This window comes from Hyperolius riggenbachi, chromosome 5, assembly GCF_040937935.1.
Source record: "Hyperolius riggenbachi isolate aHypRig1 chromosome 5, aHypRig1.pri, whole genome shotgun sequence".
Lineage (NCBI taxonomy): Eukaryota > Metazoa > Chordata > Amphibia > Anura > Hyperoliidae > Hyperolius > Hyperolius riggenbachi.
In genome coordinates this window covers 216,336,601-216,408,689 of record NC_090650.1, presented here as the reverse complement: position 1 = coordinate 216,408,689, position 72,089 = coordinate 216,336,601, and positions in this window count along the sequence as shown.

The window sequence follows — 72,089 nt, the reverse complement described above, 5'->3', positions numbered from 1 at the left end:
TTTTGAAAGTGAAATAGGGAGCCCAATAAAAGCCAATGGCAGAATTCAGCACTTTTGCACCCCTATAACTCTGGTTGGTTATCACCCGCTGACTTTAGACGTTAATAGCAAAGGCCCCTTATATCCTAGCAACACCAAATTTGCAGGATATGTTAAAAAGATAGCAGGAAACAATATTTAAAGGACTTCCGAGGACACAAATGTGAAAAAAGTTAAACACCTTTTCATAATCCAGATCAATGGAGGACGCCATCCGCACCCTCCCATTCATTCCGCCATTCCTCCTGCAGTAATACCGGCCCCAGTCAGGTCCCGACCCTCCGAACGGGTCGGGTTCTCATTCCCCCCTCAATATGGCCGCCACAGATTGCCGTGGCTGTGCAGTCCGCATACACGTGATTGTGGCTGCGCAGCTCTAGGTCCTCCTCCCGATGCGTCCGATGTATGCACGCATTGATGATACGGTGGGAGGAGGCCCTAGAGCTGCGCAGCCGCAATCGCGTCTATGTAGACTGCGCAGCTGCGGCAATCTGTGGCGGCCTTATTGAGGGGGGAATGAGAATCCGACCCGTTCGGAAGGGTTGGGACCCGACCGGGGCCGGTATTACTGCAGGAGGAATGGCGGAATGAATGGGAGGGTGCGGATGGCGTCCTCCATTGATCTGGATTATGAAAAGGTGTTTAACTTTTTTCACATTTGTGGCCTCGGAAGTCTTTTAAAAAAAATGTTTTTATGTGCTGAGGGTGGGAAATCTGAAAAAAATGGTGTGGGGTCCCCCCTCCCGAGCCTTTGTAACCCCTTGTCCACCATGCAGGCTGGGATAGCCAGAATGCAGAGCCCCGACCGACTGGGGTTTCGCACCCTGAGCTATACCAGCCTGCATGGTCCATGGTATGGGGGTGCTCCGGGGGGAAGGGCCGGCCAAGCCTTCCCCTCCCCCCCGGAGCCTTTGTCCAATCCATGGACAAGGGGCTCTTCCCCATAAGAAAGCGACCCCAGATGCCCACCCCCCCTCCCTGGAGAAATGAGTATAGGAATGCGAAGTACCCCTTACCCATTTCCACAAAGGGTTAAATGAAATAAAAACACAGCCACGAGAAAAGTATTTTATTATTCTAAAGTAACCATAAATACTTACTTATACCTTTAAAAAACAATTACCATGACAATATCCTCGGTAAACGATCCAACGAATACAGTATCCTCTTATCTTGCGATCTTCAATTAAGTTGATTGAAAATCTCCGACGCCCCCCACATAGCAGAGAATGCGTACTTTGGGGCGCATAGCTGCCGGCTCCTGCTGTCTCTCCCCACCTGCCTTCACCTGTCACCCTCACCTAGCCTGGCATCCGGTGCACCCATGGGTGCACCGGGTGCCAACCTAGGTGAGGGTGACAGGTGAAGGCAGGTGGGGAGAGACAGCAGGAGCCGGCAGCTATACGTCCTGCTCAGGACGCATGCTAAGCTATACTAACGGTTCATGAATCATCCGGTTCTTTTTCATGAATTGGTTCTTTTTTTTATGAATTGACCCTTTTTTTCTTTGAAATTTTAAAATTGATTTTCTCAAAAAGTATAAGGTCTTTTTGAAAAAAAAAAATGTTTTCCTCTTGTTCCCACTATTTCGCTTAACATTCCCAGCAATTTTGGTGTTTCTAGCTTTTAAATGGGCTTTGCTATTTTTGGCGGGGGTTTATTTTCCCACGGTCAGAAGGAGAATTTACATTGAAACTTTAAAATTGATTTTCTCAAAAAGTATAAGGTTTTTTTGAAAAAAAAAAATCCACTTGTTCCCACTGTTCTACTTAACATTCTCAGAAATGTTGGTGTTTTTTAGCTTTTAAAGGGGCTTTGCTATTAACCGCTAAAGTCGGTGGGCATTTAATTTTCCCACGGTCAGAAGATCTTTAAAATCAATTTTCTCAAAAACTATAAGGTCTTTTTGAAATTTTTTCCCCTCTTGTAGTCACTGACCCCTTGAAACATCTTTTCCATCACTTTTGGGGCCAGCATAAATGTTTCTAGTTTTCAAAGTTCGCCTCCCCATTGAAGTCTATTGCAGTTCGCAAAAGTTCCTGTGAACCAAACTTTTTGCAGAAGTTCGTGAACCGGTTCGCGAACTGAAAATCGGAGGTTCGGGCCATCTCTACTGAAAATACATAGTAACTTATTAAACAAACACCGTTCAGTAAAATTAAATAATATATATTCAGTTTAGTTTTTATGACATGCAAATATCCGTTATTTGCCTATAATACAATATAGGCAAATAACAAAGCTATGCAGATATTATTATTATTATTATTTTATTATTTATTGTATGTATAAAGCACCAACATATTACGCAGCGCTGAACATTAATTTAGGTTACAGACAATATTTAGGGGTGACATATAGCAATATGACAATACAGGAATACAAGAAAACCAGATCACACAGCACAGTATGAGTACCAGGTAATGCTTAGTCAGTCACTGGATGGGAGCATGGAGATTAGGCAAGTTAGGTTCACTCAGATGCATAGCATGGGTTCACAGTAATGGAGGTGCATGATCAGGTAGGACACAAAAGGAGAAGGACCCTGCCCAAAGGCTTACAATCTAGAGGTTTTACATGTAATGGACAGATATCAATGGCATGCAGAGATTAGCAGCAACTAAGGGACTGTACACACTGCTGCGCTTGCGCTACACTTTTCAAATCGCATGCATTTTTTAATCACAAGGTAATTTGAAAAATCATAAAAATCGTGAAGACCTGTACAACACTGGTGCAATGTGGTTATTCTATTTTCATAAAGGCTTTGCGATTTAAAAATCGCATGCGATTTTAAAAGCACAAGCGCAGCAGTGTGTAGATGCCCAAAGAGATATCAGTGCCCCTAACAGAATTGACTGGCAAATTCAATGATATGCAGATGATACTGAAACAGGCAAATATCAGTGATGTCATTGATATTTGCCTGTTTCAGTCTGTTTCAGTATCATCTACATATCATTTAATTTGCCAGTCAATCCTGTTAGGGGCACTGATATCTGTTTGGGCCTCTACTAATACATTAATGACTAGAGAATTTCAGTGATATACAGATAAAACTTACCACAGGTAACTAGCAATTATATGCACATAATACCAGCCGCAGTCAGATATTAATGATATTTAGACGCTATTATTCATTTGATATCTTGGCTGTGTGCTTAGGGTCATTGTAGGGTCTCAAGTAAACCATTATCATGTTGTCAGTCATTATGGGGCATTGTTTGTAGAAATCTGAGAGAAATGAATTCATTTGTGTTCCTTTCTTATATTTTATAGGGCATTCCTCAAGCCCAATACTTTTTCTTTGTTTTAATACTCTTATTGCCTATAAACTATACAAGTCTCGCCCACAGCTTCTCCAGTGCCTTGGCACTCTCAGACCCATGTAGCAAGGGCTTATAGTAGGTCAGTCTGAGCAGGAGAAGGAGGTGTTACTAGCCAGAGATTTCAGAGGCAGAGGGGAGGAGGGGGGAGGATAGGGGAGTGAAGTTTTAACAAGCTGAGGGCTGGAGATGCAGATCAGCTTGCCTGTGTGTAATGATCACAAACAGAACATGGCTGCTCTCGTATCACAGGAAGAAATAATCATATACTGTTAAAGCTGTTTGCAGCTAGATTTGCTGTGTAAACTATCTAAACTTTAGATAAAATATATAGATAAGTTACTTGTTATAGTTATTTTTTCATCTCGGATCCACTTTACTGTTCAGGTTGCCAGTAGGACCACCTTAAGATGATAGCCAGTAGGACCACCTTAAGATGATATGATGATCAGGGATAGGGGTCATCAATGAAGGCAGAAGAAAAAACACAGAAATAAAAAATTGTAAAGAACATGTATAAAACACAGTCTGCCACCATGGTATGATATAGTAGTTGTAGGAGGTGCCAACTACCGTATTTTTCGGACCATAAGACGCTCTGGACCATAAGACGCACCTAGGTTTAGAGGACAAAAACCAGGAAAAAAATGTTTTACTAAGCCTGGTGCATGCATGGTGCAGGGGCATCTTGTGGATCTTCTCCCTCCCTTAATTATGTCCCCTTTTGTACTTTGTGTGTCTCCTTTCTGTCTTCTTCTGCCCTGCTTGTGTCCTTCTCTGTCCCCATGTCCTCATATGTGCCCAGTGTCATTATCTCTGCACCCTGTCCTTGTATGTGCCTGATTTTTCCTTATATGTGCCTGATGTTTCTTCATCCCTGCCCCCTGTGTCATTATCTCTTCCCCTGGTGTCCTTTATATTTGCCCCCAGTGTCCTTATCCTTGTAGCTGCCCCCAGTGTCCTTATAGCTGCCCCCTGTCCTTGTAGCTTCCCTCGTGTCCTTATAGCTGGCCCCCTGTACATATAGCTGCCCCCTGTACTTATAGATGGCCCCCTGTACTTATAGATGGCCCCCTGTACTTATAGCTGCCCCTCCTGTACTTATAGCTGCCCCATGTCCTTATAGCTGCCCCCCTGTGCTTATAGTCCCCCCCGTACATATAGCTGCCCCCAGTGTCCTTATAGCTGCCCCCCCTGTACTTATTGCTGCCCCCCTGTACTTATTGCTGCCCCCCTATACTTATTGCTGCCCCCCTGTACATATAGCTGTCCCCCCCTGTACATATAGCTGTCCCCCCTGCACTTATAGCTGCCCCCCTGTACATATAGCTGCCCCCGTACATATAGCTGCCCCCCGTACATATAGCTGCCCCTGGTGTACTAATTGCTGCCCCCCGGTGTACTAATTGCTGCCCCCGGTGTCCTAATTGCTGCCCCCGGTGTCCTAATTGCTGCTCCCCGATGAACTTATTGCTGTCCCCGGTGTTGTCATGTCGGCGTCCCCGAGCGCCGCCCTTAATCCTCTCTGTCCCGCCTGCCTCTTTGTAGCGTGAGTCTTACCCCATAACGCCGCTATGAGTAGCGGTAATCCTCCTTGTAAAGCCGCTGAAGGGTTCACGCTCGCAGGCAAAGTATTTCCCTCCTAACTTCCGCATTAGTGACATATGCGGAAGTGAAGGGAAATACTTTGCCTGCGAGCGTGAACCCCTCAGCGGCTTTACAAGGAGGATTACCGCTACTCATAGCGGCGTTATGGGGTAAGACTCACGCTACAAAGAGGCAGGCGGGACAGAGAGGATTAAGAGCGGCGCTCGGGGACACCGACATGACAACACCGGGGGCAGCAATAAGTACATCGGGGAGCAGCAATTAGGACATCGGGGAGCAGCAATTAGGACACCGGGGGCAGCAAACCGGGGGCAGTAATTAGGACACCGGGGGCAGCAATTAGGACACCGGGGGCAGCAAACCGGGGGCAGCAATTAGGACACGGGGCAGAAATAAGTACACCAGGGGCAAATATAAAGGACACGGGGACAGCTATAAGGACACATGCTTTACACACTCACATAAGGAGCCGGGGAAAACAAAATAAACGCCTGGGGACGTTGCCGACAATCAGATCGGAATGTTCCACTTCCACTTCTTTAGGGGAGGCAAGTCTGTTTTGGCACATTTGGATTTTGGACCATAAGACGCACCAATATTTTCCCCCTCTCTTTGAGAGAAGAAAAGTGCGTCTTATGGTCCGAAAAATACGGTAAGTATTAATTACTTAAAATCAGTTTAAAAGAAGAGGAGGATGAGTGAATTACCTCATATTCAAAAGTACACTAAAAGATCAGGGCAAAAAAGTATTTATTTGACACAAACAGAAAAGGTGATTTAAGGAACAAGTGACAAATAGTAGTAAAAACAGAAATTGCCAATAAAAAGAGTTTTCAATACTCATCAATATACATTTCTTATTGGTCCTAAATGGAGATGGTCAGATACTAATAGTTCTGGTTTGCACACAATTTTAATGCAGATTCCTTTAAATCTGCAATTGGGCCGATATGCTGAGTTCCCATTTTTAGCTGAGTTCAGTGTGCATAAAGTTTGCATGGAGGCCAGAATTATTACCACCTCACTAGTACTCTATGCTGTACTTTCGGCTTAAATTATCTATGATAGAGAAACGTGCAGACAATGTTTATGACCTCGTAATTTCACTACCTTTGCTAAATGTTAGAACCCTGTAGTTCTAAGTAGGTGGTTATTGTGTCATGTTATAATTTAAAATTTTGCTTTGGAAGACCTGGAGTGAATGTTCTGCAGTTTTGACTGCTTACACAATGGTATGACAACCTTAGGCTAAAGAGACAATCTACTGTGACTAAGAAAAAACATACCCCATTGAGTGTCAATAAAGCTCCACATGAGTTCAATAGGCTTTGTGCAATATAAATGTGTTTCTATTAACCACTTTTCTACCATATGGCTGTGTATCGAGTCTGTTCTCGTGTCTTCTATTTTCAGCACTGACATCCGTGGTAATGGCTTGTGGAAAGGTTGTAAAGGCATACTATTGGTGTATAGATGATGTTAGAGTAAAAGCATATCAATAGGCTATGCTGTACATTTGTATATTAATATTTTATTCTCCTTAAATATTTTTTTTAGAGAAGATATATTAAAAAACTAACAAACAAACACAGGCTTCAGATTTCTACTGCACATTGTCAGTCTTTGTTCTACAGCTGCTTTTAGCAACATGTAGAGATTATATGAATTGTTTTCTTAAATCTGGACTAACACTGATGTGTTCAATTGCAAAGTTCAATAGATTTCAAGAGTAAACTATTTACAGCAGCTATTGAGTGTGTGTGTGTGTGTGTGGGGGGGGGGGGGGGGGGGGGATCAGTGTTGCGTGAGCTCAGCAAGCGATGGGTGGAACAGTGGTTTTGTACTGCAGAAGAAAGTTGGATTACAGTTCCCTTCCCTGAATAATATACAGTTAATAAAACTGTTAGCTGTAAAAACTGAAGGCATGCCCAGGAGTCCCTGTATGGTGGTGCTTAAAGGGGCACTACAGCGAAAAACTGTAAAATTTAAAATATGTGCAAACATCTACAAATAAGAAGTATGTTTTTTCCAGAGTAAAATGAGCCATAAATTACTTTTCTCCTATAATGCTGTCACTTACAGTAGGCAGTTGAAATCTGACAGAAGTGACAGGTTTTGGACTAGTCCATCTCTTCATAGGGGATTCTCAGCAAGGCTTTTATTCTTTAAAAAGACATACCCTTAAAAGGATTAAAACAATGATGCTGGCCAGCTTCCCTTCTCCCTACACAGTTTTTTTGGCAGTTGGACAGAGCAACTGCAATTCACTAAGTGCTTTTTAAAATAAATATATCCTTGAGATGAGAGAAGAGATGGATTAGTCCAAAACCTGTCACTTTTGTCAGATTTCTACTACCTACTGTAAGTGACAGCAACATAGGAGAAAAGTAATTTATGGCTCATTTTACTCTGGAAAAAATGTATTTCATTTTTGTATATGTTTGCACATATTTCAAATTTTACAGTTTTTCGCTGTAGTGCCCCTTTAATCTTTCATTGGGTCAACACTTTAAGCTTTAAATTCCATAACTTTCAAAGAAAGCAGAGAAGGCTTTTTAAAAACCTTATAACAGATAAACAGTCTAAAACATGTAGGCCCTTATTCAATTTTTATCTATCTATCTATCTATCTATCTATCTATCTATCTATCTATCTATTTATCTCTCCATCCATTTACCCAGTTAGTTATTTGTTTTAGTTTGCATAAATAGATGGAGTGTAAGAGATCACATCATGTGGTTGCACATTAGAAGAAAGAGGCGCCCTGGTTGCATAAAAACTTCTAAAAACAGTTTAAAAACGAAAAGAAGATGAGGTGTCTTACCTCAATGACAAAATCTTTGTAAATAAACAAAAGATTTTTAATTTAGCACAGGCAACGCGTTTCGCGGGTCTGAGCCCGCTTCCTCAGGCCAATCAATGTGCCAAATGACAAGTGTCGATCAGCACAGGGAGCCTCCCAAAGATTTCGTCATTGAGGTAAGACACCTCATCTTCTTTTCATTTTTAAACTGTTTTAGAAGTTTTTATCCAACCAGGGCACCTCTTTCTTCTAATGTGCATAGTATACCCCCATACACAGCCTGTACGAGGGGTGGTAACAGAACATCTGTGGTTACTACCACGGTAGCCTGTTTCCTTTTTCGTGAAGAGAGCGACCATATCGAGGTCCATTGGGGACCACCCCGAGTGGAGTCGGGTTAATGATCTCCACCTGCTTCTAGCGGTCGGTTGCCCTATGCAACCCACCTTTGTGAGTAGTATTTCACTTTTTTTTCCTCAACACTAACAACTGACATATTGCACTACTGGGCTCCCGCTTTTGTCTCCTGTACCTTTTTCTATAGGGTGCCAAGACACCCCCACAACATTTACATCATGTGGTTGAATGGATAAGTGGTGTAGCAGAATCTATAAATTGTATTGCCGCCCCTCAGTTACATATGTACCGTATTAGATATACCTTAGTACAATTACTGGCTGGCCCTTGACCAACAGCACCATAACCCCCCCAACCCCACCCCATACACACACTTCCCCCCAGCAAACAGTCTTAAAGTGAACTTGATACCAAATAAAAAATGCTTAACTCAGTACATCATCCTGGTGCCCACTTTTCCAGTGCGGGCACTGTCTGAGCATATTCAGACCCCACAACTGCTGCCCTGGATCCTCTTCTACTTGCGGCTGCGCTCCATCTTTGTACAAGCACAACTATACTGGGTATGTATGAGTATGTATAGGTATGGTCTGCAGATACCCAGGAGCATGAAGCTACTCGTGCGTGGCTGTTTCCTCTGTGCACAAGTGACTTCATGCTACTGGGCAAATGCTGACCATATTTGTGCATGCCCGGTACAGTTGTGCTTATATGTTGATGAGAGCGCAGCCAAAAAAGAACAATCGGGTCCCGGGCAGCAGTGGTGGGATCTGAATTTTTATGACCCCCCTGGTATTGGTAGCCAGATGACCCCCCTTTCAGTGTAGGTAGTCAGAGGCCTACCCCCTTTTGTATAGGTAGCCATATGGTTTCCCCTGCTCCCCCTTTTCTATAGGTAGCCATATACAGTACCTTCCCCTGTCCTCCCTCCCCTTTAACATATGAAGCCATATACCTTTCCCTTTCCCCATCCCCTTTAGTATAGGTAGCCACATACCTTCCCCTACCACCCTCCCCTTAAGCATATTTAGCCATATAACTTCCCCTGCCTGGAAGATTGTGGAGAAGGACCGATTCCAGACCTTGGGGGACCTGCGGAAGCAGTGGACTGAGTCTGGTGTAGAAACATCCAGAGCCACCGTGTACAGGCATGTGCAGGAAATGGGCTACAGGTGCCGCATTTCCCAGGTCAAGCCACTTTTGAACTAGAAACAGCGGCAGAAGCGCCTGACCTGGGCTACAGAGAAGCAGCACTGGACTGTTGCTCAGTGGTCCAAAGTAGTTTTTTCGGATGAAAGCAACTTTTGCATGTCATTCGGAAATCAAGGTGCCAGAGTCTGGAGGAAGACTGGGGAGAGGGAAATGCTAAAATGCCTGAAGTCCAGTGTCAAGTACCCACAGTCAGTGATGGTCTGGGGTGCCATGTCAGCTGCTGGTGTTGGTCCACTGTGTTTTATCAAGGGCAGGGTCAATGCAGCTAGCTATCAGGAGATTTTGGAGCACTTCATGCTTCAATCTGCTGAAAAGCTTTATGGAGATGAAGATTTCATTTTTCAGCACAACCTGGCACCTGCTCACAGTGTTAAAACCACTGGTAAATGGTTTACTGACCATGGTATTACTGTGCTCAATTGGTCTGCCAACTCTCCTGACCTGAACCCCATAGAGAATCTGTGGGATATTGTGAAGAGAAAGTTGAGAGACGCAAGACCCGACACTCTGGATGAGCTTAAGGCCGCTATCGAAGCATCCTGGGCCTCCATAACACCTGAGCAGTGCCACAGGCTGATTGTCTCCATGCCATGCCGCATTGAAGCAGTCATTTCTGCAAAAAGATTCCCGACCAAGTATTGAGTGTATAACTGAACATAATTATTTGAAGGTTGACTTTTTTTGTTTTAAAAACACTTTTCTTTTACTGGTCGGATGAAATATGCTAATTTTTTAAGATAGGCTTGAACTACTTCAGTTGTGTGTAATGAATCTAAAATGTTTATCAGTACATTACAGAAAATAATGAACTTTATCACAATATGCTAATTTTTTTAGAAGGACCTGTATATGTCTCCCCCCTCCCCCTTAGTATATGTAGCTATATGTCTCCCCCTCCCCTTTAGTATGGTAGCTATATGTCTCCCGCCTCCTCTCCTTTAGTATAGTTAGCTATATGTCTCCCCCTCCCCTTCCTCTGTAGTGTAGGTAGCTATATGTCTCCCCCTCCCCCTTAGTATATGTAGCTATATGTCTTCACCTCCCCTTTAGTATGGTAGCTATATTTCTCCCTCCCTCTCTCATTTAGTATAGGTAGCTATATGTCTACCACCTACCCTCCCCTTTAGTATAGGGAGCTATATACCCCCCCCCCCTTTAGTCTAGGTAGCTATATGTCTCCCCCCTCCCCTTTAGTATGGTAGCTATATGCCCCCCGCCCAACCCAGAGGATAGGATGCAGGCAGCTCACTAGCTTCTATAGCAAATAGAGGGGGAACCAAGCTGCCTGTCTAATTACTGAAGCTCCCCAACAACCCATTATAAAGGGAAACAATGCATTTGCCCTTTCAGAGCAGACCAGGATTCTAGGTGAAGGTAATTTTATATTTACAAAGCCTAGCTAGTGTTTCAGCTGTTTAATCATTATGGATGAATAGAAAGGTTAGAGATAAAAATGAAGAGGAAAAAGAATGCCTATAAGGTCCTAAAACAGGAGGGGACCGAGGCTGCACTAAGCAATTATAAGGAGTGCAATAAAAATTGTAAAAAAGAAATTAGGCTGGCAAAGATGAAGCTGAAAATCAAATCGCTAGGGATATCAAATCTAACCCAAAAAAGTTTTACAAGTACCATCAACTCTAAAAAAAGAAAGGTTGACTGTATAGGACTCCTAAAGGATGAGGGTGGGAACTCAATGGTGGATGACCAAGGTAAGGCAGAGTTATTAAATGCTTTCTTTGCTTCTGTCTTCACAAAGGAAACAGCACTATTGCAAATTACAGATGCAGAAGAGTCTCAATCTTCCAACTGTAATATTAAATACTTAATGCAGGAAGAAGTGAAGGCAAGACTAAATAAATTAAAAATAGACAAGGCACCTGGCCCGGATGGCATGCATCCTCGGGTCCTAAGGGAATTAAGTTCAATTATAGATAAACCCCTTCATCTTATATTTTGTGACTCTCTTTCAACTGGCAGAGTCCCAGTGGATTGGCGTACAGCCCACGTTTTCCCATTATTTAAGAAGGGCAAAAAATCAGATCCAGGAAATTATAGACCTGTAAGCTTAACATCAGTTGCATGCAAACTATTTGAGGGGTTACTAAGAGATACTGTACATGACTTCATAGTAGAAAATAATCTTATTTCTCAGCATCAACATGGGTTTACTAAAGACAGGTCCTGTTTGACTAACATGCTCAGCTTTTATAAGGTAGTGAACGCTAATGTGGATATTGGGAATGCTGTAGATGTGATATACTTGGACATTGCAAAGGCCTCCGACACTGTTCCACACAAAAGTCTGGTGCAAAAGTTGAGGATGCAAGGACTGGGGAAGAGTCTGTGTGCATGGATAGGGAACTGGCTAATGGACAGAAAACAAAGAGTTGTGGTCAATGGATCATACTCAAAATGGGAGACTGTTAGCAGTGGGGTCCCACAGGGGTCCAGTGCTCTTCAATTTATTTATTAATGACCTAGTAGATGCAGTAGTGAGCAATGTTGCTATTTTTGCAGATGATACAAAATTGTGCAGAATCATCATCAACTCTCAGGAAGATAGTGTCATATTGCAACAGAATCTGGATAGGATGGCTATATGGGCACATACATGGCAGATGAAATTCAATGTTGAAAAATGTAAAGTCATGCATTTTGGTCGTACCAATAGTCTAGCACCATACAAAATAAATGGGATACAGTTGGGGACATCAAACTTGGAAAAGGACTTAGGAGTACTCATCGACAACAAGTTAAATAATCGTACTCAATGCCAAGCCGCTGCAGCTAAAGCTAACAAAATTTTGGGATGCATTAAAAGGGAAATAAAAACTCGAGATGCTAGCATAATATTGCCCCTGTTTAACTCTCTAGTAAGGCCACATCTGGAATATGGAATTCAGTTCTGGGCACCACATTACAAAAAAGATATTGCAGTTTTAGAGCAGGTGCAGAGACGAGCAACAAAATTGATACGTGGGATGGAAGGTCTCACTTACCAAGAAAGGTTAGATAAACTGGGTTTATTTAGTCTAGAGAAAAGATGCCTTAGAGGGGATCTAATTAACATGTATAAATACATCAGAGGGAAATATAATAGCTTGGCGGATGAGCTTTTTGTCCCTAGGCCTTCTCAAAGGACTAGAGGACACGATCTGCGCATGGAGGAAAAACAAGTTAGCCATTTATTTAGGAAATGATTCTTTACAGTAAGAGTGATTAAGATGTGGAATGCATTGCCACAGGAAGTCGTTATGGCAAACTCTATACCTGCATTTAAAGGGGGCTTAGATGCTTTCCTTGCGTTGAAAGACATTCATGGCTACAATTACTAGGTAATGCCTAATGATGTTGATCCAGGGATTTTATCTGATTGCCATCTGGAGTCGGGAAGGATTTTTTTTCCCTTTTGGGGCTAATTGGACCATGCCTTGTAAGGGTTTTTCCCCTTACTCTGGATCAACAGGGATATTTCAGGGAGCAAGCTGGTGTTGTACTTTGTTCTCTGGTTGAACTCGATGGACGTATGTCTTTTTTCAACCAAAATAATTATGTAACTATGTAACTCTCCGTGTCACTGTAAACAACCCCCATGTCCTGCCTGGAGAAAGGCTCCCCTGCTCCTATCCCTCCTGTGACCCCATTCAGGTTTCTCAGGAATGCTGCTCAGCTGATTACATCCCAGCACACAAAGGAATACTGCAGTTGAAGTGCCGCTGCATGCCACACTTATCAGCTCCCTCATGGCAGGCAGGAGTGCTGGAAGATATCTTAATGCTGACATGATGAAACAACTGCAGCTGTGAACAGCAGAGCAGTAGGAGGCAAATTGCATGGCAGTGATAAAAGCACTTCAGGGATAAACTGTGCTACCTCCTCTTCATGCTGGCTGGGACCAGGAGGTGGGGCACGCTCGGCTGCCTCTTGCTTCTATTGGCTGGAGAGAGCTGACACCCGGAACAGTATCTTTTGTTTGCATTCCTCAGTTGTTACTTTGTGTGTAACAACTGAAAATGAGCTCTCTGTGAAACTCTCTCTGCTTCAAGCATGCACACAGATCAGAACAGCTCACTAGAAGATTTTCATATAGCATAAAAACAAGAAGTTTTAAATCAGGATGATACCATTTATTGGCTAACTACAAATGAATAAGAATAAACAAGCTTTCGGCCTTGCAGCCTTCGAAGATCATCCATGCTGTGTCTGTTGGACCGAAAGTGTGTAGCAACTGGGACACTTTCGGTCCAACCGACACAGCATGGATGATCTTCGTGTCACGAAAGTGTGTAGCAATTGGGACACTTTCGGTCCAACCGACACAGCATGGATGATCTTCGTGTCACTGCCCTGAAGGGCGGCTTCAAAACGTCAAATGACCGATTAATAGCAGAAACAAAATGTATAAATTGGTTCAAAGCTGTGCAGAAGGGTTTGAATAAGGACAACAACTTTCTATATTGGTATGAGATTGATGATATATGAACTGTCTCAGCCACTCTAGCTGAACTTGTGAACTAAGAATTTACGATACCTCTGGGTCAATACTAATACCAGGTCTGTGAGCAATGGAGTAAACAGGGATCCTTATCTTACCCCATTTAGATGGTCTGTTTGTATTAAGGCATCTTAATGACGTATTTATGCTTGAAAAAAATATCTGCTTTCCCTTTTGATGTTGCATGTATATAAGCTGTCTGTACCACCAGCTTGCAAACTAACAGGATGTAAACCTGACGAAGGCTGCAAGGCCGAAAGCTTGTTTATTCTTATTCATTTGTAGTTAGCCAATAAATGGTATCATCCTGATTTAAAACTTCTTGCTTTTACTGATGGCTAACACGGTACAATACCCTACTGCTACTCATATATCATAAAAAGCAGCTTGAATAAAATTCAAGCTTTTAGAGCATATAAACTTTACTTTGGTAACTTGTAATTTCTAAACAGACAATATTACTTGTGCACAAAAGCAAATATGGTACCTGTATGGGTAACAAAAAGTAGAAAAACACATTTTTATTAATTATGTCAGAGTTTCAGACCACTTTAAGCTACCCCTAAATTAGGGGAACTCACTCAACCAAAAGTGAACCTTTTCCTGGAGCCTCAACCACCACATCTTAACCTCAAGGTTGAGTGGGAACGGTACTTCTCCAAATGTTTTTATGAGTGGTTGCATCCCATAGCAACACAGCCTTGTGAGTACATTCTAGTATTTCACTTACTCTTATAATACCCTGGTTACCCCTCGATAATACACCAGATTGGGCCCCCGCATGGCTGGCCTTTGACCTGAGCGACTGGAGCGGTCTCTCAGGGTGCCGGTCTTCCAGGGGGGTGCACGTGCATTCATCTACCTTGTCAGGACTAGCCAAGGCCACATTTCTACCTGGCTGCGGGCTCCGGGTCCATCTGTGGCTGTGGCTAATGGGGAGTCTGCCTATACATACTAAAGGGGGATCTGCCTATACATACTAAAGGGGGATCTGTCTGTGTACACTAAAGGGGGGGGTTGATCTGCCTATATACACTAAAAGGGGGGGGGAGGAACTGACTATAGACACTAAAGGGGGGGCACTGCCTATATACACTAAAGGGGGATCTGACTATATGCACTAAAGGAGGAATCTACTGTGTACATACTAAATGGGGGATCTGCCTATGTACACTAAAGGGGGGAGCGACCTGCCTATATACACTAAAGGGGAGGGGGATCTGCCTATTTACACTAAAGGGGGATCTGACTATATGCACTAAAGGGGAATCTGCCTATACTGTATACCCTAAAGAGTGGGGGGGTCTGCCTATATACACTAAAGGTGGTGGAGGTGGGGGGGGATCTGACTATATGCACTGAAGGAGGGATTAATGATGATCCTCCTGTGCTCAGTTACTTGATTCCTGAGCCTAGCTGCAATATGAAGCATAAACGTATCCTAGGGTTAACGTACCATTTAATTTTGAAACTCTATCATTTTTATTCAAATTCTAATTCAGAGTTTTGTTAACTGTTACAATGACTTTACAGCATGTTTCCATAATGTTTTTTTGCTGTTACTCTTTATTCTTGCTAAAACAAAAGTGAGTGGCCCATATGCAATTCACTTTTTCTCCTGAGTTTTCTCCTAGGTGATATTTTCACAACTTGTCATAAAATTTTACCACGTAACGACCGCCTAACGCCGATAGGCGTCGGCGGGTCGTTAGTGGTATAGCATGGAAACGGCTGCTCGAACGAGCGGCCTTTCCATGCCAGTTCACGGAGGGTGTCTCCGTGAACAGTGTGCGAGCCGCAGATCGCGGCTCGCACACGTAATGTAAACGCGCGGGAGACAAATCCCCGCTGTTTGCGCCATACGGCGCTGCTGCGCAGCAGCGCCGTAAGGCAGATCGGCGATCCCCGGCCTCTGATTGGCCGGGGATCGCCGGCATATGATAGGCTGAAGCCTATCCTACAATGCGCAGGACGGATATCTGTCCTGTGCAGCCCATGGAGGGAGAGGTAGGGAGGGAGAGGGAGGGAGCGCAGAAAAAGCTGCGGAGGGGGGCTTTGAAGAGCCCCCCCCCCGCAAATCGCAGCAAGCCAGCGGTGATCAGACCCCCCCCCCCCCCAGCAGGACATCCCCCTAGTGGGGAAAAAAGGGGGGAAGTCTGATCGCCCTGGCTAAATCCTGATCGGTGCTGCGGGCTGGAGAACCCACGCAGCACCGATATCAGGAAAATCCCCTGGTCCTTAAGTGGTGTTAAACCTCCAGCAAGCAAGTAAAACCAATAATTTTGTTAGCACTTTTTCACCAACTTTTAAGTAATTTTTCAATTGTAAATTCCTGAAAAGTTACCCAATTTTAAAGCGAAGATGAAAATTATCTCCTAGGAGATATCTCAGGAGAAAAGGTGAATTGTATATGGACCTGTGTGTGTGTTTGTGCGCGCGGGCGGGCGAGAAAAAGATGAATGGGGGGGAGGGGAATGCCGTGTTGAGTGGCCTCCTCATTGGCCTAAGTGAGTGAAACCATCAGCCAGTCATGTGTTCCTGATGTGACAGGCTTATTGTGCACGTGTGAGAAAATGGAGTCAGGATGCTGCTGATTGCGTAATCCCATTGGCTCATTGAAGCATTCACGTAATTGGGCGCTCTGGAGCTGTGGTGCTTAGCAGAAAAGCCTTTCCACGAGTGGAACGCTCTCCTATTGGTTTGGAGCACCCAGTTCCCCCATGAAGGAGGGGGGGCACTGCTTCGTGCCATTGGATTTACAGAAATTGTATTATGAGTATGTGGAGAAAAAGCCCCCCATTAGGTAGGAAAGCAGAACAGAAATATATAGCCCTGCAAGGATTAATGGGAGTTCCTGAAGTTTTTTTGGGGGGTGAATGAATGTTATTTATATGTCTACGCTGTGAATGGTATGCCATGAAACTGATGACTTGCCTTGAAAAAGGGGTACATTGAATTGCCCCAAAACAATTGTCGGATTTATTGTCAGGGGTAATGGAATAACATAAAGCTTGCAAAAGAGTCTGGTGGCCAATCCTTGCATTTGTTTAAAAAGGCCCCCGCTATCATAGTGGGTGCTGGGGCTGCAGAAATCAAGCTTAATGGATACCTGATGTGACTTGTGACATGATGAGATAGACATGGGTATGTAAGTGGCTGACTCAGTCCTTAGTGACAGGAAGTGACTACAGTGTGACCCTCACTGATAAGAAATTCCAACTATAAAACACTTTCCTAGCAGAAAATGGCTTCTGAGAGCAAAAAAGAGATAAAAAGGGGAATTTCTTATCAGTGAGGGCCACACTGTAGTCACTTCCTGTCTGAGTCAGGACTGAGTCAGCCACTTACATACCTGATATTTAACTCTTTCAGGCAGAGAAAGAAAAAAATGAACACAGCATAGTTATTTGTGTGCAAGGCACTGTACATACACATGTCTATCTCATCATGTCACATGTCACCTTGAGTATCCTTTAAGGTTTGGGAGGGTGTTAATGTTAGGTGTGAGGGGTTAAGGAAAATTGCCCAGGGGTAAAGGGGATTAAGGGTGGGTGCCAACCACCTGGGGGATATAAGGGTTAGGCACCATCAGAGAGGAAATTAAGGGTTAGGCCCCATCAGGGAGAGGTTCGAGAGAGGTTAGGTTATAGTAAAATATCTGTAAATATTACCAATATTCTACTATACAAATGTAGTAGAATATCAGTCAATTTTACAATATTCTACTACTGCTATTCTGCACCCTATTAAACAGGCACCATTTTAAAATGTACGCCATTGTCGGGACTTGGTCAGACTATAATATAACCCACTCTAATAAGGAATTACATAAAACAGTTTAATGGCAGAAAATTGCTTCTGAGGGCAGGAAAGAGATAAAAGGGCCAACAGTTAATAGATTTTAGCTCTGCCATACTTCAATGAATGTGTCATTGAGCAGAGACAATGAAACTTTAAAACCGTAAAAAGTAGATTTAAATATAACAGCGCTGCGTAATATGTTGGTGCTTTATAAATACAATAAATAAATAACATAAAACTGTGGGGTATCTAAAAAATATCATTTTTAGAAGAAGGAAGGATAAATACAATTGTTCATAAAAAGGACATTCTTGAATAAAGTATATACAGATTCACTTACCTGGGGCTTCTTCCAGTCCCTAGAAGTCTCTGAGTCTCTCAACGCCAGTCTGCTGTGCTCCATGGACCTGCTGTCAGCCCAGTGTGCATGCACAGAACACTTCCAGCAGCGGGAGCATGATCCCAAGAGGCATGTGCGTCCACACATGCATAGATGCACTGAGGGACTAACAGCGGGACCATGGAGCACAGTAGACCTGTGGACCTTTTTTCACCCTGGATGTCCTTTAAGACCACAGCTAGGAACACAAATGCACACAGATTGAAAACTATAGGTCAGCGAGGAGGTTGGCAAGTAACATGGTTAGAAATGGGACACATACTCAGCATTTAGTCTTGTATGTCATTATTTTCACCTGTGTTCTGAAAAATGTTAAGGCATTGTTTGCTAATGCACACGTACACTTTCCCGTGATACTGCTCTCAATACCCCTGTGTTCTTTATTACTTCAGGCCGCAGACTATTAAATGAGAAGCAACTCCCACAGCAAATTCAATCAGATAATCCTTTAAAGCGTTAGCAAATTGCGGAATGGTCTCCTCTCTCCTCTGTGTGCGATCTATACATCTCTTGCACATTACGTGTAAATCGGCTGGGTCTCCATAGATTTCTTCTAGTATCTCAATAATAGCTTCCATTGAGGTAGGTTCAGGAAGATCAGAGGTCACTATTGTTTTCCTTGCATCCCCTTACAGAGCTAATATTGCTATTTCTCGTTGAACTTTATAAGACTTAATGGCACTACGAATCCATTCAACCCAATGGGCTTGATTCACAAAGCAGTGCTAACAGTTAGCACGCTGGTGAAAGGCCCTTTATCACGCCTAAACTCAGTTTAGGCATGATAAGTTTAGGTGTGATAAGTTTAGGCGTGATAAGTTTCGGTGTGATAAGTTTAGGTGTGATAAGTTTAGACGTGATAACTATAGCACCAACTGGGTTAGCACCGCAGTGCACAGCTGATCAAAAGTTTTGTGCTAGCAAAGTCTGGTGCACTTCTCATAGAGTTTAATGGCGCTGCTTTGCGTGCGGGACTTTGCGCGCTATCTAAACTTATCTAAACTTATCACGCCTAAACTTATCACGCCTAAACTGGCTTTTCACCAGCGTGGTGCAATAGTTATCATGCCTAAAGTCTCTAACTGGGCTAGCACCGCTTTGTGAATCGAGCCCAATCTCTCAATAGCATATTGGTGCCATTGAATTTGGGCAAATAGGTGGCCAGAAGTCCGACAGGCATCATATGATAAGCAGAAGAGGTTAAATGTTGCCTTTCCCCTGCGGCTGCACTGGTTCCAGGAGCAGGACTTTAACCCTCTGACTGTAACCAGTATTTTCTTTTGCCAACTGGGAGAAATCCACCAGACACTGACGTAGTATAATGAAAGCAAAATGTATTAGGACCCAGAAAGAAAAGCAATAGGTCCAATGTAAAATTCTCTCAACCAATGGAAATTATTACAACATAGAATGCACAACAATTCAGCTTCCTTAGAATCTTTGTTCTCCACTATAGGTCATTATGTTGGAGCTAGGAAGAAAGACAAGGTTAAATATCTACAAATAACAGTCTCAACTCTGGTAAGTAAATAAACTAAATTTTCCCCAAACTTAAGGTTCTATGTAACTATGTAACTATGTAACTATGTAACTATGAATTGCTTTATAAAACACACATCTCTTTGTTAAATTTAGACGTCCTCTTATGAAGTTCGTAAGGATGAGTACAGATCTAAGAAACTACCCAAAATTTAGTAAGCTTCTGTCACAAGTTCCAAAACTACGTTTGCTGATCAGCAAAACCCTATTATATACCCACTTAAAAAAAATAACCTCTACCATTTCCAATGCGGTCCTTGTAGGTATCTCTAGATTGTTTTGTTTTCAACCAGTCCTTCATCCAGGTTTCAGGTATTAACAACAAAAACGAAATAAATAAATGAATAAATAAATGAATAAATAAATGAATACATTAATTAATAAGTAAATAAATAAATACATATTTAAATAAATTAAGAAGTTAATAGGATTAATAAATAGATTAGTGCGTTAATAAAATTAATAAATAATTTCATAGAAATAAAAAAAATCTGGCTAATGGCTCTGTTTTCTTTTATGCGGGTGAATCTCCACAGCTCCACAGAGTATGATGGAAGAATGAAAAAAAATACTTCTTGTGTTCACCAAGTCTAAATTCCTCAGGCAATAACAGTTCTTCTTTTCTTTTTTTTCACAGGGTAATCCAGATATCAGTTGCAAAGTCATCTAATAGGTAATTAACCAATAACTTCCTTTGATACTGGTAAGTGCTTCTCTTTTTGTTTCAGGAACCACGGCTGGAATAATCTTTCTGGAGGTGAGTATTTTTCTTAAACTCTTATCAATCTTACTTACAACACCAATTATTGTATTTTTTTTTTAAATATAGGGATATAGCAAACAGCGGGGGTGATATATTCAGAAAACAGGGCACAGCATTAGTTCATTACAGGTGTCAGTATGAATAGGGAAATGTTCTAGCAGCTTCTCCCAATGCACCACCTGTATGGGCTACTGTTTTCTGCAATCAACCACACTCCTTCCCACTGGACTGATAATTCAGATTTCTAGTACGCGGCAATCAGGATATGTGCAGTTATTAGTAATTCGGCTGTCTTAGCTATCAGGAGCACTATAAACCCCTTCAAACATGAGACTTATCATTTACTTTGGCCAGGAGCAAAAATTTCCTTCACCATTCCGCACAGTACAATAGCCATTACAGAGAAAATAGATTAAAAAAAATAAGTTCCAGGGAATATATATATATATATATATATATATATATATATATATATATATATATATATATATATATATATGTATATACATATATATATATATATATATATATATATATATATATATATATATATATATATATATATATATATATAACCCAATGGCAGACAGGCAGTTAATTAGTTCAGTTCAATGCTTCACCAGAATATATTTCCATGACTGGAATGCTACCCTTGCAGCCTTTAGCTGTGATAATATGCTGACAGTTCCCTCTCCCTCCATCTGGCTGGCCTGGGAACAAAAATGCTATTTATACTCATCAGGACTGACTCCCTTCTGTTTCTCTGTTCTGGCTCCTCACTATCTGTATATGTGTCTCTCTTTCCTCTTCCTATCATGACAGCCCTGGATTGATCGATGGCTGGCTCCGGAGAAGATAAGCCGAGAATCCGCTATCTCCTTACAGCTGTTCCTTCAGGAATCTAGCTACTCCGGCTGTGCCCGTCTCATTCCCCCTCACCGCCGCAACTGCGCAATCCCCTCAGAGAGCTGGTAATAACCAGTCTCTCCAACGCCTTCCCACGCGCCTAACCTAATCCTCGCGCTCTCAGCGCGAGTGCCCCCTTCTATCTGGAAGCTTTCCCGCTGCGCGTCCCCAGTTTCCAGGCAACCTGGAGGTGTGCACACGTATGTATTGACGCGTGCACTCCTCCAGGTTGCCTGGCAACTGGGGACGCGCAGCAGGAAAGCTTCCAGATAGAAGGGGGGCGCTCGCGCTGAGAGCACGAGGATTAGGTTAGGTTAGGCCCTTCTCCTGCATCCATCAACGCCTGTCTGTTAGAGATGGCCTAAACTGTTCGCCAGCAAACGATTCCAGGCGAACTTCCATGGTTCATGATCGCGGAGAACTGTGAAATTTTCTGGAAGTTCGATTCGCCCCCATAGTGCATCATTAGGTTCAACTTTGACCCTCTACATCACAGTCAGCAGGCACATTGTAGCCAATCAGGCTACACTTCCTCCTTATAAAAGGCAGGCAGCGTCAGGCATTGGACTCACTCGTGTGCCTGCAGTAATTAGAGAAGGGAGAGCTGCTGCAGACTCACATACGGAAAGCTTAGTTAGGCTATTGTAGGCTTGTTAGCTTGCTCCTTGCTGCTTCTTATTGCTAAAAATGCACCCCTCAACAGCTCTTTTAAGAGGTAATGTTGTTCTTGTGATCTTTTTTTTTTTTTTTTGTATGTGTGTGGCCCACTTGCATTATATACAGCCCTGTCTGTCAGTCGCAGCTGGCCTTTGGCAACTTAATTCCTACTGTGCCACTGCCAGGTCCAGCACATTCAGTGACTACCTGTGTGTGTGATAGGCAGTTGCACATTTGTAAACCCAGTCACTGCACCCGTTCACTGTTTAGTCCACCTACCTACCTACCTACCTACCTACCTACCTACCTATGTGAGCGCACACATTGTTAATACCACCAGTCATTGCACCTGTCATTGCAGTCCGTGTGTGTGTGTGTGTGTGTGTGTGTGTGTGTGTGTGTGTGTGACAGGCAGCTGCACATTTGTAATCCCAATCACTTCACCTGGTCACTGTTTAGTCCACCTACCTACGTGAGTGCACGCATTGTTAATACCACCAGTCATTGCACCTGTCATTGCAGTCCGTGTGTGTGTGTGACAGGCAGCTACACATTTGTAATCCCAATCATTGCACCTGTTCACTGTTCAGTCCACCTACCTACCTACCTACCTACCTACCAACGTGAGTGCACGCATTGTTAATACCACCAGTCATTGCACCTGTCATTGCAGTCCCTTTGTGTGTGTGACAGGCAGCTGCACATTTGTAATCCCAATCACTGCACCTGTTCACTGTTTAGTCCACCTACCTACCTACCTACCTGAGCGCACTTATTGTTAATACCACCATTCATTGCACCTTACATTGCAGTCCATGTGTGTGTGTGTGTGTGACAGGCAGCTGCACATTTGTAATCCAAATCACTGCACCTGTTCGCTTTTCAGTGCACCTACCTACCTATACCTACATGAGCGCTTGCATTGTTAATACCACCAGTCATTGCACCTGTTCAGGGTACCTGTGTGTGTGTGTGTGTGTGTGTGTGTGACAGGCAGCTGCACATTTGTAATACCAATCACTGCAACCTGTTCACTGCACCTGTGTAACCGTACATTGTATTAGTCAAGTCAGTGCATACCTTTCACTTCATCCCCCCCAATATGGACAAAACAAAAGGCAGAGCCAGAGGCAGGCCACCTGGCAGGTCTGTTTGAGGTCACGCTGTCGTGATTTTGTGCGGCTCTCGACCAAAGTACAGTGTTCAGAAGAAGGCACGTGCCATCAACCCCCAATATTGGCAGGACGTAGTTGACTATTTAACACAGAACACCTCATCTTTCCGCATGGAAGTGTGACATATCTTCCTCCTCCTGCTCTGATTCTGGCACCCCACTTAACACTCAGTCTGCCGCCACCACCAGTGCTAAGCGGTGTGGAAATTTTTTTGTGTGTCTGCCTCAGATGAGAGCAATGCCATCTGTACTCTCTGCCACCGAAAATTGAGCCGTGGAAAGACCAAGACTCACGTAGAGACAACTACCTTACGAAGGCACATGATTACAAAGCACAAACTGCAATGGGATGACCACCTGAGGAAAAGCAGCACACAAAAGCAAAGCTACACACTGCAGTGGAAGTTACCAGGCCGCAATTTTTTCTCAAAAAGGGCGATACCTAAACTGTACCGTGATGTTGTTGAAAGGCAAGTGGTGACATCTCTGGCACACAGCGTTGGGTCAAGGGTCCATCTGACCACAGATGCCTGGTCTTCAAAGCACGCTCAGGCCTGCCCGAAGACTAAGTCAGTCCTCACACACAGCATCTCTGCCTGCATGCCGTGTGACTGCCTGCCCCAAGACTAAGTCAGTCCCCACACAGCATCTCTGCCTGCAGGCCGCTTGACTGCCTTCTCTGCCAACACCAACAGGGTCCACCAGGACTCCAGGCGGATTCCTGAATGCTGCTATAATAATTTTTCTGGCGCGTGCACATGCCTGCCTAATTTTTCTGCCTGCACTGCAGCTGCAACAACAAAACAAAAGGCATGTACATGTGTCAATTCCCCTTTGTGATCAATACCTTGCTGCGGTGAAGGGGCTTGCGTATCACAATGAAGCAATGACAGAAGGCTATATGAGTGTCTCGGGGGGGGGGGGGGCACACCCAAGATAATAAGGTTGTTGCTTCATTGTGGACAGACCAAATTAGATCAGCTGGACAGTCACTGTTCTGTCATTGAGCTACCTCAGCCCGGCGACCATATGGGCTTGAAAACCGTCATGGCCTGCACTCTGGCCATGGTGTGCACCAGTCCAGCATGGCTGTCACTACACAAACAGTTGTTTGCGGTGCGTTACACAATGAGTTTGGTCTGTCAGTGTGAAGCAGTACACTAAATACACTACCTGATTGATGTATACACATGAAAGATGTTTTAAAGCACTTTAGGTCTCCAATTTAGCATGCAATGTGATTTCTGCCCTTAAAACGCTGCTTTGCATCAAATCCAGATTTTCCCTGGGACTTTTGGCGTCTATCCCACTCCCCCATGCAAAAACTCAGGTGTTAGACCCCTTGAAATATCTTTTCCATCTCTTTTGTGGCCAGCATAAATGTTTCTAGTTTTCAAAGTTCGCCTCCCCACTGAAGTCTGCGCGAATCAAACTTTTGCGGAAGTTCGCGTTCGCGGTTCGCGCACCGAAAATTGGAGGTTCGGGCCATCTCTACTGTCTGTCTGCCACTCATATCTCTGAGTCAGCACAAAATAAATCCTCTTACTGCTGACCAGAGACAATACCTGTGTATACATATATATATTCAGCCCAACCCCTGGGACCTCTTCACAGGCTACAATTGTCCTCCCCTTGTAGTACATTATCCCAGTTCACCAACCATAGTGCCTGCCTGAGTTGATTGAACTTTGCTTTTCTAAAATCCATAGTTTTAGTGGTTCCGCTGCCCTGTGGCCTATCAGTCACAAGAACAAACGTTATCATGTTGTGATCACTATTTCCTAAGTGTTCTTGAACCTGCACATTTGATACATTATCTGGTCTATTTGAAATTATCAAATCCAGTAATGCATTCCCCCTAGTTGGTTCCGTTACCATTTGAGTCAGGTAACTGTCCTGTATTGTTGTCAGAAATCTGCTGCTTTTACCAGAATGGGTAGCCTCAATACTCCAGTCAATGTCTGGAATGTTGAAGTCACCCTAACTATGACCTCATTTTTACTTGCAGCTTTTTCAATCTGCTGCTGTAATTGCAGTTCTGCAGCTTCATGAATATGTGGTGGCCTGTAGCATACCCCAATAAGCAATTTGCAACCTTCATTTCCACCATGAATATTTACCCAAACGGACTCCACATCTTCACACATCTCATTGTTCAGGACAGCTGTAAAACAGGTCTTAACAAAGAGACAAACCCCTCAACCTTTTTTCCCTGTTCTATCCTTCCTAAACACATTGTATCCCTCTAAATTCGCTATCCAGTCATGGCGTTCATCCATCCATATCTCGGTTATTCCCACAATGTCATAGCCTTTGTCAATCAGAATGAACTCTAGTTCATACATTTTATTTGCAAGGCTCCTAGCATTGGTTACCATGCACTTTATATTTTTACCACCACATTTTCCAATTTTGGTTACATGAAATGGGCTACTTGAAGTTTTACCAACCTCCTTACTCTTTATACTGTCCCCACCCATAATGTTAGGCTCCCACTGTCTTTTTACCTTATCTTGTTCACATATTGAGACTTTACCCTCCCACCTCCCTCCAGATCCTAGTTTAAAATCTCCTCCAACCATTTAGTCATCTTCTCCCCCAATGCAGCTGCACCCTCCCCATTAAGGTGCAGCCTATCCCTGCTGTAGAACCTGTAGCCGACTGCAAAGTCTGCCCAGTTCAACAGGAACCCAAACCCCCCCCTTCCCACACCAAATTTCTCAGCCACTTATTTAACTCCCTAAGCTCCCTCTGTCTCTCAGATGTAGTGAGTGGCACTGACAGTATTTCAGAAAACACCACCTTGGAGGTCCTTGCTTTAAGTTTATCTCCAAGTACCTGAAAATCATTTTTGAGGACCTTCCATCTCCCACTAACTTTGTCATTGGTGCCAACGTGTACCATGACAGCTGGGTCTTCCCCAGCCCCATCCAATAATCTGTCAATTCTTTCTGCTATATGCCGAAACCAAGCACCCGGGAGACAACAGACTTTACGGCATTCACTGTTTCTTCGACAGATTACCCTATCTGCGTGCCTAATAATGGAATTCCCTTCCACCAGTATCTGTCTAGCCTTAACTGAACCAAAGACAAAGCACCCTAATGAATTTTTACCATATATATCAGTGGGAACATTAGAGAAAACACATACCCTGCTCTCTGTTACATTCTTCACTTTTCTGCTTGCTTCTTATCAGCCCTGATAAAATCCCTGACTGAGCATTCAGTCTGGCTTTGCTCAGGAATTATTGTAGCTGAGTCTGTGTTCTCTGATGTCTTTTCAAGCCCAAGCCTGCCCCTTCTGGCTCTGCTCAGGAATCATTATAGATGAGTCATTATAGCAAAGCCAGACTGAAGGCTCAGTCTGGGATTTTATCAGGGCTGATAAGAAGCAAGCTGTACAGTGAAGAATGAAACAGAGAGCAGGGTAGGTGTTTTCTCTAATGCTCCCACTGATATATATGGTGAAATACATGAGGTTGTTTCGTCTCTGGTTCTCCTTAAGCTAAGTACTCACGGGAGGACAATTGTAGCTGTCGCTAGCACACGGGAGCGTGTGTGCGACAGTTCGGCGACAGTTCGGCGACAGCTCGTCGCCAAGTCCCTCTGCATCCACACGGCAGCAGAGGGATTAGCGAATCGCGATGCGGCAGAAGCTGTCGCCGAGGTTCCTCCCCCCCGCCGGAAGCTCCGTGTGCTGTGTGTGGGTAGCTGTTGCTAGCCCGCATACACATGCGGGACTAGCGACAGTTCCGGCGAGGTTGCTGCGACAGCTGTAGCCGGCGATTGAACATGTCAATCGCCTGGCGACAGCTCCGACGGGCGACGGTTCGGGGCGGGCGCGTCATACACACGGGCGAACCGTCGCCGCAACACGTGCGTGCCACGTGGTTGCGGCGACGGCCGTACCCCGTGTGTATGAGCCTTTAGCTGCACTCCTACTCCCTTTCTCGTTGCAGCGGTCTGCCCCTTGGTTGCTAAGGGACACATCCTGCTGCAGCATTGCTACTCCAGAATCAACTGTGAAACGTTTATGTGATATGCTTTCTAACAAGTGGTTTTTAAGTACATGGAATTTTATTAGGGGCCATTAGGCTGCCTTATTAAACTTTTTTTATGCTATGGAAAGCTGTTGATGTTCCTTTTTAGATGCTGATATATGGATTGTTGATACGCAAAGCACAAATAATCTAGTTGGCGAGCAGGGGAGAAGGGGGGGGGGGGGGAGGTGTGTCATCTCACTTTCCTTCGGCGGCAGTTACCTCATGGTAGTGTGTTATTGCACGAGGGTGAACTACTGAGGTGTTACTCGCTATGAGGGGACCCCTCTCTGCTTTGCTTTTTAAGGTGCTTATGGATTAAGAAGAGCTGGACTGATTGGTGCTACTAACTGGTTGAATTTACTAATGGGCATGTGACTTTAAGGACTCTGAAAATAATGTGTATTCAAGCACAATCGTCAGAAAGTTTATTCAAAATTTCACATGTTGGGTGTGAGTGCAATCTAGTGTTATTGCTATTCTTCACACATCTTTGTTAAATGACATAATTACTGTTTTGTAGAGAAGAGGCAAATTTAAAAAAAGATCGCATCTGGCTCATCTAACCATTGCATACAGATTGTACAAGGAGTGACACATAACGCCTTCCAAGTCAGTTAACATGGATTATTTCCAAAATAAAAAGCAAAAGCAAAACTGTGGGTCCAGTTAAAGAGGAACACCAGTGAAAATAATGTTGTAAAAAAAAGTGCTTCAATTTTTTACCATAATTATGTATAAATGATTTAGTCAGTGTTTGCTCATTGTAAAATCTTTCCTCTCCCTGATTTACATTCTGACATTTATTACATGGTGACATTGTTACTGTGGGCAGGTTATGTAGCTGCTCCTAGCTGTTTTGGCTGTTAGAGACAGCTGTAAACAGCTAATTCCTGTCTGTTAACATTGTTACATTGTGGCAGTTTGACCAGAGTACCGTGGTACTCAGAGCTTCTTGTGGGAGGGGTTTCAGCACAAATCAGTCATACAGCGCCCCCTGATGGTCTGTTTGTGAAAATCATTATATTTATCATGTAAAAGGGGGTATCAGCTACTGATTGGGATAAAGTTCAATTCTAGGTTGGAGTTTCTCTTTAATGACAAAGTAACTTTAAAGCCTAAAAAATATTCTATAACTGAAAACATCTCATTTATAACATGGCCCTGTTTCAATAAAAAAAAAAGAAACCAGGCTTCTGCGAAAGATAATGTTCCAGCTGTGTCCACATATTATTCATGTTTTATATTCATGTTTAACACTTCTGTGTTATCGGCACAGGAAACGTTTTCTTTGTTGGTTTTAATAATAAACTTATTTGTTATATACATTTTGGGGGATGCAAAACTCCATTTAAAGCCAATCTAAACTGAAAATAATCTGAGATAAACAATTGTATGTACAGTACAGTATAGTCCTACTCTCAAAGGTGGCCACACATGACTCAATAAAAAGATTCAATTTTACAACAATTTGATTAAAAAAAATGATTGCACAGAAAAATGGAAAGCTTTATTTATTTATTTATTTTAGATTCGAGCAAGAGATTTGATCGCACTACTCATTTAAACTTGACTGGGAGTGGCGTAGGTTTCTGTAAAAAATTTCAGAAGATTGAATGGTGTAGGATAGATTGTCAATTTCTTGATTTATAGACCCAAGCAACTTTTTGTTAGCGCTTTCAAGAATTGAATGCAGGTGTATGATACATTTGTAAGATTTTTCGAATGTCATAAATAATCAGACAAATTGAGTGTGCTTGTCAAATTGAAAATAAATGTAAACAATTGTACTGTGTGTGGCCACCTCAAGTAGGACTTTCCTAGAATCCATAGCCTTATTTTGTTTCAAAAGCTAAAAACATATTTTTTGTCCCAAGCGGATGATGTCAGTGTTTAATGATTTACAGCTCCACACAGTATATATATATCTTTTTCATCTATACCCTGTACTCATTTTTTTTGGGGGGGGGGGGGGGGGGGGGATGAGGGGGACATAGTGTTATTTACAATTTCTTAATATCTGTTTGTGGCTCAGTTTGCAAAGGAGTGGTATTTGGGCTCACAAATAAAATGTAAATGGTAATTTTCATTACTTATCAAAATATTTACAGAAAATGAACAAAAAATGTGATCTGGCAATTCAATATGTTTAGAATCTTGCTGAATTCCATTTCTTGAGTTCTGTTTTCTCTGCGGTTTGTGAGAAAGCGCGGAAGAGCCGCCGCCATGAGCCAGCGGCGGGCGGCTCTTTCCGCGCACAGTGGCCACACACACGGAGAGGCAGCCGCCTCCTCTCAGCATGAGGCGGCTGTCTCCGTGCAAGGTTGTGCGGAGCGCGGAGAAACCGCCGCGTTGGACGCGGCGGTTAGCACGCATACCCCCGCTGCGGAGGTACCGCAGAGCGGGGCTGGTGTGGCTGGGACATGTAGTCCCTCTAGATTTAGAGTGACGCGCGCGCGCGCACTCAGACAGGGTTTATATGACAGCCAGAGGTAGTCAGCTGACCAGGCTGGTCAGCTGACTCTGGCTTCACCTCTCATTGGTCCAGCACTGTGGGAGGTGCTGGAGAGGGATATGTGTATATATACTGCTGGCTGGTCATTCCTCGGGTGTCTGGCGTTGCGATCACATATGTGGGAGCACCCAGATCCGTAGTCAGATCCGCAAGTGTGCCGGAACCAGCTGGAGCTGTAATCCTACACTTAGCTAGATTCTGTTGATAGCTAAAGTACTAGTTTGATTGTGATTATCTGTTATGACCTATTGCCTGCTCGACTATCCTCCTGAACTCTGATCTTGTACCTCGATATTTCTGATACTCTGTTGCCGAACCCCGGCTCATTCCTTGACTCTGCTTCTGTCTCCTGATTTTGTACCTCGATATATCTGATACCCTGTTGCCGAACTCTGCCTGTACCTAGACCCCGCCTCTGCCTCCTGATCTTGTACTTTATCTGTCCGTGTGTGTACGACCTGGTTTGTCCGACCCCGAGAACCGACCTCACTATTGGAGGCGGTTCCCCGTCCTGTCAGTGGCACCTCCTCCTGAGTGTCACTTTCAGACAATCCTTCCTACTGTCGTCGGTCTGACTCCTCCCGTCTTGGAGAGCTCAGGTCTGCGGAAGGAATCTGCGTTGTACTTCTGACTGCGCTGAGGCTTGTCCTCAAAGTGTTACTGTTACACCAAAACACTACACTCTACTCAGGTGAACAGAGGTTAGCTTGTATATCGGATTATCGGTGATACTGCAGATCACTTATAATCTGGTATACGTCTGTATTCCCCGTGATACTGCAGATCACCGGTAATCAGACCTCTCTGTGCTTCACCGATCGTTACAGAACGCCAGACCAAAAAACAGATGGACGCACGCGCTGACCCTCTAAATGTGCTTGCCACTTCGGTGGATAACATCCATCAAGCACTGGGACAGCACAAAGCCTTAATTGATGCCCTAACAGGCTCTGTGCGAACCCTTCAGACGTCAGTTGATTCAGTGCGATCCCCTCCTAGTGATGACATACGTATGCCCGTACCTGATAAATTTTCCGGCCACAAGTCTGACTTCCGGAATTTTAAGAGTAGAGTGTTATCATATTTCGAGTTGAGACCCCGATCCTCGGGGACTGAGATCCAACGGGTCATCTTTATTAAAACTTTGCTGACTGGTGACTCCCAGTCCTGGGCATACAACCTGCCTCCCACTGATACAGCTCTGACCTCGGTAGAGGAATTCTTTAATGCCATGGCCGTAATTTACGATGACTCTGACCTTGCTGCGTCCTCTGAGCGGAAGCTCAAACTTTTGCGGCAAGGCAGAGGCTCGGTCGAAGATTATGCGGCAGAATTCCGTAGGTGGTCAGTCACCGCCAGATTCGACAACTATGCCCTGATGGATTATTTCCTGTCTGGGTTGTCGGAGGAGGTCTCCGATCTAATGTTAACTGTACCTGAGCCTAAAACGGTCGATGAGGCCATCTCATCAGCCATTCGAGTTGACCGTAGGCTACGCCATCAGAGGCAGACTAGGGGCAGTCACCGTGTCAGGGTGACATCTTACGCGGCACCTTCCGCTGCACCCCTAGTAACGCCATCTCCGCCTGTCCCACCCTCTCCGGCCTTGCCTCCGCCCGAACCAATGCAGATTGGTCGATCGAAACTGACCCAGGTAGAGCGAAGGCGGAGAATGACGGAACAGCTGTGTCTGTACTGTGCAGCAGCAGGGCATAGGGTGCGAAACTGCCCTAACAAGTCGGGAAACGAGTTTGCCTAGGAGTAGTGGGGGGTGACACCCTAGGCACACAATTTTCACCTCTTAAAGAAAAAAAATTGCTTCTCCCTTGTACTGTTACATGGGATAAGAAGTCTGTAGCCACTGAGGCTTTTATTGACTCAGGCTCAGCGGCTAATTTTATGAATTTCGAATTTGCTCAAGAGTTGGGTATTCCACTCATCCCTGTGAGACCCCCCATTCAGGTCACGGCAGTGGACGATTCCCCTCTACAACGGAATCGTGTCCTGTCACAGACCCCGGAGGTGAAGGTCACCATAGGGGTATTGCATGGGGAACAATTACAATTTTTTGTGTTACATATGTCAACCTCCACTATCATCCTAGGCATGCCGTGGTTGCAAATCCATTCTCCACAAATAGACTGGGCCACGGGTCAGTTAACTGCCTGGTCACCTCATTGTTTTCATCAGTGTTTGGGAAAAATTACATTGGGGCAAACCAGAGTTCAGGTGGAAGGTGTACCAGACCAGTATTCTGAATATGCGGATGTCTTCTGTCCCAAGGAAGCCGACAAGTTGCCACCACATCGCCCTTTCGACTGTCCCATCGATCTCCGTTCTGGTTGTGTACCCCCCCGGGGTCATTTGTACAATTTGTCGGGCCCGAAAAATTGGCTATGCAGGAGTACATCAGGGAGAATTTGGCCAAGGGTTTTATTCGCCCGTCCCGGTCGCCTGCTAGGGCGGGCTTCTTTTTTGTAAAAAAGAAAGACGGAGGCCTGTGGCCCTGCATTGATTACCGCGGCCTTAACAAGATTACAGTGAAAAATCGCTATCCGCTGCCTCTGATAGGCGATTTGTTCACACAGATCACTGACGCCAAGATCTTTTCTAAACTGGATTTGCGGGGCGCGTACAACCTGATTCGCATAAGAAAGGGCGATGAATGGAAAACGGCCTTTAATACACCAGACGGGCATTATGAGTACCTGGTGATGCCCTTCGGGCTATGTAATGCCCCGGCCGTTTTCCAGGAACTCATCAATGAGGTCTTCAGAGAGGTGTTGGGGAGATTTGTTCTAGTCTATCTAGACGATATCCTTATCTTCTCCAACAACCTCTCTGAACATAGGACCCATGTGAGGTTCGTTTTGAACAAACTAAGGCAGAACTCTTTGTACGCAAAGCTTGAAAAATGTATTTTTGAGGTAACGTCTGTCGCTTTCCTGGGGTACATAATTTCCACCACGGGCCTATCTATGGATCCTGCCAAGGTCTCCGCTGTCCTGGAGTGGCCTCAGCCGGTTGGCCTGAAGTCCCTTCAGCGGTTTCTTGGCTTCGCCAACTATTATAGAAGGTTCATAAAGGGGTACTCCACGGTTATTTCTCCTCTTACCAGTCTTACTAAGAAACGGGGAAGATACCACTCACTGGTCTCCTGAGGCGTTACAGGCTTTTTCCACCCTGAAGGGCCTATTCTGTTCAGCGCCCATCCTCAGACATGTGGATACGTCTTTCCCGTTTATTGTTGAGGTGGATGCTTCGGAGGTTGGGGTGGGGGCTGTGCTGTCTCAGCGGTCAGGCTTGCAGGGTAGAATGCACCCGTGTGCCTACTTCTCCCGTAGGTTCTCCCCTGCGGAAAGGAACTACGATATTGGCAACAGAGAGCTCCTGGCCATTAAATTAGCTTTCGAGGAATGGCGGCATTGGTTAGAGGGAGCTGAGCATACGATCACGGTCTACACTGATCACAAAAACCTAGAGTACATCGAGGGGGCTAAGAGGTTGAGCCCTCGCCAGGCTCGATGGTCGTTATTCTTCTCTAGGTTTAGTTTAATTATTACGTACACCCCGGGTAGCAAGAACGTTAAGGCGGATGCTTTATCCAGGTGCTTTGAGTCAGAGACAGCACAGCCCTCTGTTCCAGAGACCATTGTTCCCCAGAGGTTGGTACTGGCAGCAACAGAGACTTGGGAGGATTGGAGGTAGACTTTGATTCCCTTTCAACAAGACTTCCCGGAAGGGAAGCCTGCAGGGGTTCTGTTCATTCCTCTACCGTTTCGTCTCCGGGTGCTAGAGATGTTCCATGCGCATAAGAATGCTGGACATCCTGGGGCATCTAGAACACAAGATCTGGTAGCCAGATGTGCCTGGTGGCCTTCCTTGGCAGCAGATTGCAAGGAATACGTGAGGGAATGTGCGATATGTGCCAAGAGTAAACCCTCCCGGCTGGCACCTGCCGGTACCTTGCAGCCTTTGCCCACCCCGAGTGAACCATGGACCCACCTGTCCATGGATTTTGTAGGTGAGCTTCCCAGATCTGAGGGCATGGCAGTCATTTGGGTGATAGTTGACCGCTTTAGCAAAATGGCCCATTTTGTGCCATTGAAAGGACTCCCCTCAGCTCAGGAATTGGCCGAGTTATTCATAACTCATATTTTCCGTTTACACGGCATTCCAGAAAACATAGTCTCAGACAGGGGAGTCCAATTTGTGTCACGATTTTGGAAGGCTTTTTGCCAGCTTATGGGCATAAAGCTGTCATTCTCGTCGGGCTACCATCCACAGACAAATGGCCAGACTGAGAGGATAAATCAGACCTTGGAACAGTTTTTGAGGTGCTATGTTGCAGAGGCGCAAGACAATTGGGTCAGATTCGGGGAGATCACCCAAATTTTCCCTATTGCCAGTAGTCTCTACTCCATTCCCAGCCCTGGAGACCTGGCAAAGGTCATTTAAGGACCTTTGGAGGACGGTAAGAAGTAATCTGGAAAAGGCCTTTTTGAGTCAGAAGGGTCAAGCTGACAAAAGACGGTCATTGGAGTGGAGGTTTCGACCTGGAGACTTGGTCTGGGTGTCCACACGTCACTTGACCCTGAGACAACCTTCTGACAAGCTTGGTCCCAGGTTTGTGGGTCCATTCCCGGTAGCCAGGAAGATCAGCGATGTTACCTATACCGTTGATCTTCCCACCAGCATGCGGGGGGTAAGGTCCTTCCATGTATCCCTTCTTAAACCAGCAGTCCAGGTGGGTCCCACTCCGCCTTCTCCTGTGTTGGTAGATGCCCAACCCGAATATGAGGTGGAAAGAATTTTAGATTCACGCACTGTACAAAACTCGGTACAATATCTCGTGCATTGGAAAGGGTACGGCATTGAGGAGAGACAATGGGTACCAGGGACGCGCATGCATGCCGATGAGTTAAAAAGGGAGTTTCACACTTTGCACCCAGAAAAACCTAGAGGGAGCTGTCCGGAGTCCACTCCTCGGGGGGGGGTTACTGTGAGAAAGCGCGGAAGAGCCGCCGCCATGAGCCACGGGCGGCTCTTTCCGCGCACAGTGACCACACACACGGAGAGGCAGCCGCCTCCTCTCAGCATGAGGCGGCTGTCTCCGTGCAAGGTTGTGCGGAGCGCGGGGAAACCGCCGCGTTGGACGCGGCGGTTAGCGCGCATACCCCCGCTGCGGAGGTACCGCAGAGCGGGGCTGGTGTGGCTGGGACATGTAGTCCCTCTAGATTTAGAGTGACGCGCGCGCGCGCACTCAGACAGGGTTTATATGACAGCCAGAGGTAGTCAGCTGACCAGGCTGGTCAGCTGACTCTGGCTTCACCTCTCATTGGTCCAGCACTGTGGGAGGTGCTGGAGAGGGATATGTGTATATATACTGCTGGCTGGTCATTCCTCGGGTGTCTGGCGTTGCGATCACATATGTGGGAGCACCCAGATCCGTAGTCAGATCCGCAAGTGTGCCGGGACCAGCTGGAGCTGTAATCCTACACTTAGCTAGATTCTGTTGATAGCTAAAGTACTAGTTTGATTGTGATTATCTGTTATGACCTATTGCCTGCTCGACTATCCTCCTGAACTCTGATCTTGTACCTCGATATTTCTGATACTCTGTTGCCGAACCCCGGCTCGTTCCTTGACTCTGCTTCTGTCTCCTGATTTTGTACCTCGATATATCTGATACCCCGTTGCCGAACTCTGCCTGTACCTAGACCCCGCCTCTTCCTCCTGATCTTGTACTTTATCTGTCCGTGTGTGTACGACCTGGTTTGTCCGACCCCGAGAACCGACCTCACTATTGGAGGCGGTTCCCCATCCTGTCAGTGGCACCTCCTCCTGAGTGTCACTTTCAGACAATCCTTCCTACTGTCGTCGGTCTGACTCCTCCCGTCTTGGAGAGCTCAGGTCTGCGGAAGGAATCTGCGTTGTACTTCTGACTGCGCTGAGGCTTGTCCTCAAAGTGTTACTGTTACACCAAAACACTACACTCTACTCAGGTGAACAAAGGTTAGCTTGTATATCGGATTATCGGTGATACTGCAGATCACTTATAATCTGGTATACGTCTGTATTCCCAGTGATACTGCAAATCACCGGTAATCAGACCTCTCTGTGCTTCACCGATCGTTACACGGTTATTTCATTGTATGAACATTCCAGCTGTAGAGATCACCAGGAGCAAAAAGCTGCTTAGCAATAGTTGGGAATCTCACACAGCACTTTTCTTTTGAAAAGTGCTATAATTAAACATAAACGATTAACATAATTATAATGCTAATCATCATAATAATAATACTTTAGAGAAACAATTAAATTGTACAATCAAAAAATGATTCCAAGTCTACATACAACATAAGTAATTACTCTGTTCTTCCTCTTTCACTGGACAGACTTTTGTGATCTGTTAGATGAGAAAAAAGCCCTCTGCTGGCAATCATACACTGCAAACACCCTCTCTGAAGAGAGAGCTCAATAGTGACTCATGTTTGTCTGTAGTCAGATAATGACGTCCTGACCTCTCTGGAGTGTGTGAGGTTAGGTTGCCTGCTGTTGGCCTGTCTAGAGCCATCTCATCTCAGGACTCAATTTTAATTCCTTTGGTAAGTTAGACACTGCAGATATTCTAGTAGCAGTAGGGTATTGTACCGTGTTAGCCATCAGTAAAAGCAAGAAGTTTTTATTCAGGATGATACCATTTATTGGCTAACTAAAAAGAATAAGAATAAGCAAGCTTTCGGCTTTGCAGCCTTCGTCAGGCTTAAATCCTTTTTGCTTGCAGGCTGGTGGTACAGACAGCAATGTACATGCAACATCAAAAGGGGATACACTGATTTTTTCAAGCATAAATACGTCATTAAGATGCCTTAAGTGAAACAGAACATCTAAATGGGGTGGGAGGTTGTTAGCTGAGATAAGAATCCTTGTTTACACCATGCTACCAGACCTGGGAGTTGGATTGTCACAGAGGCATTGTAAATTCGGAGTTCACAAGTTTAGCTATAAAGGCTGAGAAATAGTTTTGGCAATAAATATCATCAGCCTCATACCAATATAAAAAGTTTTTGTCCTTGTTCAAGCCTTTATCCACCTCTTTGAACCAATTTATAAATTTTGTTTCTGCTATTAATCTATCATTCGACGTTTTGAAGCCCCCCTTCAGGGCAGTGACACGAAGATCATACATGCTGTGTCCATTGGAACGAAAGTGTGTAGCAACTGGGAGTTCAGATTTGGTATTGTTAATAGTGTGCCTGTGTCCATTCATACGTTTGCACAGAGTTTGTCCAGTTTCTCACACGTACATAACATTGGGGCATTTAGCACACATGATCAGATATACCAGATTGGTGGATCCACAGGAAAATGTGCCTTGTACTCTGTACTCCTGTTGTGAACCTGGTATCGTTAACCTGTCAGTGGAGTAAATGTGTCTGCAGGTCACACACCTTTTTTGTCGGCAGGGTGATGTTCCGTTTTGTTGTGGCCTATTTAAAGAACTCCTGACAATCATCTGTTTTAGATTGTGTGGTTGTCGATATGACAAGAGGGGAGGTTTAGGGAATATCTTCCTCAGTCTGTGATCCTTGTGCAAAATGGGATGAAGTTCCTTAGCAATCCTCCTTAAGATTTCCAGGTGTGGGTTGTAGGTGACAACCAAAGGGACACAATCCTCTTTCTGGTTTTGCTTATATTTCAGGAGTTCAGTCCTGGGGATGATGTTGGCTTTCCTGATTTGGGCCTCAGTCATAGGAGGACTGTGCCATAGTCATAATGACAATCCAACTCCCAGGTCTGGTAGCATGGTGTAAACAAGGATTCTTACCTCAGCTAACAACCTCCCACCCCATTTAGATGTTCTGTTTCACTTAAGGCATCTTAATGACATGTATTTATGCTTGAAAAAAATCTGTGTATCCCTTTTGATGTTGCATGTATTAGCTGTCTGTACCATCAGCCTGCAGGCAAACAGGATTTAAGCCCGATGAAGGCTGCAAAGCCGAAAGCTCGCTTATTCTTATTCTTTTTAGTTAGCCGATAAATGGTATCATAAACTACAGTATTCTGGATTCTTGTTTTTGGCTGCAGGACACAGAAAGCGAAAATGCATATAATTATAGTAATACAATAGGAAAAAAGAAAAACAGCACCACTTAAATATCATGTAATATACAGGGTGGGCCATTTATATGGATACACCTTAATAAAATGGGCGGTTGGTGATATTAACTTCCTGTTTGTGGCACATTAGTATATGTGAGGGGGGGAACTTTTCAAGATGGGTGGTGACCATGGTGCCCATTTTGAAGTCGGCCATTTTGAATCCAAATTTTGTTTTTTCAATAGGAATAGGGTAATATGACACATCAAACTTATTGGGAATTTCACAAGAAAAACAATGGTATGCTTGGTTTTAAAGTAACTTTATTCTTTCATGAGTTATTTACAAGTTTCTGACCACTTATAAAATGTGTTCAATGTGCTTCCCATTGTGTTGGATTGTCAATGCAACCCTCTACTCCCACTCTTCACACACTGATAGCAACACCGCAGGAGAAATGCTAGCACAGGCTTCCCGTATCCGTAGTTTCAGGTGCTGCACATCTCGTATCTTCACAGCATAGACAATTGCCTTCAGATGACCCCAAAGTTAAAAGTCTAAGGGGGTCAGATCGGGAGACCTTGGGGGCCATTCAACTGGCCCATGATGACCAATCAACTTTCCAGGAAACTGTTCATCTAGGAATGCCTGACACCCATAATGTGGTGGTACACCATCTTGCTGGCAAAACTCAGGGAACATGCTAGCTTCAGTGCATAAAGAGGGAAGCACATCATCATGTAGCAATTTCGCATATCCAGTGGCCTTGAGGCTTCCATTGACGAAGAACTGGCCCCACTATCTTTGTACCCCATAAACCACACCATACCATCAATTTTTTTGTTCCAATATTCTTGGAGGGATCTATCCAATGTGGGTTAGTGTCAGACCAATAGCGGTGGTTTTGTTTGTTAACTTCACCATTCACATAAAAGTTTGCCTCATCACTGAACAAAATCTTCTGCGTAAACTGAGGGTCCTGTTCCAATTTTTGTTTTGCCCATTCTGCAAATTCAGTGCGCCGATCTGGGTTATCCTCATTGAGATGCTGCAGTAGCTGGAGTTTGTAAGGGTGCCATTTGTGAGTAGCTAATATCCGCCGAAGGAATGTTCGAATAATGCCACTCTCCAGTGACATGCGGCAAATGCTACGCTGTGGGCTCTTGCTGAATGAAGCTAGGACAGCCACTGATGTTTCTTCATTAGTAACAGATTTCATGCGTCCACATTTTGGCAAACCCAACACTGAACCAGTTTCATGAAACTTAGCAAGCAGTTTGCTAACTGTCGCATGGGAGATGGGTGGTCTCGTAGGATGTCTTGCATTCAGATCTGCTGCAATGACCCGGTTACTGCGTTCACCAGACATCAACACAATTTCTATCCGCTCCTCACGTGTTAATCTCGGCGACATGTCAATCTCTGTAAACAAAGAGAAACTTGTAAATAACTCATGAAAGAATAAAGTTACATTAAAACCAAGCACACCATTGTTTTTCTTGTAAAATTCCCAATAAGTTTGATGTGTCACATGACCCTCTTCCTATTGAAAAAACAAAAGTTGGCTTCAAAATGGCCGACTTCAAAATGGGCGCCATGGTCACCACCCATCTTGAAAAGTTTCCCCCCTCACATACTGTATACTAATGTGCCACAAACAGGAAATTAATATCACCAATCATTCCCATTTTATTAAAGTGTATCCATATAAATGGCCCACCCTGTATAACATTTTATTCAAATCAATTCAAAATTTGCATGATTAATCTCCTCATGAAAGCAATTAAAACAGGTACCATAAAACTAGTTGCTGCACTTGAAATATCACCATATATCTTAATATATTTAATAATTGTTTTCCAAACTTTTTTATGTAATGGTTAAGAAACATATACACAGTATAGTTACATAGTTACATAGTTATTTGGGTTGAAAAAAGACATATGTCCATCGAGTTCAACCAGAGAACAAGGTAAACCACCAGCCTGCACCCTCACATATCCCTGTTGATCCAGAGGAACACAATAAGCATGCACAATAAGATAACATGTTGAACATATGACTTGTTTTTTAATCATAAGAGCATAACAAAAAACTCTATTTTTATTCTAACTCTATGCAAATGTATATAGTAAAAAGTAAGAGTAAACAGTGTGGTAGGGAAACCTTGTTGACATCTTAACAACCATGCCATACCAATTGCATGCACTGGCCAGAGATGTATAGCTGTAATGACGTAGTGTAGAACTAGAAATAAAGGCTCATGCAAGATTCAGAATAGAGCCACACATTTCCTGAACCCAGGTTCTTATAACGTGAAATGTGGTCATAGAGTTCATATATGTTCACAAAGGTGCAAGTCTAAAGTTCATATAGGAATAAACAAAGCATCAAACAATTAATTCATGAGAAAAGCAATAATAAGTAGATAAAGTTGCGTGTTTTTGTAAATACGCTATAAAATTGTTAAATATACATGGGGGTTATAGGAGAACCATAGTGCTGGCAAAAACCTTGCATGTTATTCTTATACATATACTCTGGAATGCATTTGCATTTCGGATGCGTTCCAGCGTGTCCTATTTCCTGAAGCCACTGACCTTGTGGTTACTTCCTGGCCATGATGTCACTCAGGGGAGGACTGGGACCTTTTGGCCTGGGGGGGAAACTAAACCTAGAGGTCTCATACAGTAGGTCGGGGCCTCTGAACCAGAAATATTCAACCTCACGCCTGCACAGTTTGAATCTGGGATTGGTTGTCCACAGGAGCAAATCATACAGAAAGTTTAACTGCACATGCGTGAGCGTACATTGAGGAAACGAACTGCATTTACATGAGGCCAATCCCAGATTCAAACTGTGCAGACGTAAGGTTGAATACTTCTGTTTTTCTGGGACCGGACCGAATAGAGTAAATAGGGAGCATTAGGGGGGTCAAAGGAGGAGGTAATCCATCCCTGCTGGACAAGAATGACAGCTGTATGTGTGGTATGTGTTTTTATACATTTTGGCTGAATGTATCCTTTAAAGGTGGCCATTAACAATACAATTCACCAGATGATTCCAAGTCTACATACAACATAAGTAATTACTCTGTTCTTCCTCTTTCACTGGACAGACTTTTGTGATCTGTTAGATGAGAAAAAAGCCCTCTGCTGGCAATCATACACTGCAAACACCCTCTCTGAAGAGAGAGCTCAATAGTGACTCATGTTTGTCTGTAGTCAGATAATGACGTCCTGACCTCTCTGGAGTGTGTGAGGTTAGGTTGCCTGCTGTTGGCCTGTCTAGAGCCATCTCATCTCAGGACTCAATTTTAATTCCTTTGGTAAGTTAGACACTGCAGATATTCTAGTAGCAGTAGGGTATTGTACCGTGTTAGCCATCAGTAAAAGCAAGAAGTTTTTATTCAGGATGATACCATTTATTGGCTAACTAAAAAGAATAAGAATAAGCAAGCTTTCGGCTTTGCAGCCTTCGTCAGGCTTAAATCCTTTTTGCTTGCAGGCTGGTGGTACAGACAGCAATGTACATGCAACATCAAAAGGGGATACACTGATTTTTTCAAGCATAAATACGTCATTAAGATGCCTTAAGTGAAACAGAACATCTAAATGGGGTGGGAGGTTGTTAGCTGAGATAAGAATCCTTGTTTACACCATGCTACCAGACCTGGGAGTTGGATTGTCACAGAGGCATTGTAAATTCGGAGTTCACAAGTTTAGCTATAAAGGCTGAGAAATAGTTTTGGCAATAAATATCATCAGCCTCATACCAATATAAAAAGTTTTTGTCCTTGTTCAAGCCTTTATCCACCTCTTTGAACCAATTTATAAATTTTGTTTCTGCTATTAATCTATCATTCGACGTTTTGAAGCCCCCCTTCAGGGCAGTGACACGAAGATCATACATGCTGTGTCCGTTGGAACGAAAGTGTGTAGCAACTGGGAGTTCAGATTTGGTATCGTTAATAGTGTGCCTGTGTCCATTCATACGTTTGCACAGAGTTTGTCCAGTTTCTCACACGTACATAACATTGGGGCATTTAGCACACATAATCAGATATACCAGATTGGTGGATCCACAGGAAAATGTGCCTTGTACTCTGTACTCCTGTTGTGAACCTGGTATCGTTAACCTGTCAGTGGAGTAAATGTGTCTGCAGGTCACACACCTTTTTTGTCGGCAGGGTGATGTTCCGTTTTGTTGTGGCCTATTTAAAGAACTCCTGACAATCATCTGTTTTAGATTGTGTGGTTGTCGATATGACAAGAGGGGAGGTTTAGGGAATATCTTCCTCAGTCTGTGATCCTTGTGCAAAATGGGATGAGGTTCCTTAGCAATCCTCCTTAAGATTTCCAGGTGTGGGTTGTAGGTGACAACCAAAGGGACACAATCCTCTTTCTGGTTTTGCTTATATTTCAGGAGTTCAGTCCTGGGGATGATGTTGGCTTTCCTGATTTGGGCCTCAGTCATAGGAGGACTGTGCCATAGTCATAATGACAATCCAACTCCCAGGTCTGGTAGCATGGTGTAAACAAGGATTCTTATCTCAGCTAACAACCTCCCACCCCATTTAGATGTTCTGTTTCACTTAAGGCATCTTAATGACATGTATTTATGCTTGAAAAAAATCTGTGTATCCCTTTTGATGTTGCATGTATTAGCTGTCTGTACCATCAGCCTGCAGGCAAACAGGATTTAAGCCCGACGAAGGCTGCAAAGCCGAAAGCTCGCTTATTCTTATTCTTTTTAGTTAGCCGATAAATGGTATCATAAACTACAGTATTCTGGATTCTTGTTTTTGGCTGCAGGACACAGAAAGCGAAAATGCATATAATTATAGTAATACAATAGGAAAAAAAAAAAACAGCACCACTTAAATATCATGTAATATACAGGGTGGGCCATTTATATGGATACACCTTAATAAAATGGGCGGTTGGTGATATTAACTTCCTGTTTGTGGCACATTAGTATATGTGAGGGGGGGAACTTTTCAAGATGGGTGGTGACCATGGTGCCCATTTTGAAGTCGGCCATTTTGAATCCAAATTTTGTTTTTTCAATAGGAATAGGGTAATATGACACATCAAACTTATTGGGAATTTCACAAGAAAAACAATGGTATGCTTGGTTTTAAAGTAACTTTATTCTTTCATGAGTTATTTACAAGTTTCTGACCACTTATAAAATGTGTTCAATGTGCTTCCCATTGTGTTGGATTGTCAATGCAACCCTCTACTCCCACTCTTCACACACTGATAGCAACACCACAGGAGAAATGCTAGCACAGGCTTCCCGTATCCGTAGTTTCAGGTGCTGCACATCTCGTATCTTCACAGCATAGACAATTGCCTTCAGATGACCCCAAAGTTAAAAGTCTAAGGGGGTCAGATCGGGAGACCTTGGGGGCCATTCAACTGGCCCATGATGACCAATCAACTTTCCAGGAAACTGTTCATCTAGGAATGCCTGACACCCATAATGTGGTGGTACACCATCTTGCTGGCAAAACTCAGGGAACATGTCAGCTTCAGTGCATAAAGAGGGAAGCACATCATCATGTAGCAATTTCGCATATCCAGTGGCCTTGAGGCTTCCATTGATGAAGAACTGGCCCCACTATCTTTGTACCCCATAAACCACACCATACCATCAATTTTTTTGTTCCAATATTCTTGGAGGGATCTATCCAATGTGGGTTAGTGTCAGACCAATAGCGGTGGTTTTGTTTGTTAACTTCACCATTCACATAAAAGTTTGCCTCATCACTGAACAAAATCTTCTGCGTAAACTGAGGGTCCTGTTCCAATTTTTGTTTTGCCCATTCTGCAAATTCAGTGCGCCGATCTGGGTTATCCTCATTGAGATGCTGCAGTAGCTGGAGTTTGTAAGGGTGCCATTTGTGAGTAGCTAATATCCGCCGAAGGAATGTTCGAATAATGCCACTCTCCAGTGACATGCGGCAAATGCTACGCTGTGGGCTCTTGCTGAATGAAGCTAGGACAGCCACTGATGTTTCTTCATTAGTAACAGATTTCATGCGTCCACATTTTGGCAAATCCAACACTGAACCAGTTTCATGAAACTTAGCAAGCAGTTTGCTAACTGTCGCATGGGAGATGGGTGGTCTCGTAGGATGTCTTGCATTCAGATCTGCTGCAATGACCCGGTTACTGCGTTCACCAGACATCAACACAATTTCTATCCGCTCCTCACGTGTTAATCTCGGCGACATGTCAATCTCTGTAAACAAAGAGAAACTTGTAAATAACTCATGAAAGAATAAAGTTACATTAAAACCAAGCACACCATTGTTTTTCTTGTAAAATTCCCAATAAGTTTGATGTGTCACATGACCCTCTTCCTATTGAAAAAACAAAAGTTGGCTTCAAAATGGCCGACTTCAAAATGGGCGCCATGGTCACCACCCATCTTGAAAAGTTTCCCCCCTCACATACTGTATACTAATGTGCCACAAACAGGAAATTAATATCACCAATCATTCCCATTTTATTAAAGTGTATCCATATAAATGGCCCACCCTGTATAACATTTTATTCAAATCAATTCAAAATTTGCATGATTAATCTCCTCATGAAAGCAATTAAAACAGGTACCATAAAACTAGTTGCTGCACTTGAAATATCACCATATATCTTAATATATTTAATAATTGTTTTCCAAACTTTTTTATGTAATGGTTAAGAAACATATACACAGTATAGTTACATAGTTACATAGTTATTTGGGTTGAAAAAAGACATATGTCCATCGAGTTCAACCAGAGAACAAGGTAAACCACCAGCCTGCACCCTCACATATCCCTGTTGATCCAGAGGAACACAATAAGCATGCACAATAAGATAACATGTTGAACATATGACTTGTTTTTTAATCATAAGAGCATAACAAAAAACTCTATTTTTATTCTAACTCTATGCAAATGTATATAGTAAAAAGTAAGAGTAAACAGTGTGATAGGGAAACCTTGTTGACATCTTAACAACCATGCCATACCAATTGCATGCACTGGCCAGAGATGTATAGCTGTAATGACGTAGTGTAGAACTAGAAATGAAGGCTCATGCAAGATTCAGAATAGAGCCACACATTTCCTGAACCCAGGTTCTTATAACGTGAAATGTGGTCATAGAGTTCATATATGTTCACAAAGGTGCAAGTCTAAAGTTCATATAGGAATAAACAAAGCATCAAACAATTAATTCATGAGAAAAGCAATAATAAGTAGATAAAGCTGCGTGTTTTTGTAAATACGCTATAAAATTGTTAAATATACATGGGGGTTATAGTAGAACCATAGTGCTGGCAAAAACCTTGCATGTTATTCTTATACATATACTCTGGTGTGCATTTGCATTTCGGATGCGTTCCAGCGTGTCCTATTTCCTGAAGCCACTGACCTTGTGGTTACTTCCTGGCCATGATGTCACTCAGGGGAGGACTGGGACCTTTTGGCCTGGGGGGGAAACTAAACCTAGAGGTCTCATACAGTAGGTCGGGGCCTCTGAACTAGAAATATTCAACCTCACGCCTGCACAGTTTGAATCTGGGATTGGCTGTCCACAGGAGCAAATCATACAGAAAGTTTAACTGCACATGCGTGAGCGTACATTGAGGAAACGAACTGCATTTACATGAGGCCAACCCCAGATTCAAACTGTGCAGACGTAAGGTTGAATACTTCTGTTTTTCTGGGACCGGACCGAATAGAGTAAATAGGGAGCATTAGGGGGGTCAAAGGAGGAGGTAATCCATCCCTGCTGGACAAGAATGACAGCTGTATGTGTGGTATGTGTTTTTATACATTTTGGCTGAATGTATCCTTTAAAGGTGGCCATTAACAATACAATTCACCAGATGATTGTTTGTTTTCAGCGGTTTAATCGATTAAAAATGACTGCTCGTGCCCACTAACAGCCAAAAACACAATAACCAATTTGATCCGACTGCTGGAATAAATCCCAAAAATGGATAGATCACAACAATTGGATGGAATTGGTCAGCAGGTTTTTGGCAGTTAGTGGTCATGACTAGAGATGTCGCGAACCTCCGATTTTCGGTTCGAGAACCGGGTTCACGAACTTCCGCAGACGGTTCGGTTCGCGGAAAAATTCGCGAACCGCAATAGACTTCAATGGGGAGGCGAATTTTGAAAAATAGAAAAAATTATGCTGGCCACAAAAGTGATGGAAAAGATGTTTCAAGGGGTCTAACACCTGGAGGGGGGCACGGCGGAGTGGGATACATGCCAAAAGTCCCGGTGAAAAATCTGGATGTGACGCAAAGCAGCGTTTTAAGGGCAGAAATCACATTGAATGCTAAATTGCAGGCCTAACGTGCTTTCAAACATCTTGCATGTGTATACATCAAACAGGGAGTGTAATTAGAGTACTGCTTCACACTGACACACCAAACTCACTGTGTAACGCACCGCAAACAGCTGTTTGTGTAGTGACGGCCATGCTGGACTACTGCGCACCATGGCGTGATTGCTCTTCCTCACTCAGTGATGTCAGGTAATGTGTGACTTCCTTCTCAACTTTCCATGGCATTGTTAAAAAGCTTACGTTTTGTTTTTAATTTACATTTTCTACTTGCTGTGTACTTGTTCAGTACCGCTACAATGAGAATCCTGTGGAGGCGGGCAAGTCTGCCATTGTGACCCCGGGTAATGGCCGGGGAATGAGAGGTTTGAATCCGGTGTGGAGCCTGAGCAACGGCTACCACTACACATCCAAGGAGGGCAGCGGGCAGGCATGCACGCCCGCCCGCCCCGAGGTAGTGACCAAAAATAACAATACAGGAGGAGGACTTTCGAGGCCCTGCTGTGTATTTGAAATGAATGTACTTTAAATCCTTTAACGAGAACCAGTTATGGCGGGCAAAGATGACACCACATTCCTTTCACGAGAATCAGGGGTCTAGTCCTGGAAAAAAGGTGGGTGGACTCTAGCCCGACACTAAAAATGGGCGTGGCCATGCCGCAGCATGTGGGCGTGGTCATGGGCGTGGTCATGGGCGTGGTCATGGGTGGGCCATAGTCCTGGAAAAAGTAGTGAGTGGGCTCACCCCAGCCACGGATGCCACCCCCCATACTCCCCACCCCCCCAAAAAAAGGATATATACAGTGGGATTCGAAAATTTGGCCAACTTTGTTAATTGTCAGGATTTTATTGTACAAATCATTGGTTGATAGATACGATAAAAAATGTCAGTTAGATATAAACCTTGAAAGCTTTAAACTTTAGGAGACACACAAAGCGTGATATCTGAGAAGTGAAATTAAGTTTATTGGATTTACAGAAAGCGTGGAGTAATTGTTTAAACTAAATTAGGCAGGTGCATAAATTTGGACACTGATGTCATTTTACTCATTCCAAAACCTTTACAAGTATTATTGGAACTCAAGTTGGCTTGGTAAGCTCAGTCACCCCTGCCTACATACCCAGGTAAATCCAAATATGAGAAAGAGTATTTAAGGGGGTCAATTATAAGTTTCCCTCCTCTTTGAATTTTCACTGAAGAGTAGCAACATGGGGGTCTAAAAAAAACTCACAAATGACTTGAAGACAAAGATTGTTTACTGTCATGGTTTAAGGGAAGGAGACAGAAAACTGTCTGAGAGATTTCAGCTGTCTTTTTCCAGTTAGGAACATGTTGAGGAAATAGAAGACCACAGGCTCAGTTCAAGTTAAAGCTCGAAGTGGCAGACCAAGAAAAATCTTGTATAGATAGTAGCGCTATATGGTGAGAACAGTCAGACATTTCTTTTTTGTGGTGGCCAAATGTATGCACCAGCACCTGCCTACTTTTGTTTAAACAATTATTGCACACTTTCTGTACATTCAATAAACTTCATTGCACTTCTCAAATATCACTGTGTGCGTCTCCTATATGATATATTTAACTGACATTTTTTATCGTAACATCCAACATTTATGCAGGAAAATCATGACGACTAAGGTTGTCCAAACTTTTGCATCCCAATGTATGTATATATATATATCTATATATTAATTAATTACAAATGAGTGCAACATTAATTTTACATTGGAAGATCTCCAAAAAGTAACACGTTGTAAAACAAAGTTACTTAATATGCAGGGAAACGATTAGTGCTCATAAACAGTGAACACAGTCCTTTAGAAAACAGACCATAAACTAGATTAACGGCGGCCATGGTTTTCATGCTGAACTTTTCTAGATTGAGAGTCATCTGCATTGCGATGTGTGGTCAGCCATTTTTTAACATAGGGTAAAGGATCCCATTCATCTGCAGGAGGACCAAGGAGACTAATAAATAAAAGCGAAGACAAGCGTTCAATGCCAAGCATATTCCTAATGGGTGTCATCACTAAATTCATCGTACTGAATCCCCTCTCACAATCACCGGATGTCACTGGAAGGCTGTTCACTGCTGTCATAATTGGTTTTAGATTATCAGGAACCTCTTCACCACCATTATCAATGAAGTCTCTGAAACCTTCACAAATGGATGCATAGTGGATTCGGAATCTCTTACACAATTGTTCCAGCTTTATTTCTCCTTCAGTCCAAGGGCTTTCCACATTCATTGGCCAGCGTTGGCAATTCAGTATGTCAAGTTCAGAGACCAGAGTTTCAAAATCATCGGTCTGTGATGAATTTAAAGGTCTGTTGCTTGCAGTTGAGGTATATAGTCTGGAACGTAAATTATCCACTAAAGACTGGTAAAATTGGGGGAGATTTATCTTTACTTGGCCTTTGGTGCTTTCTGTATTGATGATAACACCTTTGAAATTCCCTTTCTCTACAGATTCCAGTGCTTCTTTCAGGTGTTTGCCAGGCTTCTCTTTCAACTTTTCAATTGCACGAACTGACCTATTGATGAGCTGGTAGGCCCGTGGCAGTGTGATGTCATCACGTTGTAGGGCTTCAGATAGGATTCCCATTTCATATACAGCATCTGCAACCCCTGCAAGGTTTACCAAATATTCTGCTGATGTCAGGACCTTGTTAAGGCCACTAAATACACATTTCTGCTTACTGTTATGAGCAGAACTTGAGCTTGCTTGTATGAAATGGCTGTGTAATGCAGGATATGACTCCCAAACTGCCCGTATAGCTCTTTGGCTGGAAGCAACCCACCGAACTGTAAAAACCTTTCCAATTTTAAGAATTTGCATTTCTAATTCTTTTGCGCATTTAGAGAGCTCTGATAGGTTTTTTGGTGACTGGTGATACACACTATACAACTTCTCAAAAAAAGAGGTTACATGGTGAAGTCCAGGAATAGCATCAACTGTATCTGCAATGCACAATTCAAGCCTGTGACATAAGCAGTGCCATTTCAAAATCATTGGATATTTTGCACGGAGTCGTTCTAGAACACCTGACTTTCTTCCAAGCATTACGCTTGCACCATCACTACAAACCCCAATCAGGTTTTCATTAAGAAACTCATGATTGAACCCATGTTTACCAAGACAAGTTAGAAGAGTGGCTTCAATTGACTGGGCATCAGTTTTAGGCAAATGAAGCAAATCAAGGAAAAAAGTGACTGGCTTATTTTCATTAATAGTGGTACGAATATAAACAATTAACACTGACTGTGAAGAAACTGTAGTAGACTCATCAGGCAGGGAACACACTTGACAGTTTTCGTACGCGTTTTCTGCACAGAAAAACTGATAACTCATGTTAATCAATGGGCTAGAACACACTTACTGTGTTGTTCGCACGCAGAAAAAAAACTGACATTCTGCATCCTGATTCTGCACATTTTGGCAGTTTCCTCTATCATTTACATCAGCTGCTGTGAAAAAACGCACGCGTTTTCCTGCATGGAAACACACTTGGTGTGCAGAAAAAGTATGCAGAAAAACGCGCGCGGAAAACTGAAAGTCAAGTGTGTTCCCTGCCTCAATAAACAATGACAGTTTTGGAGCCTGTTCAACAATTTTCTGGCATAGCCTTTTCCTCATTTCACTGGCAATGCAATCTATTATTTGCGCACCGGTATATTCGCTATGAAGAATACGTCCCACATCTGTACCATTTGCAGCTTGCAAGCTAACAAGATCACGGAAGTCTGTGTAAGGGCGATTTTTTTTTGCACAATAGTAGGCAATGCGAAACACTTTAGAGGTGGTTGCAAATTTATGCTTTTGCTGTTCTTCAATATTGGATTGCAGTATCTGCTTTTTAGATACAGCTTGAATATCTATTGCCTTTCTGTGTGATTCGGAAACCTTGTGCCTATGTATTTTCTTACGCAGTGATGTCAGCATGTATTTTTTGTTCAATCCATGTGCAGAAATTATACCAGTGCTCCATTCTTTTGAAATAGACAGACCATTCGCAATAGACACTCCAAGGTGTTTAACCTCACGACATACAGTGCATCCCAAAAGGCCCTTTTCTACAAATAGCCAAGGGTACTTTATTTTAACCACTAGCCAGTGATTGTGGTCCCAGCATTCTGGTAGAATAATTCTCTCACTGATATCAGCAGCTGTATCTTCAGCCACATCACTGGTAATTACGTCCAAATTACTGACTGGTGTAGTTTCTGATACTGGGTCATCTTGCTGAAGCAGAGGTTCAATCTGTGATGAGCAACTTGCAGACTCAGTGTGGGATTTCTTAGAAATCTTAGAAAAAAAATCAGTAATATTTTGCTTTCGTTTGTTCATTGTTCAATTTTTAGACAATATTTGTGGAGAAATTAGGTCACTTTTTAGAAAATATATCTGGTGACAACTGGTCAGTTTTTAGACAAAATTTGTGGAGAAATTAGGTCACTTTTTTTTTACAATATATCTGGAGACAGCAGGTCACTTTTTAGACAATATATCTGGAGACAGCAGGTCACTTTTTAGACAATATTTCTGGAGAAATTAGGTCACTTTTTAGACAATATATCTGGAGAAAGCAGGTCACTTTTTAGACAATATATCTGGAGACAGCAGGTCACTTTTTAGACAATATTTGTGGAGAAATTAGGTCACTTTTTTTACAATATATCTGGAGACAGCAGGTCACTTTTTAGACAATATATCTGGAGACAGCAGGTCACTTTTTATACAATATTTGTGGAGAAATTAGGTCACTTTTTTTTACAATATATCTGGAGACAGCAGGTCACTTTTTAGACAATATATCTGGAGACAGCAGGTCACTTTTTAGACAATATTTGTGGAGAAATTAGGTCACTTTTTTTTACAATATATCTGGAGACAGCAGGTCACTTTTTAGACAATATATCTGGAGACAGCAGGTCACTTTTTAGACAATATTTCTGGAGAAATTAGGTCACTTTTTAGACAATATATCTGGAGAAAGCAGGTCACTTTTTAGACAATATATCTGGAGACAGCAGGTCACTTTTTAGACAATATTTGTGGAGAAATTAGGTCACTTCTTTTACAATATATCTGGAGACAGCAGGTCACTTTTTAGATAATATATCTGGAGAAAGCAGGTCACTTTTTAGACAATATATCTGGAGACAGCAGGTCACTTTTTAGACAATATTTCTGGAGAAAGTAGGTCACTTTTTAGACAATATATCTGGAGAAAGCAGGTCACTTTTTAGACAATATATCTGGAGACAGCAGGTCACTTTTTAGACAATATTTGTGGAGAAATTAGGTCACTTTTTTACAATATATCTGGAGACAGCAGGTCACTTTTTAGACAATATATCTGGAGACAGCAGGTCACTTTTTAGACAATATTTGTGGAGAAATTAGGTCACTTTTTTTTACAATATATCTGGAGACAGCAGGTCACTTTTTAGACAATATATCTGGAGACAGCAGGTCACTTTTTAGACAATATTTGTGGAGAAATTAGGTCACTTTTTTTACAATATATCTGGAGACAGCAGGTCACTTTTTAGACAATATATCTGGAGACAGCAGGTCACTTTTTAGACAATATTTCTGGAGAAATTAGGTCACTTTTTAGACAATATATCTGGAGAAAGCAGGTCACTTTTTAGACAATATATCTGGAGACAGCAGGTCACTTTTTAGACAATATTTGTGGAGAAATTAGGTCACTTCTTTTACAATATATCTGGAGACAGCAGGTCACTTTTTAGACAATATATCTGGAGACAGCAGGTCACTTTTTAGACAATATATCTGGAGACAGCAGGTCACTTTTTAGACAATATTTGTGGAGAAATTAGGTCACTTATTTTACAATATATCTGGAGACAGCAGGTCACTTTTTAGACAATATATCTGGAGACAGCAGGTCACTTTTTAGACAATATATCTGGAGACAGCAGGTCACTTTTTAGACAATATTTGTGGAGAAATTAGGTCACTTATTTTACAATATATCTGGAGACAGCAGGTCACTTTTTAGACAATATATCTGGAGACAGCAGGTCACTTTTTAGACAATATATCTGGAGACAGCAGGTCACTTTTTAGACAATATTTGTGGAGAAATTAGGTCACTTATTTTACAATATATCTGGAGACAGCAGGTCACTTTTTAGACAATATATCTGGAGACAGCAGGTCACTTTTTAGACAATATATCTGGAGACAGCAGGTCACTTTTTAGACAATATTTGTGGAGAAATTAGGTCACTTTTTTTACAATCTATCTGGAGACAGCAGGTCACCTTTTAGACAATATATCTGGAGACAGCAGGTCACTTTTTAGACAATATTTGTGGAGAAATTAGGTCACTTTTTAGACAATATATCTGGAGAAAGCAGGTCACTTTTTAGACAATATATCTGGAGACAGCAGGTCACTTTTTAGACAATATTTGTGGAAAAATTAGGTCACTTTTTTTACACTATATCTGGAGACAGCTGGTCACTTTTTAGACAATATTTCTGGAGAAATCAGGTAACTTTTTTAGACAATATATCTGGTGACAGGTCACAGGTGGTCACTTTTTAGACAAAAATATCTGGAGAAAGCAGGAGTTCAATAATATTATCAGGCAATATATTACACTGACACTGGTCTGACTGGTGGGTGGTAATGGTATTATATCTGGCTGGACTGGCACTGGCAGGCAGAGTTAAATTAAGTCTCCTGAGTCCTGTCTGTACTAGCAGGCCTGGCCTGCAAGAGCAAGGTGGTGCACAGTGCACACACACTGTCTGTGACAGTGCTGCAGTCAGTCAGTCCGGGTGGGCTAAGAGAAGACTCTCTGGAGTGGACTGGGTGACGGACGGTCACTCTCAGACTCAGAGTTAGAGTTGGGCCGAACCTCCGATTTTAGGTTCGCGAACCTGGTTCGCGAACTTCCGCGGAAGGTTCGGTTCGCGTTAAAGTTCGCGAACCGCAATAGACTTCAATGGGGATGCGAACTTTGAAAAAAAAAAATAATTATGCTGGCCACAAAAGTGATGGAAAAGATGTTTCAAGGGGTCTAACACCTGGAGGGGGGCATGGCAGAGTGGGATACATGCCAAAAGTCCCGGGGAAAAATCTGGATTTGACGCAAAGCAGCGTTTTAAGGGCAGAAATCACATTGAATGCTAAATGACAGGCCTAAAGTGCTTTCAAACATCTTGCATGTGTATACATCAATCAGGTAGTGTAATTAAGGTACTGCTTCACACTGACACACCAAACTCACCGTGTAACGCACCGCAAACAGCTGTTTGTGTAGTGACGGCCGTGCTGGACTGGTGCGCACCATGGCGAGAGTGCAGGTTTTGGTGGCTTTACAGCCCATATGGTCGCCTGGCTGATGTAGCTGAATGACAGAACAGTGACTGTCCAGCTGATCAAATTTGGTCTGACCACAATGAGGCAACGACCTTATTATCGTGAGTGTGCCCCCCGAGACACTCATCTAGGCGCCGGTCATTGCTTCATTGTGATACGCAAGCCCCTTCACCACGGCAAGGTAATGATCACGAAGGGGAATGGGCGCATGTACATGCCTTTTCTTTTGTTGTTGCAGCTGCCCGCAGTGCAGCCAGAAAAATTAGGCAGTCATGTACACGCACCAGACAAATTATTACAGCGGCCGCTGCTAGCAGCGGCCTAAAAAATTCAGCAATCCGCCTGGAGTCCCGGACCCTGTTGGTGGTGGCGGAGAAGGTAGTCAAGCGGCCTGCAGGCAGACATGCTGTGTGGAGGGACTGGGAGCGACTTAGTCTTCTTGGGGCAGGCCAGGCAGCCAGTCACACGGCGTGCAGGCAAAGATACTGTGTGTGCGGGGACTGACTTAGTCTTGGGGCGGGCAGCAGCCCTCCGGGATCCATGCCTCATTCATTTTGATAAAGGTGAGGTACTTAACACTTTTGTGACTTAGGCGACTTCTCTTCTCTGTGACAATGCCTCCAGCTGCGCTGAAGGTCCTTTCTGACAGGACGCTTGCGGCAGGGCAGGAGAGAAGTTGGATGGCAAATTGGGACAGCTCTGGCCACAGGTCAAGCCTGCGCACCCAGTAGTTCAAGGGTTCCTCATCGCTGTTCACAGCAGTGTCTACATCCACACTTAAGGCCAGGTAGTTGGCTACCTGCCGTTCCAGGCGTTGGTGGAGGGTGGATCCGGAAGGGCTACGGCGAGGCGTTGGACTAAAGAACGTCCGCATGTCCGACATCACCATGAGATCGCTGGAGCGTCCTGTCTTTGACTGCGTGGACACGGGAGGAGGATTAGTGGCAGTGGTACCTTGCTGGCGTTGTGCCGTCACATCACCCTTAAAGGCATTGTAAAGCATAGTTGACAGCTGGTTCTGCATGTGCTGCATCCTTTCCACCTTCCGGTGAGTTGGTAACAGGTCCGCCACTTTGTGCCTGTACCGAGGGTCTAGTAGTGTGGCCACCCAGTACAGGTCATTCCCCTTGAGGTTTTTTATACGGGGGTCCCTCAACAGGCAGGACAGCATAAAAGACGACATCTGCACAAAGTCGGATCCAGTACCCTCCATCTCCTCTTGCTCTTCCTCAGTGACGTCAGGTAAGTCAACCTCCTCCCCCCAGCCGCGAACAATACCACGGGAAGGTTGAGCAGCACAAGCCCCTTGCGATGCCTGCTGAGGTTGTTCTCCTGCCGCTGTCCCCTCCTCCTCCTCCTCCTCCCCCAAAGAAACACCTTGCTCATCATCCTCTGAGTCTGTCTCGTCTTCTGCACACGACTTCTTTTCTTCCTCCTCCTCCCCCCTCTGTGCTGCCGCAGGTGTTGAGGAAACAGCTGGGTCTGATGAAAATTGGTCCCATGCCTGTTCCTGCCGTAACGGTTCCTGGTCACGCTCATTCACAGCTTCATCCGCCACTCTACGCACAGCACGCTCCAAGAAGTAAGCGTAGGGAATTAAGTCGCTGATGGTGCCCTCACTGCGGCTCACCAGGTTGGTCACCTCCTCAAACGGCCGCATGAGCCTGCATGCATTTTCCATCAGTGTCCAGTTGTCGGGCCAGAACATCCCCATCTTCCCAGACTGTTTCATTCTACTGTAGTTGTAGAGGTAGTGGGTCACGGCTTTCTTCTGTTCTAGCAGGCGGGAGAACATGAGCAGGGTCGAGTTCCAGCGAGTCGGGCTATCGCAAATGAGGTGTCTCACCGGCATGTTGTTTTTGCGCTGAATTTCCGCAAAGCGTGCCATGGCTGTGTAAGACCGCCTCAAATGCCCACAGAACTTCCTGGCCTGCTTCAGGACATTCGCTAAGCCAGGGTACTTTGCCACAAATCTTTGAACCACTAGATTCATGACATGTGCCATGCAGGGTATGTGTGTCAGTTTCCCCATATGCAAAGCGGCAAGCAGATTGCTGCCGTTGTCGCACACCACGTTGCCTATCTCCAGGTGGTGCGGGGTCAGCCACTCATCCACCTGTTTCTTAAGAGCAGCCAGGAGAGCTGCTCCAGTGTGACTCTCCGCTTTGAGACAAGACATGTCTAAGATGGCGTGACACCATCTTACCTGGCATGCAGCATAGGCCCTGCGGAGCTGGGGCTGTGTAGCTGGAGAGGAGAACTGCCACTCAGCCAAGGAGGAGGAGGACAGCGAAGAGCATGTAGCAGGAGGAGAGGAGGTGGCAGGAGGCCTGCCTGCAAGCCGTGGAGGTGTCACAATTTGGTCCGCTGCGCCCTGCTTGCCATCGTTCACCACCTGGTTCACCCAATGGGCTGTGTAGGTAATGTAGCGGCCCTGCCCGTGCTTGGCAGACCAGGCATCCGTGGTCAGGTGTACCCTTGACCCAACGCTCTTCGCAAGAGATGACACCACTTGCCTCTCAACTTCACAGTGCAGTTGGGGTATGGCCTTTCTCGAAAAATAAGTGCGGCCTGGCATCTTCCACTGCGGTGTTCCGATGGCCACAAATTTACGGAAGGCCTCAGAGTCCACCAGCCGGTATGGTAACAGCTGCCGAGCTAACAGTTCAGCCACGCCAGCTGTCAGACGCCGGGCAAGGGGGTGACTGGCCGAAATTGGCTTCTTCCGCTCAAACATTTCCTTCACGGACACCTGACTGCTTCTGTGGGCAGAGGAGCAGGAACCGCTCAAGGGCAGAGGCGGAGTGGAGGAGGGTGCCTGTGAAGGTGGAAGGGAGAAAGCGGCAGAAGCAGATAATGCACCTGATGGAGGAGGAAGAGGAGAAGGAGGGTGGTTCTGCTTTTGTGTGCTGCTGCTGCTTTTGCTCAGGTGGCCATCCCATTGCTGTTTGTGCCTTTTCTCCAGGTGCCTTCGTAAGGCACTTGTCCCTACGTGAGTGTTGGCCTTTCCACGGCTCAATTTTTGTTGGCAGAGCGAACAGATGGCTTTGGTTCGATCTGAGGCACACACATTAAAAAATTTCCACACCGCTGAGCCACCCTGGGATGTGGGCACTATTAGGACCTCAGCAGCTGATGCTGAAGGGCAAGTTGGCTGGCTGTACATAGGTGGCGATACATGGTGCCGGACTCTGCCACCAGCTGTTTCTGACGAAGAGCTGCCCCAGCTTCTTTCAGCAACTTCTCTCCTCCTACTACTCTCTGACTCCCCCTCTGAACTGTCCCCCTCTTCATCTCCTCTATTGGGAACATACAGAGGATCCCTATCATCGTCATCATCGTAATCATCCTGCCCAGCTTCGCTTGCCTCAGACAAATCCAAACATGCACCATCAGTAGGTCCTTCATCCTCCTTACACGTTACATCCATAGTGTTGCCGGGTAACTCAAATATATGAGCTGGTGAAAATTCATCTGGCTGTAACAACAATGGCTGTGCATCAGTGATTTCAACACTAAATAATTCTTGCGAAGTGTCAAATGCAGCGGAAGTGGTGCTAGTAGTAGCGCTGGTGGCTGAGCAAGATGAGGTGTTCTGTGTCGCTAAATACTCAACCACGTCCTGACAATCTTGGGAGGTGATGGGACGTGCCTTCTTCCGAGCACTGTACTGTGGGCCAGGTCCACACGAAATTACATTTACACGACCTCTCGCAGACCTGCCGGGTGGCCTTCCTCTGGCTCTGGCACTACCTCTTCCTCTACCCGTTTTGTCCATATCGGGTATGCACGGAGTGGTATATCACACACTCACGTAGGTAGGTGGGTTCACTTAACTGCACAGGTATGCGCACTGATGCGGTGGGTTCACTGAACAGAACAGGTATACAGTGGCGGGTTCACAGAACAGATATGCAGTGGCAGGTTCACTGAACACAACAGGTATGCAGTGGCGGGTTCACTGAACAGGTATACAGTGGCGGGTCCACTGAACAGAACAGGTATGCAGTGGCGGGTTCACTGAACAGGTATACAGTGGCGGGTCCACTGAACAGAACAGGTATGCAGTGGCGGGTTCACTAAACAGAACAGGTATACAGTGGCGGGTTCACTAAACAGAACAGGTATACAGTGGCGGGTTCACAGAACAGGTATGCAGTGGCAGGTTCACTGAACACAACAGGTATGCAGTGGCGGGTTCACTGAACAGGTATACAGTGGCGGGTCCACTGAACAGAACAGGTATGCAGTGGCGGGTTCACTAAACAGAACAGGTATACAGTGGCGGGTTCACTAAACAGAACAGGTATACAGTGGTGGGTTCACAGAACAGGTATGCAGTGGCAGGTTCACTGAACACAACAGGTATGCAGTGGCGGGTTCACTGAACAGGTATACAGTGGCGGGTCCACTGAACACAACAGGTATGCAGTGGCGGGTTCACTGAACAGGTATACAGTGGTGGGTCCACTGAACAGAACAGGTATGCAGTGGCGGGTTCACTAAACAGAACAGGTATACAGTGGCGGGTTCACTAAACAGAACAGGTATACAGTGGCGGGTTCACAGAACAGGTATGCAGTGGCAGGTTCACTGAACACAACAGGTATGCAGTGGCGGGTTCACTGAACAGGTATACAGTGGCGGGTCCACTGAACAGAACAGGTATGCAGTGGCGGGTTCACTGAACAGGTATACAGTGGCGGGTCCACTGAACAGAACAGGTATGCAGTGGCGGGTTCACTAAACAGAACAGGTATACAGTGGCGGGTTCACTAAACAGAACAGGTATACAGTGGCGGGTTCACAGAACAGGTATGCAGTGGCAGGTTCACTGAACACAACAGGTATGCAGTGGTGGGTTCACAGAACAGGTATGCAGTGGTGGGTTTACAGCACAGGTATGCAGTGGTGGGTTCAATGAACAGGTATACAGTGGCGGGTCCACTGAACAGAACAGGTATGCAGTGGCAGGTTCACTGAACAGGTATGCAGTGGTGGGTTCACAGCACAGGTATGCAGTGGTGGGTTCACAGACAGGTATGCAGTGGTGGGTTCACAGCACAGGTATGCAGTGGTGGGTTCAAAGAACAGGTATACAGTGGCGGGTCCACTGAACAGAACAGGTATGCAGTGGCAGGTTCACTGAACAGGTATGCAGTGGTGGGTTCACAGCACAGGTATGCAGTGGTGGGTTCACTGAACAGGTATGCAGTGGTGGGTTCACAGCACAGGTATGCAGTGGTGGGTTCACAGCACAGGTATGCAGTGGTGGGTTCACAGCACAGGTATGCAGTGGTGGGTTCACAGCACAGGTATGCAGTGGTGGGTTCACAGAACAGGTATGCAGCCAGACAGGAACAAGTTAAGCCTAACTAATCTTTCCCTGAGAGACAGTCTGCAGCAGCTCGCCCTACTCTCACTAACGCAGTCAGCACACGAGTGACCGTAATGGCCGCCACTGCCTGCCTTATATAAGGGGGGGGGTGGGGCTCCATGGGCTAGTGTAGCCTAATTGGCTACACTGGGCCTGCTGACTGTGATGTAGAGGGTCAAAGTTGACCCTCCATGTGCATTATGGGGCGAACCGAACTTCCGCAAAGGTTCGCCTGCGGGACGCGAACGCGAACCACTGAAGTTCGCATGGAACCGTTCGCAGGCGAACCGTTCGGCCCAACTCTACTCAGAGTGACTCGTCTCAGGGAGCAAATAGGGCAGGCTAGCTAGCCTAGTAGGTAATGGAGAATCGGAATGGAAATCACAGATCAGATTTCGCACTCGCAGTCGCACTAGAGCTCAGCTCAGGAGCAGCAGACTGTCTCTCTGTCTGTCTGCTCTGCCTGTGTGGCTAAAATGGCGCTGGGGGCTGCTGGGCTGGGCTGGGCTTAGCCTGGCTGGGCTGGGAGGTAAAGACGTCACGCCGCATCACGCGAGCGGCCGTCATTACGCTCCGGCTCCAGCTCCACCCACTAGAGGAGGGGAGAAGCCGGGAAAGAAATGCCCAGCGCGCCGAGCGGTCATGTGACTAAGCTGTCACATGACCGCAGCGTCTGCGATCACGCGAGCTCAGCTGCCGCTCCGGCTCCGCCTACTAGAGGAGGGGAGAAGCCGGGAGAGAAGTGCCCAGCGAGCCGAGCGGTCACATGACCGCTGCGGCTGTTCTGCGCAGTCTAGCCCAGCCGCCAACCAGGAAATGGGGACAGGGTGGACGGCGTTCACGTTGAAGAAAAGGTTTGTGAACGTCGTCCACCCGCGTTCACGCCCCACTCGACCACTGACGAGAATCATATGGAGGCGGGCAAGTCTGTCATTTGTGACCCCGGGTAATGGCCGGGGAATGAGAGATGGAATCCGGTGTGGAGCCTGAGAAACGGCTACCACTACACATCCAAGGAGGGCAGCAGGTAGGCATGCACGCCCGCCCCGAGGTAGTGACCAAAAATAACAATACAGGAGGCGGACTTTCGAGGCCCTGCTGTGTATTTGAAATGAATTAACTTTAAATCCTTTAACGGGAATCCGTTATGGAGGGCAAGTCTGCCATTGTCACCGCGGGGAATGAAGGTTGGATTGCGGCCCGAAGTGGGAGCCTGCTGAGACCCATGCTGTAGCTGCCCTGACCATGCTTTGCAGACCAGGCATCTGTGGTCAGATGGACCCTTGAGCCAGCGGAAGACAAACCAAGTCGAAAGCATTTGCCAAGAATGTTTTACGGAGGGCAAGTTTTTTTGCCCTTTTTTTAAATTTTTTGAAAATGATAGATGGTTGTATTTTTAAATTGTTTGAAAGTTTAGATGGTTGTATTTTTAAATTGTTTGAAAGTTTAGATGGTTGTATTTTTAAATTGTTTGAAAGTTTAGATGGTTGTATTTTTAAATTGTTTAAAAGTGTATCCATTCTTCCTCCCCCCAGCCAGGAACAATACCATGGGAACGTGGAGCAGCAGAAGCCCCCTGTGACCGCTGCCACGGTTGTTCTCCGCTGCTTGTCTTTTGAGGGGTGCTTCTTTTCCTCAGGTGTTCTTGCCATAGCTGTTTGTGCCTTCTCTCCAGGTGCCTTCGTAAAGCACTTGTCCCTACGTGACAGTTGGCCTTTCCACGGCTCAATTTTTGCTGGCAGAGACAACAGATGGCTTTTCTCCGATCTGAGACACACACGTGAAAAAATTTCCAAACCGCTGAGCCCCCCTGGGCTGATGGCGCTACGGTGGCATCAGCAGCAGCTGACGTTGAAGGGCATGTGTGCTCCCTGGCCATAGCTGGCGATACATGGCACCGGACACTGCCCCCAGCTGTTTCTGAGGACGAGCTCCCTCTGCTTCTATCATGGAGTCGTCTCCTCCTACTCCTCTCTGACTCCTCCTCTGAACTGTCTCCCTGGTCATCTCCTCTACCGGGAACATATGTGGTATCCGTATAATCGTCATCATAATCCTCCTTGCCAGCTGCGCTTTCCTCAGACACCTCCTCAAGTGCACCAACTTCAGGTGGTCCACCATCATCCCCATCCACACACGTTACGTCCATACTATCGCCACCTAACTCAGACGTATGAGGTGGTGTACCTGCGCCTTCTTGTTGTTGTTGCAGTAGTGGCTGGGAATCAGTGATTTCACCACCACCACCAAATAACTCCTGCGAAGTGTCAAATGCAGCGGATGTGGTGCTTGTTGTAGCGCTGGTGGCTGTGGGAGATGAGGTGTTCTGTGTTAAATACTCAATCACCTCCTCACGATTTTGGGAAGTGATGGCACGTGCCTTCTTCTGAGCACTGTATTTTGGGGCAGGTCCGCATGAAATCACAGCAACACCACCTCGCACAGCCACAGACCTGCCGGTGCCTGGTGGCCTTCCTCTGGGTCTGCCTCTACCTCTTCCTCTACCTGGTTTGTCCATTTTGTCCATCTCGGGGGTATGCTAGCTATATGCAGTGAGGTGGGTTCTCACTCAACACAACAGGTAGTTAGATGCAGTGTGGTGGCCAGGTGGGTTCACACTCAACACAACAGGTAGTTAGATGCAGTGAGCTCGGTTCACTCAACAGTAAAGGTACTTAAGATGCAGTGAGGTGGGTTCTCACTCAACACAACAGGTAGTTAGATGCAGTGAGGTGGCCAGGTGGGTTCACACTCAACACAACAGGTAGTTAGATGCAGTGAGCTGGGTTCACTCAACACAACGCTAGGTATATGCAGTGATGATGTGGGTTAAGTAAACACAACAGGTACTGGGTAGTTAGATGCAGTGAGCTGGGTTCACTGAACAGTATACAGTAAAGGTACTTAAGATGCAGTGAGGTGGGTTCTCACTCAACACAACAGGTAGTTAGACTTAGATGCAGTGAGCTGGGTTCACTCAACACAACGCTAGGTATATGCAGTGATGAGGTGGGTTAAGTAAACACAACAGGTACTGGGTAGTTAGATGCAGTGAGCTGGGTTCACTCAACACAAAGCTAGGTATATGCAGTGATGAGGTGGGTTAAGTAAACACAACAGGTACTGGGGTATATGCAGTACTGGGTAGTACAATGTGCAGCTCCCTGTCACACACACAGGCAGTCAGTCACTGAATGTGCTGGGCTGCTGGCAGTGGCACACACACTATCAATTAGCAAGGCTGTGCATGCAACAAAAGTGTCAGAAAAAAAAAATGTACAGGTTGAGCTCTGAAAAGAGCTGTTGCTGGGTGCTTTAAAAGCAATATTATTCAGTCAGGAACAAGCAAAGCAGCCAATAACCTAACTAATCTGTCCCTAAGAGAAAAAGTCTGCAGCAGCTGTCCCTTTCCTCTCTCTAGCAGGCACACGAGTGACTGTAAAGGCCGCCGGAGGGTGCTTAATATAAGGGGGGGTGGGGCTCCAGGGCTTACTGTAGCCTGAATGGCTACAATGTGCCTGCTGACTGTGATGCAGAGGGTCAAAGTTGACCCTCATAGTGCATTATGGGGCGAATCGAAATTCTGGAAAAGTTCGTCTGGCGCAGGCGAACGCGAACCCCCAATGCTCGCCTGGAACCGTTCGCCGGCGAACAGTTCGGTACACCTCTAGTCATGACCAGTCGTTTCTGATTAATTATACTGCTGATCGATCGTCCGCTAGATTATATTAATAATGTCCACCTTTACACACACACAGACACACACAAACACACACACTCACTCACAGACACTCACACAGACTCACAACACACACACACACACACACCACAACAAAAAAGGTTCCAGTAAACCTAACCTACAAAAATGCAAAGGCCAGGAGTCTACATTGGAACTTCCAAAATAGTTATTTCCTAATAGATATGTGGATGATGTTTGACCATGTCATAATAGCAAGAAACCCATTCATTTTTGTAATCAATAATAAAAACAACTCCAACCCTTTAGTAGCGAAAACAGGTTTGCACCAGGTTAGAGCAGTGCTTCTGCAATGTAGATAACAGACCAAATTCCATTATAGTATGGTGAATCCAAATGACAGAAGCCTCTAGCAGGCCAATGTATTATGCTGTGCAATAATTAAGTTCAGGGTCAGACTGGGACACTAAGGGCCCACCGAGGAAGTTTCAGCCTGCCCCCCCCCCCCCCCCGCTCAACCACCCCCATCCCATTTTGGGCTCACATATACATGTACTCTAGAAATTTTGCATGATTTTATGGTATGGGAATAGATTATAAACACTTCTGAGGAGAGTGTCCAATAGGCATATGTCCACATGCGGCGCGCGCAGAGATTAGGTCCGACCAGATACATTTTAGATAAAATCATCAAGTAGTTACATGCCTCATGATAATTCATCAAGTAGTCAAATGGCAGCAGATTTTCCGACAAAATACAATCAAATTGGCAGCAGATATCCCCACAAAATGCAAATAAATTGGCGGCAGATATCCCCACAAAATGCAATCAAATTGGCGGCAGATATCCCCACAAAATGCAATCAAATTGGTGGCAGATATCCTGAAAAAATGCAATCAAATTGGCGGCAGATATTGCCACAGAATGCAAACAGATTGGCGGCAGATATCCCCACAAAATGCAATCAAATTGGCGGCAGACATCCCCACAGAATGCAAACAGATTGGCGGCAGATATCCCCACAAAATGCAATCAAATCGGCGGCAGATATCCACACAAAATGCAAATAGATTGGCGGCAGATATCCCCACAAAATGCAAATAGATTGGCGGCAGATATCCCCACAAAATGCAATAAAATTGGCGGCAGATATCCCCACAAAATGCAATCAAATTGGCGGCAGATATCCCTACAGAATGCAAACAGATTGGCGGCAGATATCCCCACAAAATGCAAATAGAATGGCGGCAGATATCCCCACAAAATGCAATCAAATTGGCGGCAGATATCCCCACAAAGTCAGGTCCCCTGTTAGTGGGGTCCCCCATGCTGGAAGGGGGTGCAGTGGGAACAGAGCGGCAGGGAGGGGGGGAAGCCCCCCCCTCCCTCACCTGGAGCTCCCCCCTCCCTCACCTGGAGCCCCCCCCCTCAGTTTAGGTAGGCAGGTCACAGGTGTCCCCAGTTAGGTAGGTCTAATATCCCCCCAACTTGGTAGGGAGGGCAGTGGGCACACAGAGCGGCGGGGAAGCTTCCCCCCTCCCTCACCTGGAGCCCCCCACCCCCCGTTTAGGTAGGCAGGCTGCAGGCTCAGGTCACAGGTGTCCCACAACGCAGGAAGGGGGACAGTGGGCACACAGAGCGGCGGGGAGGGGGGAAGCTTCCCCCCTCCCTCACCTATGGGCCCCCCCTTCCGCGCTCCCCCTTCCGCACTCCCCCTCCCTCCAAAATTTCAGCCAGTGGCAGCGAGCGGGGAATAGCTTACCGGCATGAAGACATCAGTCATCAGAGGAGATCCATCGCTCTGCGTGCCACTGGCTGGTCTCCGTCTCTCCTGCAATGCACTGACCAATCACGCTCTTGCAGTACTTCCTGTGAGAGCGTGATTGGTCAGTGCATTGCAGGAGACGGAGACCAGCCAGCGGCATGCAGAGCGATGGATCTCCTCTGATGATGGATGTCATCATGCCGGTAAAGCTATTCCCCGCTCGCTGCCACTGGCTGAAATTTTGGAGGGAGGGGGAGTGCGGAAGGGGGAGCGCGGAAGGGGGGCCCCTAGGTGAGGGAGGAGGGAAGCTTCCCCCCTCCCCACCGCTCTGTGTGCCCAATTTCCCCCCTTCCTGCGCTGTGCCGGCTCTGGGGCCCCCTGGGGCCCCCAGGAGGCGGGGCCCACCGATGGAATCATCAGCAGTTTGGTGGGTCACTCCGAGGCTGATTAAGTTCACAGGCGGCAGAACAAATATGCTGCACAGTTCTAGAAGGAATGCATAAGCAAACTTCACCTGCAAAGAGTCATAAAGACTATAACCACAAAGGATGGTAACTGTGAACATGAAGGGTTCTAACCAACTAAATGCAGAAAGTGTATCATTTCCCTGAGGCTTGCTGTGATAAGCCAACAAGGTAGAGGACTTATCAGGGCCGTGCAGAGGGTCCTTAAGTGGGGGGTGCTCAAATTTAAAAAAGGGGCCTGGCAATGCCTTCCCCCGCATGCCCCCCCCTCCCCCCCTTCGTCGTTTCTGGCTAGGGGGGTATTGATTGCCATGCTGCTGAATGCAGATGATGGGTGCCATGTGGGTTCTGGGTGTAAGTACTGAGTGTCATGTGGGTTCTGGCTATGGTTGGGTATCAAGTGTCATGCGGGTGTTGATTGCAAGAACTTAGTGCCAGGTAAGATCTGGGTGCATGTACTGGATGTCATGTGGGTGCTGGGTGCAGGTACCGGGTGTGACATGGGTGCGAATACTTGGCGCCATGCCTGTACTGGGTGCTGGCTATGAGTGGGCTTTGGGCAACACGAGTTTTGAATGCAGGTAGTTTGGGTGCGGGTATGGGTTAAGTGGATACTTGGTGCAGATAGCGGGTGCCATGTGGAAGCTGCGTGCAGGTGTGAGTACTAGGTGCAATTTGTGGGCGCTGCTGGAAGGTGCAGGGCCATGCAGAGGATCCTCAAGGGTGTGGTGCTCAAATTTGAAATCGATAAATTGTGCTAAATTGTGTATGTAATACCCCCTCTCCAGAAAGCATAAGGCAGTCTTAACACCCCCCCCCCCCCCCACACACACACACACACACACACACACACACACACACACACACACACACACACACACACACCTTTAAAGCAGTATCAGGCAGACTTTGTGTCTCCCTCCAACTCTTTTGGTGCTACCACCCTCAAATCAGCAGTGATAGGTGCCCACCGTTAGTGAGTTAGAGTGGGCACAGTGAAGCCCACTGTGGAAGCACAGACTCACCTTTCATTACTGGGACCTCTGTCCCTTTTGATCAGCACCCAAGCCTCTTTTCAGGCAAAGAAGTGGTTGCCAATATGCAGTGGTTGCTAAGCATTAGTAGATGCAAAACTGCAGTAAGTGCCAAGGTGCAGTGGGTGCCCAGATGCAGTAGATGGTAAGACGCAAAGGTTCACTTTGTGGTACTCAGTCCCTTTTGAGTTCTGGGTGCAAGTACTGGATGTCATATGTGAGTGCTTGCTTTGCGTGCTGGGCACCAAGTGGAGGCTTAGTGCAACTGGAACTACTGCAGATGAAACATGTGGGTGTCGGGTGCAGGTACTGGGTATCACATAGGTGCAAATACTTGGTGGCGCCATGCCTGCATTGGGTGCTAGCTCTGGGTGGGTGTTGTGTGTCACGTGGGTTCTGAGTGCAGGTACTTCGGGTGCTAGTACTGGTTATGTGAGTGGGTGCCATGTGGAGGCTGTGTGCAGGTGTGAGTAGTGAGTGACATGTCAGAGCTGGGTGCAAGTACTGTGCCATGTAGGTGTAAGTACTGGGTGCCAGCTATAGGGTGAAGGGGTGCAGGTATTGGGTGTCATGTGGCTGTTTGATGCAAGTACTAAGTGCCATATTGAGGCCGGATGTGAGTATTGGGTGCAGGGTGCTTGGTGCAAGTACTGGGTGCTTGCTATAGTGGGGGTTACTGGTTGAGTGTAATGTAGGTTCTTAATATTGGTGGGATTGCTGTGGGTACAGGGGATGGGAGAACACTGTGGGTACTGCTATGAATGGCATAGTTGCTGCTAGGGGAGGTAGAGGTCAGTGTGGGTGCTGGGGGAAGGGTAGGCCACTGTGGGTGCTAGGAGAAGTCAGTGTGGTTACTGGAGGAGGGAGTGGATGCTGGGTGTTGGAGAAGTGTGGGCGCTGGCAATGGGAGAGGTCACTGTAGGTGCTGCTTTTGGGATGTGAGGTCCCTGTGGGTGCTGCAGGGGATAGGAGGGTAGCCACTGGGGGAAGAAAACATCACTGTGGGTGCTGGGGGAGGGATAGGTCAGTGTGGGTGCTGGGATAGGCAGGATCACTGCTAGAGCTGGGGAGGGAGAGGTCACTGTGGGTGCTAGGTGGAGGGAGAGGTCACTGTGGGTGCTGGGGGAGGGAGAGGTCACTGTGGGTCCCAGGTGGAGGGAGAGGTCACTGTGGGTGCTGGGTAAGAGAGAAGTCACTGTGGGTGCTAGGTGGAGGGAGAGGTCACTGTGGGTGCTAGGTGGAGGGAGAGGTCACTGTGGGTGCTAGGTGGAGGGAAAGGTCACTGTGGGTCCCAGGTGGAGGGAGAGGTCACTGTGGGTGCTGGGTAAGAGAGAGGTCACTGTGGGTGCTAGGTGAAGGGAGATGTCACTGTGGGTACTGGGTAGGGAGATGTCAGTATGGGTCCTAGGTGGAGGTAGAGGTCACTGTGAGTGCTAAGGGAGGGAGTGGTCACTGGGTACTAGGTGACTATGGGTGCTGGGGGAGGTAGAGGTCAGTATGGGTCCTAGGTGGAGGGAGAGGTCAGTATGCCACACTAGAGTTCCTGTCTGGGCTTCTTCACTTGAAAGTGTCCCAGGCGGGGGCAGGGCTTCCCATGGGTGGGCGGGGCTTATTGCGGTCAGGGGCGGAGCTTATTTTACACTGCAAGAGGGGCCTTTTTTGAGGATTATAAAAAAGGGGGGTGCCTGGGCACCCAGAGCACCCCCCTGTGCACGTGCCTGGGACTTATACAGACACACAGACATACACTCACTCACAGTAATACCTGCTCCTTCAATCCTCGTTTCCTTAGTCGGGTGCAGCCCCCAGCAGGGTCACCAGCACATGCCTGTGTTCTGGGCCCATTCAGAAAGCTCCAGGGAAGGGGGTGGAGTTTCGATCAGCCAGCCAGGACAAAGCCAACAGGTGGGAGGATCGGGGAGGAGCTCTCACACAAAGCTCTTCTCCCTTAAACCAGCCAAAAAGCCGCTACTCACTGCTGGGGGCAGAGCTTAATGGAAGGGGGCGGGGCATAATAGCGGCCGTGGTGTTGGGAGAGTGCTCAGCAGGGATGGCAGCTTTAACAACAAGTGCTGCCCCACCAGCCCTGGCCATTCCTCCGGGCCAGTCTGTGCCTGATGTCACTTCCAGGTGACACTAATTGGTGGCTGCCCCCTCTTTCCCTGTGTTAAGAGTGGCACAGCTACTGCTGCAAGATGAGTTCTAACTTCTTACCACCTCTTGAGAAAGTGGTTTGCACTACCATGGAACTAGTGGAGTCCCCCATTCTTGCTTGCTGCCTTCCTAAACTTCCTGGCTGGATCTGCAGGCACTCCAATCCTGGTCTATCTAGCCTACACTTATTTGCCTCTTCATTTCCAGTACATTTTTAGACTGTTCCATAGCTTTCATATACAAGGTGTATGCTAGCACTTTACAGTTTATTTATTATTGCTTTTCACATGAATTGTTTGATGCTTTGTTTATTCCTATATGAACGTTGCACTTGCACCTTTCTGAACATATATGAGCTCTATGAGCACATTTCACTTTATATGAACCTGGGTTCAGGAAATACGTGTCTCTATTCTGAGCCTTGCATGATCCTTCACTTCTAGTCTACACTACCTCACAATAGCGATATATCTCTGGCCAGTGCATACAATTATTAAATACTCAGTAGGTCAAACCAAATCTAAGCACACATTCATTCAGGCCTCTGATGTGTCAGGCCTCAGTGTTTGCTTCGAAGTGTCATTTCAAAGTGTCATCGAGATGACAAAATTGACCAAAATTCACCAGAAATTCTCCAGAATTCTCCAGGCACAACACTAACAGCTTACACCCAAGGTAGGAATAATTAAGAGTTCAAGGTAGGAATAGGCAGTAGAGTTGGGCCGAACGGTTTGCCGGCGAACGTGGTTCGCGCGAACTTAGGTGGTTCGCGTGCGGGTACCGCACGCGAACGTTTTGCGGAAGAAGTTCGGTTCGCCCCATAATGCACCTGAGGGTCAACTTTGACCCTCTACATCACAGTCAGCAGGCCCAGTGTAGCCAATTAGGCTACACTAGCCCCTGGAGCCCCACCCCCCTTATATAAGGCAGGCAGCGGCGGCCATTACGGCCACTCGTGTGCCTGCATTAGTGAGAGTAGGGCGAGCTGCTGCAGTCTCTCATATAGGGAAAGATTAGTTAGGCTTAACTTCTTCCTGGCTGCATACCTGTTCTGTTCAGTGAGCCCTCAGCCCACTGCATACCTGTACTGTGATCCTGCCACTGCATACCTGTTCAGTGATCCTGCCACTGCATACCTGTTCTGTGAACCCACCCACCACCACTGCATACCTGTTCAGTAATCCTGCCACTGCATACCTGTTCTGTGAACCCACCCACCACTGCATACCTGTTCAGTGATCCTGCTGCCACTGCATACCTGTTCTGTGAACCCACCCACCACTGCATACCTGTTCAGTGATCCTGCCACTGCATACTTGTTCTGTGAACCCACCCACCACCACTGCATACCTGTTCAGTGATCCTGCCACTGCATACCTGTTCTGTGAACCCACCACTGCATACCTGTTCTGTGAACCCACCCACCACTGCATACCTGTTCAGTGATCCTGCTGCCACTGCATACCTGTTCTGTGAACCTGCCACTGCATACCTGTTCTGTTCAGTGGACCCGCCACTGTATACCTGTTTAGTGAACCCGCCACTGCATACCTGTTCTGTTCAGTGGAGTTTGGTGTGTCAGTGTGAAGCAGTACCTTAATTACACTACCTGATTGATGTATACACATGCAAGATGTTTTGAAGAACTTTAGGCCTGCAATTTAGCATTCAATGTGATTTCTGCCCTTAAAACGCTGCTTTTCGTCAAATCCAGATTTTTCCCGGGGACTTTTGGCGTGTATCCCACTCCGCCATGCCCCCCTCCAGGTGTTAGACCCCTTGAAACATCTTTTCCATCACTTTTGTGGCCAGCATAATTTTTTTTTTTTTCAAAGTTCGCATCCCCATTGAAGTCTATTGCGGTTCGCGAACTTTAACGCGAACCGAACCTTCCGCGGAAGTTCGCGAACCCGGTTCGCGAACCTAAAATCGGAGGTTCGGCCCAACTCTAATAGGCAGAAGGGGTGTAAAGTGGAATCTAAACTCGCAGCATGTTTAATCTGCTCTTTTCCATGTTCTGACTTCTCACATATACATGTACTCTAGAAATTTTGCATGATTTTATGGTATGGGAATAGATTATAAACACTTCTGAGGAGAGTGTCCAATAGGCATATGTCCACATGCGGCGCGCGCAGAGATTAGGTCCGACCAGATACATTTTAGATAAAATCATCAAGTAGTTACATGCCTCATGATAATTCATCAAGTAGTCAAATGGCAGCAGATTTTCCGACAAAATACAATCAAATTGGCAGCAGATATCCCCACAAAATGCAAATAAATTGGCGGCAGATATCCCCACAAAATGCAATCAAATTGGCGGCAGATATCCCCACAAAATGCAATCAAATTGGTGGCAGATATCCTGAAAAAATGCAATCAAATTGGCGGCAGATATCGCCACAGAATGCAAACAGATTGGCGGCAGATATCCCCACAAAATGCAATCAAATTGGCGGCAGACATCCCCACAGAATGCAAACAGATTGGCGGCAGATATCCCCACAAAATGCAATCAAATCGGCGGCAGATATCCACACAAAATGCAAATAGATTGGCGGCAGATATCCCCACAAAATGCAAATAGATTGGCGGCAGATATCCCCACAAAATGCAATAAAATTGGCGGCAGATATCCCCACAAAATGCAATCAAATTGGCGGCAGATATCCCTACAGAATGCAAACAGATTGGCGGCAGATATCCCCACAAAATGCAAATAGAATGGCGGCAGATATCCCCACAAAATGCAATCAAATTGGCGGCAGATATCCCCACAAAGTCAGGTCCCCTGTTAGTGGGGTCCCCCATGCTGGAAGGGGGTGCAGTGGGAACAGAGCGGCAGGGAGGGGGGGAAGCCCCCCCTCCCTCACCTGGAGCTCCCCCCTCCCTCACCTGGAGCCCCCCCCCTCAGTTTAGGTAGGCAGGTCACAGGTGTCCCCAGTTAGGTAGGTCTAATATCCCCCCAACTTGGTAGGGAGGGCAGTGGGCACACAGAGCGGCGGGGAAGCTTCCCCCCTCCCTCACCTGGAGCCCCCCCCCCCACCCCCCGTTTAGGTAGGCAGGCTGCAGGCTCAGGTCACAGGTGTCCCACAGCGCAGGAAGGGGGACAGTGGGCACACAGAGCGGCGGGGAGGGGGGAAGCTTCCCCCCTCCCTCACCTATGGGCCCCCCCTTCCGCGCTCCCCCTTCCGCACTCCCCCTCCCTCCAAAATTTCAGCCAGTGGCAGCGAGCGGGGAATAGCTTACCGGCATGAAGACATCAGTCATCAGAGGAGATCCATCGCTCTGCGTGCCACTGGCTGGTCTCCGTCTCTCCTGCAATGCACTGACCAATCACGCTCTTGCAGTACTTCCTGTGAGAGCGTGATTGGTCAGTGCATTGCAGGAGACGGAGACCAGCCAGCGGCATGCAGAGCGATGGATCTCCTCTGATGATGGATGTCATCATGCCGGTAAAGCTATTCCCCGCTCGCTGCCACTGGCTGAAATTTTGGAGGGAGGGGGAGTGCGGAAGGGGGAGCGCGGAAGGGGGGCCCCTAGGTGAGGGAGGGGGGGAAGCTTCCCCCCTCCCCACCGCTCTGTGTGCCCAATTTCCCCCCTTCCTGCGCTGTGCCGGCTCTGGGGCCCCCTGGGGCCCCCAGGAGGCGGGGCCCACCGATGGAATCATCAGCAGTTTGGTGGGTCACTCCGAGGCTGATTAAGTTCACAGGCGGCAGAACAAATATGCTGCACAGTTCTAGAAGGAATGCATAAGCAAACTTCACCTGCAAAGAGTCATAAAGACTATAACCACAAAGGATGGTAACTGTGAACATGAAGGGTTCTAACCAACTAAATGCAGAAAGTGTATCATTTCCCTGAGGCTTGCTGTGATAAGCCAACAAGGTAGAGGACTTATCAGGGCCGTGCAGAGGGTCCTTAAGTGGGGGGTGCTCAAATTTAAAAAAGGGGCCTGGCAATGCCTTCCCCCGCATGCCCCCCCCCTCCCCCCCTTCGTCGTTTCTGGCTAGGGGGGTATTGATTGCCATGCTGCTGAATGCAGATGATGGGTGCCATGTGGGTTCTGGGTGTAAGTACTGAGTGTCATGTGGGTTCTGGCTATGGTTGGGTATCAAGTGTCATGCGGGTG